We start from the raw sequence: 72,089 nt of genomic DNA on the forward strand, positions 1-72,089 counted from the left end.
AGAATTGTAACTAGTAGTTGTATTTTGGCTAGAGTAATGTTGAAAATATTGGGAGATATGAAAGTTAAAGGCGCAAGTATTTACTTCGATGATCTTTTGATAAAGTAAGATACGGTGGAAGATTATAAGATGGTGCTTAAACTAGTTTTAGAAAGATTAAGAAAACATGGTGTTATTATGTCACCAGAAAAAGTTTTTTTCTTTAAAAAGAAATTACACGTTTAGAAATAATAGCTGATAGGAAAACAACTGAGCTTCACACCTCAAGAATTGCAGCGATTAAGAATATCCCTTCCCTCGTAATAGACGTGGTGCTCTTAAAATTTTTGGCCTTTTTGTTAGTACTAGCGGTTTTCTATTGGGTTGAAAATAGTGGTAGCAACCATTAGTGAACTGAAAATCCCTAAAAACATTTTGTTTAGACACATGAACACCAGAATACTTTAAACAGATCGAAGAAATTATTGATTAAAAATAAGGTTTGAAGACGAATTATCTTTCGATGCAGTTTTTGTGCATATCGATGGATCAGATAAAACATCGGAGGAGTAGTGTTACAATTAGAGTAGCATAACAACTTAGTTCCCATTGCTGTTTTAGTAAAATTTAACTGAAGCTAGCCTACAAAGAACTATATACGAGAAATGGAATTTATTACATCGGTAAAAACTACTTAAGGATGTGGTCACCACCTAGTCAATTACTTCGTTGTATTCATTCATAATAATAAAACCCTTTCTTGGATACTTAAAAATTCCAAGCCCATTGGATACTTATTAAATATTTCCCTCTAATGGAAGAAGTACCAATTTAATTTCAGTGTTGAACATATTATATCCTATGATAATGTAGTAGCAGATTTTTAACACATGTTTATGATCGCTTTGAGTTTGTGCAAGTGGACTTTCTACTTGGCCTCGCTACTATGAGGAAAAATTTCAGATTATCTAATACTAGAATTTTTCACTCCTAAAGGAACAAATTGTAGTTTTGCAGAGACATGAGGAATTGACAAGCATGATGGGAAGAATTGAATTTCGAGAGAATGTTAGAAATTATATTATGAATAATGAAATTTTAATGAAAAATATACATTTTACTGAGTTACACTCTGGGATTTTAAATACACTGAAAAAGGTAATGGGATGCAATAGTGGAAAATGTGAAGGAATATATTTAAACTTGTCCTAAATGTCAGTTGGTGAAGGATAATTATCAACCGAAAACAGGACTTGTAGTCTCAAAATTTGTTACTTGAGTTTTTGAAACTATAATGGTCGGTATAATTGGTTCTATCCCTACTATCCATGGACAAAGATTTATTCTGAGTAGAGTAGATAAGGCATCACCCTTGTCTTAGGCTTTTAAATTCACAATCAATTTGTAATTACATTCTTGAGTGGTCAAGAGACTGGGCTTCCCAGGGCCAATTTCTACTAACAAGGCATCAATATTTGTATCAAATCACTTTAAGACATTCATTTTTGGGTTGGGTTTTAAGAGTAAGCCCCCACCACGCAGAGGGGAACATCTCAGGGAGATTCGTGGATATCTTTAAATATTCTTTTCGTGCTTATAGTTGAGATAAGCAATCCAGCTGGTCGCTGCTTATTTCTGAGTTACAGTTCGCTCTTAATCTTTACGAGCATTGTGCGGTAAATTCTATAACTACTTTATGAACTTCCGATTAACACCGCACTAGAATCGCGAAGGAAGATTAATAGCACAACATTATGAATTATAATAATTCAAAATAACTCTGAAATTTAGACTCGAGCTCTTGTTCATATGTAGAAGTCATGTATGAATAGATGGAAATTTTTTGATATGATATGATTTTGATCAACTGCCATATTAAAACTTCCTTGTCTGTAAAGTATCCAAGTCAAATGCGAAGTGGGAAGGACCGTACATTATTCGTAATTTGTTCACTCCGAATACAGTGTTGGCCTCTGATTTGGAGAATTCGAGACTTTCCCTAATAAGAGTTCATGTTTTCTAGAGAAAGAGTTATTCCCTGGGAGAAATGGAAACAAGTATATTTTACTTCCGAAAAATCTTTCTTGTTATAATTATTATAAATGTCAGATAAAGGTAAATTAGGCAGTAAATGGACTGGAATTGTAACCATGTTAAAAAGTAAATATCTATTATTATAAATATATTTGTATTTAAAATGTTTAAAATATTTTACTCTAAATTTGTTGAAGAAATTATAATCAGAAGTAATGTTTTAAACTTAAATTTTAAATTGTTTACCGCAAAACAATAAACTATCAAATACATGTCTTAAGTAAAAAATTCAAATAAGGGAATTAAACAAAATGATTTTAAATCTTTTAGAAATGTGAGAATATTTGTTTAATTGTAAATTAAATATCTTTTATGAAGAATTAATTTAAATTGAAAAGTAAAAACTAGTTGAAATTAAAAGAATGGATTTGAATTGCTTAAATTATACTTATGTAATAATTATGAAATATTACTAACGCGTTTTATTACTGTACATTTTGTAAGAGTTTTTCAGGAATCATAATGAGTCGTGTTCTGCTTTGGGATAGAAAAATACTCCTGCTAATTTTCCCTCGAGAGTAGTATAACTGTGGTGAAGTTACCGTAAGCATAGGATACACAACCAGCATTTGGACAGACATTGTATGTTGTCATGGTCCGGCTGAAAAATTGATTGATCAAAAGAACTATTATAATCAGAAATCAACTAAATAAAAAGGACTGTTATTAGCTATTAATAAAATTAAATATGCTTAGGACATTGCAGAAAAGAAAAAGGAAGAACTTAAAAAGAATAAAAAAGCATTGTTTGTATGGTGATGACTACTAGAATGAAAAAATGCTTTTCCTCAACTAGGTATTGTATGAACGAAGTGCTGTAAGTTCAAGATTTCCTGCTTCAAGAAAGCACCCGTATGACGGCATTTAGCCGTGTCTCTTGTTTTCGTTGCGAGCAGCTCGTGGTAGCGAGGTCGAGGTTAAATGTAGGTTTGGAACTGAAAAGATCGTATGTTAGAAGATAATAGGTATTTATGTCCCTGTTCAGTTAACTCTCGAGAAGTCGCGCTGAAAAAGTAACGCGAGTAGTTGCGCGTGGTCGAAAGGACCGCACGAACATAATGTGTTGCAAATATCGTTTTAAACATTTTTATTCTATTAGAAACGTAATTCTGTATATTTTCTAATTATGAGGGATTAAAATATTTATTATTATAATAAGTTTTACTGTAGTAACATACTATTAGACATATAGTCTTTTTTTTATTTCGTATTTGGAATAAAATGTTCTTTTTTTCGTTACATATTTCTTTAGATAAATAACAATGCACTGGTTTTATTGAAAATTTTAATTCTGATGATGATCTTTTCTTTTTGTCAACTCTTTAGTTCGTCTAAAAATAGAAATGCAATAGTAAATTAGTTAAATAAATACTGTATACACATAACAATAAAACAAAGCTTGAAATCGCATTTCACATTCAATTATATCTCACTCGTAGCTAAGCGATTAGGATACACCCTTTGGCGTGGAACTTCCGGGTTCGGTTCCGGGTGGGAGGTCATATGGTTCGGATCCCACGTTAAGCAGTAGGTTTACGGCTTACATAGCGTTTATGCTCAAAGGGGCGCAAAATTGAAATCAAATGAAATTTACATTGAATTATTTTACAATCCTATTATTTTGAAACCACGTATACAACACTACATTCAATTATTCTAGGTTATATTCAAATTTACACTGTTTTACACTTTGTCGTCGGTTAATTCGGCCTCTGCTGCGTTGACTACATTCGGGGAATCGCTGGTCATTTCTGGGTTTAAGGTGATTCAGACTGCTACCAGACTCCTAACTTCTACTTTCGTGTTCACTCACTTCTACGTTATCTTTTTTGTTATGATCTTTCTCAGACAAAGCTTCCACAAGATCATCATGGTTGATTTATCCGAATAGTACATTCCTAACATTTCCCTCCATTTTTTGAGCTGTTCATTTGTAATTACCTCTTTTTGCACACTTGGTATCAGTTTGTTAACTTTATAGACCTCTCTTCCATCGATTAAAATAATATTTATAATTACAAAGCTTAAAACATCTCAAAAGCAAAGGTCATGTGCAGAGCGAAACACTGAGAAAACACATTACACGGTTAGTCGCGCGCGGTGGAAAGCACCGCAGAGTCACTAAACAATCACAAGTACAATCACAATCAGAGTCACTAAACTAAACAACGGATAAAGGAGTGATTGAGCAGGAATGTTCGGAAAGGTTAGGGGTAAGATTAGGTAGACGGTGAAGTCCTCCCGACAAACAGAGTGGGCACTCGATAAGGAATAATTTCCTTGCGATGCTTTTGACCGCGGCGCGTCTACCAAGGGTTAATGGAATTACACGTAACAAATGTGAATGATAACTTCGCTTTCTTGTTCGTCGATGAATTTTGGTAATTTAAAGGTTATAGCGAAGTTTTCAGTCGCGTATATTTGGCTGCTAGAGAAATATTTACTTTGAATTTCTCCTGGTACGGCCGAAGTCGTTGGTTGAAGCAATTTGGGTAGTACTAAGAGTTTTTCAGTGTAGTAGTAGCGGATCCTTAAGCCCGGATGTAAAATTTGATAAGTATGTTGTAATTTATATTTTTAAAAGCTGACTTAGGATTTGTTTTTCTATATCGTTTTGATAAAAATAAAAATAAATAGGTTTTACTATCTGCCCCATTAAATAGGTTTCTGATTGTTCGATAGGTCATGTTAATAAAGTAGTAGACAACAAATGTACCGTGTCCTGCGAAAACGAACTAAGCGCCACTTTCATACTTTTGAGAAAATTACGTTTAAAGGTTGATGTCCAGCATTAGTGTAGCCGTAATCAAAAGTGAAATAATGTTTCTTTTTTTGGAAAGGTGTTGATTTTCCTCTCCTTTCGATTGTGCAAAACGTTTTAATGCTTATCAGGAACCAATCGTCGCATTTACGTGGATTTTCAAAATTTGGTGCTTAGTTCACTTTTGCATAACACGGTACAAATTTACTTTGGTAGTTGTATTAGCTAAATTAATGTCTTATCTAAATTAGTATTTTATAAATTGGCGAGATCATTGAATAGGGTGTTGAAAGGCCATTAGTTTGTCTTGTTTGTCGTTTAAAAATAATTGAGCATGATCGCGAATTAATTTCCGGAAAAAGGTTGATATTTGCATCAGACTACTGTAGAATTAAATGGAGGGAATTTACTCCGTTATTGTTTTTTTTTTTTTTTGAGCAGAGAGATCAGTACTCTAACTTAAAATTAAACGTAGACTTTTCTGTTATTACAACAGCTTTCATTTATTATTATTGTGGTTTAATTTATTGTTATTGTTATTATCAGCATTAAATTGGTATTGTAAATTAAGATATTTTAAAGTTAAGTTGAAACATAAATTATAGATTATATGCTCTTAGGGTTTTTCAAATACTTGATTTCAATACTTTAGTTGGTCATTTCGTGAACTTTCGAATATTTATACTTGAATTATCCTTTGTTAGGAAAATGGTAATTGTCTATGCTTCTTGAAGCGACTTTCCGAAAAGCGCCCTACAACACCGTATACTCAACTGCGAAATACTTTCTTATTACTCTATTTATTGTTAATAGTAAACGACAGTTTTGAGTAACGGCTGGAATGAGTGCTGTATATTCAACGGGAAGACAGGCAAATCAACTACAAAATTATAATTTTTGAGCACTGCAAAAAAATTTCATCATTGTATGAGAGTCGTGTAGAACTTGCTAAGCAAAATAGTATATAAAGGTCCAAATAGGGTAGGCAATTTTATTTTATGAATGCTTACTTGAGCTAAATTACTCTTGGACTTAAACCGTTTTCTGTCAATACCATAACTTCTCTGGCTGATCAATATAAATGAGAAAGAAGAAAGGTAGATTTTGGTGAATTCGCGTCGACTGGTGGGACTAGATTTATATCTCAAAATAACTAGTTATTCATGAAAATTACAAAACTAGGAGCAACATGGACAGAAAGAAAGCGTCAACCTAATAACTCAACGTTTTTTTTTTTTCGTTTTAGGGAATATATACGATATTTAAACAGTGATTAAAAAAGTAGAAGACACAAATCCACAAGCTATAGATATTTAGAAGTCACCAAGTGAATTCACTTGGAAATGTGATTTCATTGTCAATTTAGATTTGGGCAACCTATCACATTCAGAACTTAAACCAAAAGTTCTGTTTTTTCGAGCTTGTTCACACTACTAGATCCCCTTTGCCATTTCAAATGTTCAAGATAACTCCAATACCCTTATTTCTTACTGAGTCTAGCGTGGAACTTATATAGCAAAAAACCTCAACCCATGATGGAGGTATTTTTGGGTCTTCTCATATTTGGTTTCGTTTCGAAGATTCACGGAGTGGAAACATATCTGGTAACGCATGTTGACTTTATGGACACGAAATATTAACCTCGCCATGTCGGATGTTGTTAACATAGCGACTTGAAATTTCGGTAAATATTATCCTTGTAGAGACGTTTGCAACGATTTGTTACTTACCCTCTTTGCAATTTGAAAATTTCAATTTTACTCTCCATAGCCCTTATATGAGAGTGGCCACAATGGACCTTTTATTGATAAAAATCCAAGGCCATCATAACAATGAATGATAGAGCCCATATTCGCACTACTTTCGAAGATACACATAGAGACAACGAACTTATATATATACGTGTATCAACATGTATAAATGAACACTTGTAAATGTAAAACATTTTAGTCACCTAATCTTCTAATAGGAATTATTATTGAATGCATCATACTAATCAATATTAATTTCCAAGGTTAATTTTTATTTTTAGAGGTCACCTACACTCTCCCAGCACAAACAGAGAGGGCTAAAATTTTACTTCAACGTTATTACAAGTGTTACTAGAAATCCCCAGACTCTTCAAATCGAACACTTCCTATTTCTCACAGAAACATGTTAACTGCTGTAAAGACAATTTTGCTACCTTAGTCCCATACCTTAAACAGCATTTGTTAGATAGTAATTGGGAATTTTTCTTGTGCGAAATTCAATGTCCCTCCATTGCACATTTTTGCTGTATAAATTTTGGATATCAATTGTATTTTTTAACACTGATATGAATCACTACTCCATCTCGTGCCTGAAACAACGTGTTCTAGGTTGTTTTGTTTTACACTTTTGAAGGAACCTACTTCTCAAACTATGCATTATTTACCGGTGGTGCAAAGGGTTTTGAAATTTTGTAACCATTTCGATGTGGAGAGTATTCTTATAGTTTGCTAATACAACTCGTTATCTATATGTACTGAAGACCCATTGGCAACATTTCAAATAATGATACATATATATATATATATATATATATATATATATATAAGATATAAAATAACCTGTTATTTCCAAGAGTCCTCGGATAACTCTCATTCTTCTTTCCATTCTTCCAAGTTTGATTATGTATACATGATGTACATACGATCCTGGTTTGGTTTCTTCAAAACTAAAATGAAAGAAAATATTAATTTGATTAAGAAACACATTTTCTTACATGTTTATGAATTATTTTACAAAGAACAATAAAAGTAACTTCATTGATGTATTTTGCAGTGTGCAGTCGATTGATATGCCTTAAATGAATTTTCAATCTAAATCTTTTTCAGTAGTTTGGTGGTTAGATCGTTTCTTTAGCTTACTCGGCTAGAGCAATATAAATTTATAACAAAAGTGTCGTTACTATCTTTTTCGATGTATTTTGGAGGTGTAAACCACTGACATCAGTTAAGGTGATTTTCCACCTGTATATTTCAAAACATAATGCGGGCCGAAAATCGCCGAAAATACTTGGCCACTAAGTAGTTTAATGAAAGTTACAAAAGTAGGGTGGCAATTATCTTAATCGAGGTATTGTTGAAGGCGTAGTCAAATACACGACTTAAGTTAATTTTGAACCTATCTGTATATTAAAATGCTAATTTATATGCTTGTCTCCAAAGAAAATTAATATGTTGTATCCAATTATTTCGAAAATGAGATCTCATAAAACACAAGTGCTAGAAACGTGCAGTTTTCATTGGTCGATTCCAAACTTTTTCTAGATTGTCCAGTACTAATTGTTTATTTAAGAATTTATGTTATTTCTTTATTACATTTTATGGGGTACACTGGAGGTGTTGATTTTTATTTTAAAAAACTAAAACATCATATCCTATGAGTTACACATTCCAATACAACATAATTGTATACAATAGTAGTATATCTCTGAGGTGTTTGTTTGATGCTTCAATGATAATGAAGAACGAAGGATAATCATTCCTTTAGTCTAAGATGGATCGTTGTTGTTTAGAGTATTTTGAACAATGACCACCATATATCACTACATTATAATCAAATATGTGTGTACTGCATTTTCTTATTACATACTCATTCAAGAAGACAGAAAACACTAATCATATATAGATTAGAAACTTCAACAAGAAATGGCCTCAAATCTTGCAAACAATGCGAGATATTGAAAGAAATAATAGAAAATACATTACCTTTCTGGTATCACTTGCCGACTTTTGTCAAGACGTCTTTTATTTGTATCTGCAAAGGGATATATATAGATATTTTGTGGAACGACAAGGAGATTCATTCATATATGAATACTGACTCTGTAGAGAACGCAGGTTCAGCTAGTGTACTTTAAACCAGTACGAAATCTCTGGAATTTTTTGAGCTTCGAATGTACAACAAATCAAATTTTTAACAATAATTTTGCAACTATCTTAGTTGTTGTTTTTGGGATGTTTAGTCCATTGATGCTAATTAAGTTTCTATCTACATATGCCAACAGAATATGAGGTGTGAGAAGCCTATTGAGATTTTTTAATACCCGAACTGGATCAAAAGAAATCTCAACAGTATTGTAGCAAATATTTTAACCTATATTGTTTGCAATATCCAGTCCACCCAATCACTTAAATTGTTATTCACACAATATATTTAAAACAGTGCCGGATGTCAACAACGCTTGATTCTTTTCAACCCCGGATAGTTCCAAACTATAGTTCACCAATCTCTTAGAAGAATCCTTGCCATGTTAAGTCAATTGATAAATCAAACGAATTTTCAACTTATAAGTTTTAAGTCATCCATGAAAAACACTATCTTTACGAAGACGCTTATGAGTCGGATGGGAGGAATGGTGTGCTACAGTGGAATTTAGAGCTATGGTGCCGGTAGTTCATTACTAAAAGACCCACCCCTATTGAATTGGTCTAAATGTAGTTGGTAGATGAAGATTGTTCTGGGAGAAGTCGTCAGTTCTCCAGTAACCAGGTCAGCAGAAAACATTAATTGGTCCAGAAATAATTACGAAATTAGTTATAGGCGTGGTCCGAATGAATTTAGCAGTTGGGATACTACTGAGTTTAAGGCAACGTGAAAAAATACCCACTTTGTCAATAGTTTACTCACAGTAGTAAAATAACATATGTACTATGGTCTTTGGTAGGTGAAGTTCACAAGGTAAGATTCCCCCATTCGGATCTCCGGGAGGTGAGTGACTTGGTAAGTACTGTTAGAGTAGAGAGTAAAATTATGAGGAATATAAATAATTAGAAAGGAGAAGATCAAAATTTTTATAGTAGATGAATAGAACATATCAAAAAATCCGACGGTAGAAATTATGATAATATCATGGTAATATGAACTATACTTACAGGGGTTTATGAACATAGATGGGAAACGTAATGTGGAGTTGAAATAAGAAGGGTAAAAATACAGTATAATGTTTTAATTATATATTGAAAGGGACGGTCAATCTGTAGGGGATTAATTCTTGCTAAGCGCAAAGGAGAGAAGAAAATGAAAGTGGAATTTGTTGTTTTCATATTTCTGATCTTATCTTTAAAGGGGAGAAATCATTTAGCAGTAATACAGACACATGCACAGATTGTTTGGCATCCACCTCAAGAAGTAGAGGAAAATTATGAAAAATAGATAAAATTACAAACAGATAGGTGTAGTGTGCATGCGTATTTGTAACAAGAATTATCATTTTGTTTGTAGAAGGTAGGCTGGAAGGTTCTGTCATTAGCAAATATGGTTTAGGTGCAAATAATAAAAGCGTCGAGAGACTGGTCACTTTTAACAGACAGAGTTAACAAGAATTGGAACCCTGATATTCAATTAGAGAAAGATCCTTAAAAGGAAACCCTAAGTGGAAGAATGAATATATGAAATAGATTACATTATGATTCACGACACCTATACGAATTACATTAAGAAAAAGATGAACCTTCCCGTGCTCGACACGTTGTCTGATCATAACCTTATATTTACGAAATGGGTATTGAACTGAAAAATGTAAGGAGAAGAGCATCAGGGTGCAAGAGGTTTCATACTGAAAAGATAAAAAATGATGAAATAACAAATATTTCCTGTCAGAAAAGCGAAGAAAAGTATCAAGAAGAGGACGGAGTACCTGCAGATTGTAACATGCAGCAGTGTATATTAAATGGTGTATACATCATAACGCTGAAAAAGTAGTATATTAGCGGAAACACTAAACGTCTAAGAAGCAATGACTTGCATAATATATAATACCGAATATATTTATACAAGGGAGAGTAGAAACAGTCACGGGAAACTAAACGGCTCACGTAGAGAAACATGCAGAACAGGGGAAGAAATTACAAGAGAAGAAAATACAAAGACATAAAATATTTAGAAAGATTTGAGATACAGAAGAAAATGTACAAGAGATGAAGTCAATGGAACTTCCGAGAAACATGAGATAATGACGTAGGCAGTAGAAAATTGAAATCGGAAGGTAATCTGGAAGAAAATGAAGTCTAAGGAGGATGGAAAAACATATTAAAAACTTATATGAGAGTAGGAATAGGCTATATGGTCTAGACGTCGAAGTAGAAATTAAATAGAGGAGGATGTTAAAGGGTATCTTATTCTTTCCAACTTGGATAGAAAATGAATAAGCAAGATTACGAAAGGGAAGTGAATCTGAATAAATAATATTTCAATTTAATTCATTATTAATACGGGAAATAAAAGAAAGAGAATGTTGTTTCGACTCTGAAATTAAATAAGTGAAGCTGTATAATATCCAAAAATTGCCAAAACCTGCCTCAAACGGTTAATGAATCTAACGAAAGGGGATGTGAAAATTATGAAATATTGATCTCATATTGCATACAGCAAAAAGGTTCATTCGAATATTCAATAGAATGTTGTGTAACAGAACGATTTGAAGAGCTGAAGAGGAACTGTTAGAGTTCATGAGCAGTAAGAGCACAGCGATACAAATTGATGGTTGAGAATAGTAAATGAAAAGTTTATGGTAAAAGAAAAGAGGAATATCTTGTAGTCACTGGTTTAGAAAAGACATTTTACATCGCGAAATGATAATTGTGTTTGGGAATTCAGAATAATATTGGCATGCAATGTACGGAGATTCATATGAAACTTATATATATGAAGAAACAAGTACGAGTTAGAATAAAGGAGGGAAAGACAGTTGAGAGTGAGAGTATTTATTATAGAACAGTATGGGGGCAAACGTCCCGGATATATTTGGTCCCTGGCTACGTGAAAGGAAAATAATAACAATAGTCTAATCAATAATCTAAGCAATGTCAATTCTTTCATAGCAGTTAATTCAGTTTTCAACTGATATAATTTAAAACATCATAGGCTGTTTAAAATTCCCGCACAATATTTTTTGTCCTCAGTTGGATAGGAGAAACTTACAATAACAGTATCACATCTATTTTACTCGTTGCCGTTCGCAGTTTTCAGTGTATCAAAAACTTATTATTATTATTATTATTATTATTATTATTATTATTATTATTATTATTATGACGAATTTTTCTACGGGCAAGGGATCTCGTTAATACCACCATTGTCATTCTAAATTTTGTCATAAAACCTTTTTGGGGCATCACTGGGCATTTTATACATCAACTAGTACTGTCTTTTTTAAACATAACATACTGTCTCAGTTACAAGAACCAATTAAAATTATTAAACAATATCGTTGTGTGCATATGCTCCTGAGTCTTACCTGGTCTCAGGGCACAGCGCACATTGAACGTTCTTGTCTAGATGAGGTTTCCGTACCTGCAATCTAGAACGTATCTTCATTTTTATATTATTAGGGAGAGCATTTTGGGTGAATGAAAGATACACAGTTTTCGAGGAGGAAATGTACGAGTATAAAGGAAACATTCATTCACAGCAAAGGCAATGTGTGAGGCTTTAATGCGAGTGCCTTTGTTTCTTAAAACGAATCTAATTTGAAATTTAATTCCCGATAAAATTTTGGGTTGGTGTTGGATTGGAAACAACACAGCCTAAAAGGAAACATTCAGATATGAGAGCAGAAATCGAGAATATATGTATAGAAACTGCAACTGACTCGGATTTGCCAATAAATGAGTACTACTTACGGCTTTGGTTCCATCCATTCCAGTTCGTTGTAGTCTGTATTAACACTCACACTAACACTTCACTAATACACAGTTCCTGAAGGTTATTAAGTGACACTTGTCTTAGTCCGAAAAATGAGGTGGGAAGGTCTTTAGTCCATTAAGCATCTAAATTGCTTGGAGATTAGCTCTGGGCGGCGACCAATTAGGAATCTGGACTCCAGCATCGTAGACTGCTAGGCAACCATGTCTTCCTTCTTTTCTGTATGGGCGAAGTTTTCGGTGATTTTCCTTCTTTTGGGAGGACCACGAGGGTGTCTTCTAAGGTTCTAAAATACCCTAAAAGTCTATGACAGTCCTTTTCTCATTTTAGGTATTTTCTTCTTCAGATTCGTATATGCTTGAATAACAAAATAAGACAAATCAGAGTATCTCGCACACAGAGGTGTTGCGAGTTTGAAATATCGAGGTAAAAAGCTTAGTGTTACAAGTTATTGCTTCTATTTGTAAGTTCGCTCGGCGTTGTTCGAAGGATCTGGCGTCCCTATCTCAGCAAATCAATTGCTTGCGATGAGAACGTTTTCTTCAATATGTTTCCATCTTATGTCTGCAGTTTCGTTGAATGTTTTCTTTCTATTTTCTGCTCTATCTGCATGTTTGCTTCCGGCTAATGTTGAACGATTGCAAGCTAATTGCATGAGACACGATAGGAAATCGTTTCTATGATATGTAAAGTTAAATTTAGAATAATCGCGTTTCTTGATTATTTCCTTTTTACTCTTTTCTGATTTATTTTGTTTTCCTTTTAGAAATTACAAATTAGATCTGTTTTACGCTCCCTCCTCGAAGTTGCAATTTTCTCAAAGACAAAAATGAAAACTTGAAAATATGCAATAGGAAGTAAAACGAAAAAAAAATGACTTTCTTAAACATAGGAAAAGTGAATGAAACTTTAATTTGAAACAAAATTGAAACATATATAGATATATGTGAATATTAAACTCAAAATAAGGGCGAATTAAAATGGAAATCCTGTATATCATTCAGGTTGTAAACACGTAAATTGAGTGTAAGACTAACTATGACATAAACATACAATAATCAAAATCAAGACATAGATGCAAACAGTGAATATAAAATCAAAGCTCAAAGTAACGAAAATTATTAAAATTTCATAAAATAAAAATGTATGAATCTGGAAATGAATTCCTAAAATTGTATAATGTGTGTATCATTCAAGAATCAAAAGTAAATTGAAAATTAAACATTAAATGAACATAAAACATATGTGAAAGGTACGACAATAAAATTAAATCAATGTACCTGAAATGAAAATTATATGAGCGCATACTTAAATTTTCAGCAAGCACTACGTAGTTATGGATAATGAATATTACCAACTAAAATAAAATGCAAAATGAGTTTAAAGCCAGTTAAGCTAAAACAACATGTAAATAAATTGAAAACATATTCGCTTCTATAGTCCTGTGTTTCATGAACATACTAAAAACACGAATCCTACTCAAATGGAGTAAAATTAATTCATTGCTAATTGCAAAATGTCAATGTCATTTTGTATATTCGTGTAGCACTGAAATGCATGTCTCTAGGAAGTAGGTTCAATGTCTGTGGAATGAACATCTATCATAATAGTAATCATTTAAAGACAAGAATCCTCAAAATCATATTACAGTTTCTTATAAGGAGAGGAGGGATTTAAAAGTTACTATGTTTCCACTACGTCACTATGTCAAGGGCAACACATGACAAGATAAATAAATGTGCATGCGCTGCATACAAGAGAGGAGGTTCACGGTAGTGCTGTATGGAATGAAAATTATGCGATACATGTGTGTGTGTAAACAGCAAGCAGACCATCACACGTGGGTATTGTAACCCACCCAAGTTTCATAATAAAATGAAATTTTGTAAAAGGAAAATTTTGTGAGATGAAACTCCAGTTTACTGTTAAGTCGGTTATTTCTCTTGGAGTTGGAAGCACTGCTTAACCTTCGGTTAGATTGCGTGAGTCGTCGATCGGGATGACGTCACGTTGCAGCCGAGGTTCTGGCTTTAAGACTGAAGCGCTTCGCAGTGTATAAAATTGAGGTAAGAGTGATAGGTCCTCTGAATGAAAGAATGTGTCATTAAATTAATATTCTTTCCGTATAATCGTATAGTTTAGTTAACTTCTTTTGAAATCTATAACAATTCCTGACTATGGTTATTATTTAGAAGCATTATTATTATTCAATATATTTTGGAAGCACATATTTCTAAAAATATTGCGAAAGGAAAAGTAAGAAAGTAAAAATAGTTAATTGAATAGTTCATGTTACTGGTTTTGTGTAGGCAGAATTATGCCTTGAGTTAAAACATGTTGATTCTTGTTTTCCTTGTTAAAACTAAAGTAAAGTCGCTAGTCAGGAAGTTTAATATATTGAAATTACGGAAAATATTAAGGCTAGTGGAGACTTCAAATGAATGATTTATGTCTTAGGTCCGCTTTGAAAAAGGAAAGAAAAAAGAAAGGATTTTATAGAATTACAGTTGAGCTATTGCTCGTAATTCATGCATTTTGACCCATATTTAAGAAATCATTTCCTCCCACATTTTCATTCCAAAGAAAGCCACTTTGCAGTAACTTCGAGTTCCATTCATTTTGATGATATTGTTATATAGGTTTCTAAATTCTATATTTTGGATTTACGATTGGTTATAATTATACTTCAGAAAAATTTGTCACTGGAAAAAAAAATCCTTTTGGGAAAAGTTACTTGCTAACGGCGATTTCGATTAATGATATTATTACTTGTTAAAATTGTTGAATGTTTTCTATATTACTATTTATATAACACGTTTCGGATTTTGTTATAATAAAAATTTTCCATTTTGTTAGAAAACTTTTTACATTTTCAAGTAGTTGTAGACATATTCCTGATTATCTTAATAGTGATATTTTTGCATACAGTATAAGCCTTTTCCAGTATTGAACCTCACTCTTCACGTCGTCATTATTCTCAGCCGTGGGGGAGTGGAATTCTCCTTTCTCTCTCCTTTTAAAATTCTTGTATTCTAAAGGGGGAAGTGAGGTGACGTCCGTTCTCGCAGGACTGTGGGTAGTGGGGGCTATTTAAAGATTATATGTGTATCGTTCATCCGTTATATATATAATTTTTAAATAAAAATAAATTTTATACACTGCCCTGGAAAGGCAAAATTTATGCTGGCTTCGAGGTCCGGTTCGGGGAGGTCCAGCAAAAGTGTTCCCCTTTATGTTCTAAAATTTATGTGTATTTCTTTGGTGAAATTAACCTCTAAATTAAATAACGTATTTTCATTATATTATGCCTTTCTTGTTGAGTTAATATAAATGTTGTATATGAATGTTAACGTAAAATGCTTAATACAGTGTTGCCGGGGTTGGATACAAAATTTATGGTTTAGTAGGTCATTGTGTAATAAGCAGATAATTATTGATAAGGTTGTAAAATTAATAGTAATTATCCTTTTGGTTTCTTTGAGCTTAATATTTTGTGGTGTGCTTGTAAGGATGGCACAGTCAAAGGAGACGCATGTAAAGTCTAGATTTTCGGATTCTTCAAGTTCTAGTGGGGATGAATTTCTTGGATATTCTTATGAATTTAGTAATCCTATGTTTGAACATTTAAGGCCTTCAGCCCATATTCAAGTGAATCCTCACGAACCTTTACTAGGTGGTCAAAGTAGACCATTTCAGGATCAAAATTATAACGTGGATCCACAAAGTAATGTGGGACACAGTACACGGTTTGCGAATTCCTCGCCTAATTTAAGATCAGGAGGGAGTCAGAGCTTTCAAAATAAATATAGAGACCGACCATTTAATATGGCAGCTTTATTAAATTTAAATTTTGAGAAATTTGCTTCGGAAGGAATCTATAAATCTTTGTTGCATGATATTAATAGTCTACCTATAATAGATGGTACCAATACTGAGTCTACATTTCAGTTTTTATTAAAACTTGATAGTATTGTCAGAGGTAAGGGTTTGCCTTTAGATCTTGTGTTGGTAGCTTGTCTTTCTCGTACAAAAGGAGAAATGCAACAAGTTATACAATCGTTTATTGGGGACGCTTCCCCTTGGCAAACAGTTTGTAGACATTTAGTGGTGCGATTTATTTCCACTATTGGTAGAACACAATTCATGCGACTATTTTTCTACGTTCCCATGCGGGAGGAGCAATCATTATATGAGTTCGTAGATAATAAATTATCGATTATTCACGTACTTGATATGTCCTTTGATGAAGCCACCATTTGTAGTTTAATTACTAATATGGTGACGCCTTCTGCCCATCAATTTCTAGCTGAAAGAGGTATGCCTATCGATTTAAATCAATTGTATTTAGCTGCAGAACACTATGACGCCTTGCATAGATATAGGAAAGATTATTATCGATTACGTAATCAAGGTAGTAGCGTACGGGACTTGGTACCACCCCGTAAATCATCTTCCTTTATCGGAGCGAAGAACACAAAACAGCAAGTAGTGTTGCAATCTCGTGAACCAAGAAATTTACATAAAACTTTAGTTTCTCCAGCTATGTATTCTTTACCATCTAACTATAAAAATCTTGATAAGGCGGAATTTTCTCATAACCATAATTTAGAATCTCAGTACTTAACTCAAAATAACTCAGATGTAAATCAAAATGATAGTGAATTGAAAAAACTGTTAGCGATTTCTGTTTATATTGCGGGTATGCGTTTTAAGTGCTTAATTGATACTGGGAGTACGAACTCTTATTTGGCTCGACATCTTTATGATGAACTTAGAAAAAAATGTAAAATAAAGGCAGAAAAGGTGAATGTTCAGTCTATCGGCTTAGGAAATGTACAAGTTACAGTGGATATGAGAGTAAGACTATATTTTAAAATTGGAAGACATCAATTTAGTGAAATTTTCTTTATCGTGGACTCTAATGAGTTTGATCTTCTGCTTGGAAATGACTTTCATACAAAATACGACGCCATAATAGACATTGCTGGTAATTTATATAATATAAAAGCTCGGAAGTTAGTGGTTCCTATGATCCGAGCTGATGAACTTTTGTGTGCCCAGACTTCTCTCGCTTCTGCATATACTTCTAGGAAAGGGGTGAGTGGAAAGCAGCCGCCATGCGACCTTGGTTGTCCGAAAGCTACACCTCAACCTAGATCTTTTGGTAATTCTCATCAGATTTTGACTCCATCGACATCAGTAACCAGAGACAGCGGAGTTAATACCACGTTTGACCCAGGAGTGGAATTCGTTTTTGATCAGTCCATATTGCGTCCACCGGAGACTAAACCGGAGGAATCTCAAGGTAATTATACGGTTCCTGATCAATTATTACTATGTGATTCTAATTTACAAGAATATGTTAATAACTTGTTAACTTCATATTCTGATGTTAGTGGAAACAAAATTGGTAGAGTAAAAAATTCCACTTACAAAATTGAACTTGCCAATAAAACTCCCATTCGATTGCAACCGTATCAACTTCCAACGCATAAGCAAAAGGAATTAGATTCTTTTATTGCCCAGCTTTTAAAAGACGATATTATAGAGGAAGTAGATTGTTCTCCCTACACATCATCCTGCTTTCTAGTAACAAATTCAGATGGAAGCAGGCGGCTTGTAATTTCATACGGAGAGGTGAACAAAAAGGTTATGGTAAACAGCTATCCTTCTCCTAACATGGAGAATGTAATATCTAGTATTTCGGACAATAATATCTTTTCAAAACTTGATTGTAAATCCTGTTTTCATCAAATTCCTCTGTCTGAAGAGAGTAGAAATATTACTGCTTTTGTGACAAAAAATAAAATCTATCGATATAAATCGGTACCAATGGGATTAGTGTTATCACCTTTTGTTTTAAGTAATTTGATGTCAAAAGTCTTTGAAGGGTTAATTGGTAAGAATTTAGAGATATATTTTGATGACATAATTTTATTTAGCAAAGATATTGAGAGTCATAAAGCTCTATTAGAGGAGGTATTATCTCGACTAAGAAATTGGGGAATTACTATATCAGAAAAGAAGTCCTGTCTATTTCAAACTAGTATTAAATATTTAGGGTTTCGTTTTGAAAATGGCAACATGTCAATAGACCCTGAGAGAATTAAAGCTATCCAGGAGATACCAAAACCAAAGAACAGAAAAGGAGTGAACAGAATATGTTCATTTTTCTCGTTCTATTCAAAATTTATTTATGGGTATTCAGAGTTAATTGCTCCCCTTCAAGAATTAAGATCTGTAAAAAAGCCTTTTAAATGGACTAAAGTTCATGATGAAGCCCTACAAAAATTAAAAGATGCCTTTTGTAGTCAGGTCATTTTGAAAGTCCCAGATATGAATTCCAACTTCGTAATACATTGTGATAGCTCTTTGCGTCATTTTTCTGGGGTTCTCAGCCAATATGATTCGGAAGGGAATCTTAGACCTGTATCAATGTTTAGTCGGGCAATTAAACAATCTGATTGGAGTAAAAATATATACGAATTAGAACTTAAGGCTCTTTCTTTATCTTTGGAAAAATTTGAGTATTACTTGGCAAATCCCTTTGTAGTATATACTGATAGTAAGAGTTTAACTTGGTTACTTAATAACCATAAAAGACAAAGGAGATATGGAACTATGTTAGAGAAAATCTCGAGGTTTAAATTTCGTATAGTCCATGTAAGATCAAAAATAAATAGTATAGCCGATTTCCTTTCAAGGGTTGGAAACCATCTAGAATTCTATACAAAAGACGATAATACAATGGAAGTCGTAAAAGATCATAATAAAACAGTAAATTTGTCTTTCATTAATTTTTGGCAAAATCCTGTGTTTAATGTGCCTCTTACAGATCACCAGAGGAAGGATCCTGAATTAAGAGAGATTATCAATAGGTTAGAGCGAAAGGAAGAAGTTCCTCCGTATGTATTAAGAAATAAGATCTTGTTTAAAAAGACAAAAGGTAAAGGGAATAATGGATTTAGAATTGTAATACCTAATTCTTTAATTCAGTCGATTATTGAGTATTCTCATTGTCCAATAATTCATGGTGGGCATATGGGATATCGAAAAACCATTGCTAAGGTCGCTGAAAAGTATACCTGGCCTACTTTATATTCTGACATTAAGAATTTTATACAATCTTGTCATTTGTGCCAAACCTGTAAAGATTCCAATCGAAAACCTATGGGTCAATATTTTACAAAAAAGGTACTGCACCCAAATTATACTTGGTTTATTGATATTGCGGGGAAATTGCCTAGTAGTTCTGGATTTGAATATATTTTAATTGTCACTGACGCCTATAGTCGCTTTGTCTTTTTAGAACCTTTAAGACGACTAACCTCAAAAATCATCTGCAATAAGTTACAGGAATTATTTCTTCGATACGGCTTTCCTGGTAAAGTCCTAAGTGATGGCGCTTCTTATTTCGTGAGTGATTACTTCTTGAAATTCTTGTATAGCTATGGTATACAGAGTGTAAAATTCTCCCCATATAACCCACAATCGAACAGAGCCGAACGCACGGTGAGATCGGTTAAAAATTTAATTCGTATTTATGTTGATAAGTCTCAACAGAATTGGGCCCAATTACTATCTAAAATTGCTTTTACTATTAACATAAGTATGAATGAAACTACTGGGACCAGTCCATGTGAACTTTATATGGGACGGAAATTTTACCATCCATTAGATGTTAAATGGTTGATGGATTTAGATCTTTTAGACGATGACCAGGATAAAGAGCAAAAATTAGTTAATATAAATAATAATATTGAACGCGCTTGGAAACATAGTGCGAAAGTTTATACTCAAAAACATAGTCCTGTTAATTTAAATATTGATGATTTAGTATTGGTTAAAAGGTTCATGAAAATTTCAGCAGAGAAACATTTCAATCCAAAAATCGCCCCTTAGTGGGAAGGCCCATACCGCCTTATTTCTAAACCTACACCAAATACAGTTTGGCTAGAAAATATTGAAAGACCATATGTACATATAAAACGCCATGTTCGTTTTTGTAAGAAATATTTTCCACCGAGACAAGTTAATCAACCTAACCCATAAGGTAACACGGAAAAAAAATGATTTGATGTGAGAATTGAGGTTAACTAAATTATTAATATTGTACTTATATATATATATATATATATATATATATATATATATATATATATATATATATATATTTATATATTTTAGGATGTTTGTTCGAACAAATTTTGTGTGTTGTATATATTTTTTTTATTCCTGCAGGAATGCCTCGTCCGAGAAAGTGAGAGGTCAACCCTTTTCATTTTGTAAATACCTCATCATCATCCTTTGTGTATGTTGTGTAAGGAATTGGAAAAATTACTGTAGAAGTTTGTAAAGAAGGCGTTAGCATTTGAATATTTATGGAAGATTTGGTAATGTATTGAAATTATTTTAATATTCACCTTGGGATTTGTTATGGTTAGGAATTTTTTTTTGACCGACCCTCGGATATTATGTAACCCACCCAAGTTTCATAATAAAATGAAATTTTGTAAAAGGAAAATTTTGTGAGATGAAACTCCAGTTTACTGTTAAGTCGGTTATTTCTCTTGGAGTTGGAAGCACTGCTTAACCTTCGGTTAGATTGCGTGAGTCGTCGATCGGGATGACGTCACGTTGCAGCCGAGGTTCTGGCTTTAAGACTGAAGCGCTTCGCAGTGTATAAAATTGAGGTAAGAGTGATAGGTCCTCTGAATGAAAGAATGTGTCATTAAATTAATATTCTTTCCGTATAATCGTATAGTTTAGTTAACTTCTTTTGAAATCTATAACAATTCCTGACTATGGTTATTATTTAGAAGCATTATTATTATTCAATATATTTTGGAAGCACATATTTCTAAAAATATTGCGAAAGGAAAAGTAAGAAAGTAAAAATAGTTAATTGAATAGTTCATGTTACTGGTTTTGTGTAGGCAGAATTATGCCTTGAGTTAAAACATGTTGATTCTTGTTTTCCTTGTTAAAACTAAAGTAAAGTCGCTAGTCAGGAAGTTTAATATATTGAAATTACGGAAAATATTAAGGCTAGTGGAGACTTCAAATGAATGATTTATGTCTTAGGTCCGCTTTGAAAAAGGAAAGAAAAAAGAAAGGATTTTATAGAATTACAGTTGAGCTATTGCTCGTAATTCATGCATTTTGACCCATATTTAAGAAATCATTTCCTCCCACATTTTCATTCCAAAGAAAGCCACTTTGCAGTAACTTCGAGTTCCATTCATTTTGATGATATTGTTATATAGGTTTCTAAATTCTATATTTTGGATTTACGATTGGTTATAATAATACTTCAGAAAAATTTGTCACTGGAAAAAAAAATCCTTTTGGGAAAAGTTACTTGCTAACGGCGATTTCGATTAATGATATTATTGCTTGTTAAAATTGTTGAATGTTTTCTATATTACTATTTATATAACACGTTTCGGATTTTGTTATAATAAAAATTTTCCATTTTGTTAGAAAACTTTTTACATTTTTAAGTAGTTGTAGACATATTCCTGATTATCTTAATAGTGATATTTTTGCATACAGTATAAGCCTTTTCCAGTATTGAACCTCACTCTTCACGTCGTCATTATTCTCAGCTGTGGGGGAGTGGAATTCTCCTTTCTCTCTCCTTTTAAAATTCTTGTATTCTAAAGGGGGAAGTGAGGTGACGTCCGTTCTCGCAGGACTGTGGGTAGTGGGGGCTATTTAAAGATTATATGTGTATCGTTCATCCGTTACAGTATCTAATCAACTTTCTGTGATAAAGTATGCGTAGCTACAAATTGAGCATATATATAGTGTAAATAAATGTTTTCGTAAATCCCCATTATAAGAATAGGGGTAAGGCAAGGATTCCAGGTAAATCTAAAACAAATAAAACGCATAAAGCAACAAACGTTTTAGTCTCCCGTATACTATGTGTATTAAAACGGATATGTAAATAAACAACGCTTAAACTTGGAATCGATTTTCCTATCATAACCTAATCTACAAATAAAATTAATACGCTAAATAGTTTCTAACAATCGCAAAAAAATTACAAGGGTTATGGAAAATCCAAGTAGGGTTCGTAGAAAACGGCAGATTACCTATTTGAGTCGGCACCTTGTGAGACGTATTTGTCTAAAAGCCGGCTAAAATATATATATAATAGGAGTTTGTGGTGAATATGCTTAATAAGAATAAAAATTCTAAGAAGAGCAAATTGGACATCGAGTCTGAATGGAAACGACCAAAGACGAGTAAGCTTATTCACACGGAACGGAAACAAAAGGTAAGGATACAAACGAAAATCCTTAAGAAAAGAGTATCCGTGTCCAACAGAAACAGACTCAAATGTATCCGCGGAATTCCAGAACTGGAACAACGTAAACACGACAGAACGAGGATCTACGAAGTTCACCGAGTACGTCCGAGAATCCACATGTGGAAGCAGAGCAGAATGACATGAGCAATTGACTGGCGGGAAGGTGCGATCCCTGTATACTAACCTAACTTAAACTAAGGCTGCTGGAAACGAAAACCAGAAGACTGCGTAGGCATGTTCAAAATACCAGGGGTAAATATTCCAGTTAACGTGTCGTGAAACTACTGCGTTCCCAACATACTTGTTTGACTTGTCAAAAGTCGGTGACGTCGATTGGGATTGGGAAGTTTACTGTATGGCGTGCATTGACTACTGAGTGTGTCTAACACCCTGTTTACGTTATGCATGTGCCTTTTTTTTTTCAAAACTGGCGTATATGTAGGGTTGCGTATTCCGGGCTCTCAAAGTGGAAGAAAGAAAAGTCTGACTACAGGACCAGCCCGATAGACAAACGGGGATGTGCACAAAAGGAGAGGAACGAGAAATACACAAACAAACATTCGCACAGTTGAGTTTCCGGTTTGCGTGATACAGTCTAGAGGAGTGTTCGGTAATGCCATAGGAGGACTCACATACGTACTAACAAAAGGATGCGCGCATTTGAGTAAGACTGATCACCATGTCATACCTATTTAAAAGTGCTCACGAGGATGACATGTAAGATTCATCTGGATGCTGAAAGGTACGGAAAAGAACCTGACAACAGATATATTTACGAAGTAAACTGAAGTATGAGAATGGAACCTCTATACGTGATCAGTTTGCTCCTACCAGAGAATACAATGCAAGTGCCTATGTCATTCCCACATGGGATAATTACTAAACAAGTCGGGAAAGGAAGACAACGGAGAACAAAAACAAATTGTATAAGTGTATACAAAGCGGACGAAGGGCACGCGTGGCATACATCAAAAGGGGGGAATAAATCGTACACGGTACCATCAAGGCAACCTAAGTGCACTCTGAACTTTATATCCCAAATGCAAATTTCGAATAGTCCAAAGTCTTCCAAACACGAAGTATAAAAGCAGGTGACTGAACAAAATAACGAAAAAATTGATTCGCAAAGATGACATAAACGACCTAGGAAATGGGGAATCGCATAAAGAAAGGGGAGCACATAACCGATCAAAAAAAGTGGGTTAAAAAATGGATCACAGATTACGGCGTATGATGTGGTTCGAAGTAAACAAAGGGATAAACTCAAAGAAAAGAACAAATTCGAAACAGTGGCAAAAGTACGGTGTACTGAAGTAACTAGCAAATTTCGAAATGTTCAAAAAGAACGTCAGTCGGAACAATAAAAAAATCGGAAGAATTGAAAATGAACGCGAAAAAAATTTATCCAAATGACTTTCGAAATAGGCGTATGATCTGAAGAGTTTCGTAACTTCCACAAAGTATTTGAAAAGAGGAACAACCAAGAGTAAGCCTGAATACCCTCACTACGAAATGTGAACGATGTACCTCCATACTAACCTGGTTGAACGTGTTATAATCGAAATAGGAAATTCCCAACGGTCATGTCGTATATCCTACGAGTAGGAAAACCTCCGAAAAATCCATGAGCTGAACCTGGTATAAGAATTGTCTAAAGAAAATCACCCAACACGAGAATGACCAAGCATTCGAAAGTGTACAACTAGAGACGATCTAAAGACAAAAGTAACCGGCCATGTCGTTAAACAAAGTAAGTTAACGTCTCTTGGACATGTTTTCAGCTGAACCTGTAGATAACGGAATTAAAAACTCATTTGAAAAACCGCCATGTCGTTACGAAGAAAACCAGACCAAACCTAAGAAAGACTACGAATGTGGGTAAGAGAGAACACTCGAAATGGGACCTTGCTCTTCAAGCGGGAACGGATTTGGAACACCACAATGGGTGGGGAAACCAAGGTTCACCTTCAAAACTGAAAGAACAGTTTGGGCTAGCATTGTGGTACCAAAAAGGGTTATCTATTCACCACATAATCAAGTCTTTCGAACCCAATAAGGATAAGGGGGAATTTAGGAGGAACGGTTATGAACAGTCCGAGAGATAATATTGTGCTTCTACATCACGCGATTCCGCCATAGGATGGGATTCATTATAAGTCTTCATAACTTGAAGAAGGTCGACAGTGATGGAACGAATGCGAATAAATGCATAGACCAACAAACCTGCTAAAATGGCTATGAAAATGATTGCCAACGTTAAAGCGGGATAAGTAACGATCGTAGAGTTGGACCAAGTCGGTAATTGGCTATTAACCGACAAGTTACTAAGTTCGTCACTTAAAAGATCCAATTTCACTGTAAACTCGTCAAAATTAGCGGAAAAGTTGAAATTCGGCATTACAACAGGAAGGACGGTATGATTAACGTCCAAGGAGGTTCTCGATTCTAAAAGAAAGGAACCAGAAATAAGTATAGTAAAATTGTCATAAGGGAGAAATCGGGTCAAACCGTGCATTGAGGACATGTTCGTATAAAACGGTCTATTGTGAGAGCGTTTAATAATGTGTACATCCAACAGAGACGTAAATAACAAACCAGCCAAGGTGTAGCGATACACAAATTTCTCCGAAGTATGAACGGAACGAAATTCACAATTGGATGTAGAGTTGGACAACAATAAACCATTAATACAAAGCGAAGGACGTTCTGGAGAGACGACATCAATCTGACAAAGGAAGATATGACTATGCCATTGACAATGTGCCATATTTACAGTATAAAAATGGGTGTTATGCAGGTAAACAAATGGTGGTAAAACTAGAGATGTTAACGTGTTTCTAGATAAAACTCCGGTATTAACAATGGAATAAAGGTGAGCTACATCCGTGTGGGATACGAGAGGGATCTCCAATAGAATGGTAATCACATCATGGTCAAGGGAATATTGTAATAAGGAGACCTTCGTAACGGAGTAAAACAAACCTATGTCCGAAAGGTATACTGTATCACGTAATTGTTTGTTTTCCTGTATGTATTGGCGAGCAACATGTGATGGCAACAAACGCATAGTTAAACGATTGGCATCTATATCTTCAAACATACGAATTATGTTTTCTCTAGTCAAAATATGAGTCAAATTAGCAATAAGGAAGCCCTCTGTATTCGCAAGATGACAATACAAGGCTCCTAACGAAGACTGAATTCCTGCCAAAGTCCGTCTAGCAGTAAGGACAACATCATTCATGATAGAAATTTCCCTGTGAAGCGTACGTTTAAGAGAGTCTATTTCCGACGCTAAGATTTGATCATGTTTTTTCTAAGGAGTTGACCACACCATTTATCTTGTGTATTTGGTAAGTATTGTACGAAGATAGTCCCAAAGTGGTAATACCAAGTAAAAAGGGAATAATAGCCCTTTTCGTACGACGATTGGAACAAGTTAAGTCGTCTTGTTTTTCCGCGAGTTGAAAATGACAAGGGATTTGAGAAATAATCCTGTCACGAAATTCAAGATCCGTTTCTCAATGAGACGAAAAATGTCTATTCCAAGTAGGGCAACCAGACAATCGATAAGTTTGTAAGCCAAAATCCAAATGGATACGAACAGGTACAAAATAGGTGTTCGAATAAAGAAGGGCCAAGCCCTGGGATTGAAACACTGTTCTAAAAGATGGGAATGAATACTGCGCGGACAGCGGGACTGAGAAGGAACTACCACCAGTAACTATGAAGACAGTTACACAAACAAGCAAGATGACATGCTTCATGATGATAAGGAGGTTATTCACCTAAAGCAAGTAACAGTCTATGCGTCTGCTCTTAACTCAGCTGAAGCTGACACGACAAAACGAGAGAATTGCAGGATATGGGGTAGTCGGTATGAATATGGCATAGTAAACAACCGCGATAAAACTTACGCGAACTATAAGGGTCTGTCTATGGATAATGTATTAACCATGGCCCTTACTTCAGTGAAAAACTGGAGAAGTACAGACACCACAAAAGGAGTACGTATGCGGACGTCGAACTCGAGACGAGTTATCCATAGAAAAGTTAGTGCGGCCAACAAAAGGGGATCCAGGGGGGGCATGAGGACGAAGTATCAGAACCTCGCACAAAACCACGTTTAGGGCGTAAGGGCGGCAACGACCTAAAAGTGGAGCGAGTTCGGACTCGTGTCCTGGCGGGGAATGAACGGGGAACCCCGGCCACAAAATCCAAGAACATTGGGAGTGCGTCGTTCTAGTAAAAGAAACACCCTGATGTTCAGCCATAAACAATTCGAATATCCCTAAAGGCAGAGAGCCGTAAAAGAATACCGAAGGCCCTAGGTACGAATCCGAATGATGGTATTACAAAAGCAAGGTGCATACAAAGCACAGGCACCACGTTGTGGATAAATCGGGTTTCTGCATCACGTTGTTTGTCCGCAGGACCACTACGGGAAAAACGGGTTTCGGGCAATGAGTTGTGAGCCTGTGGCCACAAGGGTACGAGCAGGGTGCGGCACGACGTTGTGTGTGAAGGACCACTGGTGCAATTCCTAGCGGTAGAAAAGGTGGTGTCGGCACCACGTTGTGAGTAAAACGGGTTTCGGCACCACGTTGTGAGCCAGCGGCCACAAGTGTACGAGCGGGTTTCGGCACCACGTTGTGTAAATCGGGTTTCGGCACCACGGTTCGTGTAAATCGGGTTTCGGCGCCACGATGTGAGCCAGCGGCCACAAGTGTACGAGCGGGTTTCGGCACCACGTTGTGAGCCAGCGGCCACAAGTGTACGACCGGTTTCGGCACCACGTTGTGAGCCCGTGGCCACAAGTGTACGAGCGGGTCTTACCTGGTCTCAGGGCACAGCGCACATTGAACGTTCTTGTCTAGATGAGGTTTCCGTACCTGCAATCTAGAACGCATCTTCATTTTTATATTATTAGGGAGAGCATTTTGGGTGAATGAAAGGTACACAGTTTTCGAGGAGGAAATGTACGAGTATAAAGGAAACATTCATTCACAGCAAAGACAATGTGTGAGGCTTTAATGCGAGTGCCTTTGTTTCTTAAAATGAATCTAATTTGAAATTTAATTCCCGATAAAATTTTGGGTTGGTGTTGGATTGGAAACAACACAGCCTAAAAGGAAACATTCAGATATGAGAGCAGAATGGAGAATATATGTATAGAAACTGCAACTGACTCGGATTTGCCAATAAATGAGTACTACTTACGGCTTTGGTTCCATCCATTCCAGTTCGTTGTAGTCTGTATTAACACTCACACTAACACTTCACTAATACACAGTTCCTGAAGGTTATTAAGTGACACTTGTCTTAGTCCGAAAAATGAGGTGGGAAGGTCTTTAGTCCATTAAGCATCTAAATTGCTTGGAGATTAGCTCTGGGCGGCGACCAATTAGGAATCTGGACTCCAGCATCGTAGACTGCTAGGCAACCATGTCTTCCTTCTTTTCTGTATGGGCGAAGTTTTCGGTGATTTTCCTTCTTTTGGGAGGACCACGAGGGTGTCTTCTAAGGTTCTAAAATACCCTAAAAGTCTATGACAGTCCTTTTCTCATTTTAGGTATTTTCTTCTTCAGATTCGTATATGCTTGAATAACAAAATAAGACAAATCAGAGTATCTCGCACACAGAGGTGTTGCGAGTTTGAAATACCGAGGTAAAAAGCTTAGTGTTACAAGTTATTGCTTCTATTTGTAAGTTCGCTCGGCGTTGTTCGAAGGATCTGGCGTCCCTATCTCAGCAAATCAATTGCTTGTGATGGGAACGTTCTCTTCAATGTGTTTCCATCTTGTGTCTGCAGTTTCGTTGTATGTTTTTTTTTCTATTTTCTGCTCTATCTGCATGTTTGCTTCCGGCTAATGTTGAACGATTGTAAGCTAATTGCATGAGATACGATAAGAAATCGTTTCTATGATAGGTAAAATTAAATTTCGAATAATCGCGTTTCTTGATTATTTCCTTTTTACTCTTTTCTGATTTATTTTGTTTTCCTTTTAGAAATTACAAATTACATCTGTTTTACGATATAGTTCTTAGTAAATTTTTAATTATATATTTAAGCACATACATATTGCAAATATTGGCAAAATTGTTTTTCATATCTTCTTTTATATTTCAGAGTACCATATTGTTCTCAGTACGCTGGGATTAGTTACCACAGGAATTTTCGTCGTATAAAGACGTTAAATTTTTTTATTTATTTATTTGCAAATTAGTTCATAAGTATTTATTATTTCCATTCCATTGAGGAAAAGTTATTTATGTAATACTAAAATTCAATAGAATCCAAATTATATTTTCATAAACATTATTACTCTTCAAACTTTCGCATCTATATGATTCAATATCAAGTGCGAGGACCTTAATTATTTTATTAGATACTCCTTCATGAAATACTCTGTGTTCAACGTTATGTACTTTACCACATATTGAGTATTTTAAGGAGTGTATATGTACATTTTTGCACTAATTTATTCCTAGCAGTCAAAGTACAGAAGGGTGATTGCAGTTTCAGTACATAAGTTGAAGTAACGTAACATGCTCTAACTAATTTAGAGTATAACACACATGGGCCAACTTTATTGTAAATAGTGCTGTAAAAAACGATTTTTCTATGAAGTTTTTCTTCAATAAAAAACATCGTTCTTTTTCATGTTTTTTTAATGTCTGCTTTTTTTCTGGCAACTATTATTTATTGATTTATATTGCAGATTACTGAAATAATCAACAGAACTTTAGTCGATGCTTTCGGGACTTACAAATCGTTTGTTTCTTTGTACTCATACGAGGAAAATTGTGTGATTATTCCTTTCGGGCCCAGGTCATTTTTGGCGTTTTCCTACATTTTGAGTCAGTGACTTATTGCTCAAAAATCATTCATTCGATTGATATGGTTAAGGCCTTGTTTTTTAGAAAATTGATGTTGTTACTTTTTGCTGTAAGTTGCATTGCAGTGTTGCAACGGGTGGGAAATTATTAAGAGAAATGTAGGGGTGAAAATTTACAAAAAACAATAACCAAATTTCATGTTTTTTGTATCTAGCGCCACTGCTGCTATATGGGTTAAAGTCATCTAAAAATCTTTGGTGTGTTGACAAGATACAGTGAAATCCTGAAGTCGCTGGGTTCCGCTGGGTTTTATTATAAACCTCAACTGCGTTTCCCCTAATTATTGTAGTGAACCTTTTTGTGGTGCGCTGCGTAGGGAACGGATGATGCTTTTAGACACCGGTACCTTTGTTCGAATGAAACCAAAAAGAAGGAAATTATAGAAACAAAAAGGGATTTTTTTCCCAAAATTTATCCCTAAAATCTGAAATTAAAATTTTCTGTAGCTGCTAACAAAACTACCAGACACACAAAAACTGTCTTAAAATAAGCTTTGATATCCCTCTAATATACCTACGAGTATTGGGACGATATCTAATAAAGTAAGCATGTCAATAAAAATATATCGTTCTACCTTTAAAAAAATCAGAGAACAAGGTCTACTGTAAACCTCACTGTACTTCCTCTAATTATCCTATTGAAACTTTCTATAGTCCGTTGTGTAGACCAAAGACGAAACGTCCAGATACTTATACGTTTGTTCCGATGTAGCCACAAGAGGGAAATAATAGAGACAAAACCGATAATTTTCCCGAAATTTCTACCTAAAATCTGTAATTAAAATTTTCTGTAGCTAGCAACGCTGGTATCAGACAGACGCATACTATCTTAAATTAAACATTGGTACACCGCTAATATATCCTACAAGTATTATTGAGATATTTAAGGAACAAAGTTTCTAATTACCAAAAATATATTACGGTAAACAGAGTAGGGAAAAACTAGAAAAATCAATGGTTAGAATCTAAATACGAATTTTTCCTGCGCCCCCTAATTACCCCATTGTAACGATCTGTACTTGCGTTTGTAAGGACAAATGTTCAATTGACGTAAGTTGACTTGCACTCGGACGTATAGGTACGGATTTATAAACAAAAATCTCGATTTTTTTGCATAAATTTAGGAAAATTTTAATTTCCGTAATTGGCAACTTTGCGCGCAGGACTTTCCAATTGATGTCAACAGATAGATATCCATCCGAGGTATCTACCTGGCAATATTTATGGTGGTCTTTCTACAACGAAGCTACAGGGAAAAAGGATCCAGAAAATCATTGTTATGCAGCAATATTTCACTTGCGAGATTGGCACGTAAACCGTAGTCTGTAGGCTTTAGACTTGTAGCAACTGCAAACGATAAAGACGCAGTTGCAAACGTCTCCTTAATTTTTCACACAGCAGACGGTTGCGCTGTACAGGTTCAGTCTTTATTTAAAACCTGTAAAACCAGGTTCAGTCTTTATTTCTGCTCTGTAGTCTCCATCTTTGCTACTTGGTTTTTCTAACAGCAGACAAACGAAACAATGCATGTGCATACCTGCGTACAAAACTGTTTGAGTTGCTCTTTCATTTGATATAATATTTATAATTGTAAGATAATTCTAATAGATACTACAAAGTTTCAAACCCCTAATATTCGTTTTGAAACACCGTGCATTACTTCAAATGATGTCATCTTATATTCATGTATTTTATATACATATCATCAGGGGTGGCCTTAGTCAATTTGTCGCCCCGTGCAATGGCATAATTTGCCGCCTCCCCCTTTCTCCAGAAAGAACAAATCTTAAGTCATGTTTTTAAGTATGCTACTCCAGCATGAACAACGAAGGGGAGGATAAGTGCAGTTGCGCTCAGAAAGTCTTAAATATTTACTAAAAATGCAATCCAGTCGTGTGTGTTTTTTACTTTAAATATTAATCTATTATGTTAGTGAAAGATAAAGAAAACCCACCTGCAGAGGAAATATGATAATCCTTTTTATAGAATGCAATATCGAGCTCCAATCTCAATGTATCAGTTTGCAATTTCCGTGCAACTACCTCTTTTATCTTTATTTCTTGAATTTTCTTCTACATCTGTTAACATTTTAAAAAAAATACAGATTTCTATCTTCAATGATAAGGAACTTGTTTCTGACAAAAACAAGACTAATTGTCATATCAAAACTGTGATAACTTACTAAATGGAATATATATTCACTACTATTCGATAATTGAATTCTTGCATTTGACAACAATCAATTTGTGCTCGGAATTAATTGATCATTTGTTTCAGCATTGTCCATGTGACCTTAAACTAATGCAACCTAATTATTCATAAGTTATGAATGTAGTACAGAGGTTGTTCAGCCTCAGTTTTACCGATTTCATTCCTTACCCCTCCCGGGGAGAATGCACTCACCCGACCTGGCTCGTGGCGTCTTGCAGTGTTGTGCAGTGGCTTCCTGGGAACGGAGTTGTTTTTCCGCGCGGACAACAATGACGTGAAAAGCAGAACCATTGTTGTGAGTGTTGTGTTAGATTATTTTCAAGTGTGTGGGTTTCCACTCTGTTACAAAAATGCCGCCCAAACTAAGCCGGTTTCGGGAAGGCTATGTTGCGCCTCTTTATGACGCTCACGTTAGTGTTTCTGTGATTAGAAAATAGTGCAAGAAGAATGGTTGAAACATTACTTTAAGTGGAATAAAAATGTTATTAAAAGGTATAACCACCATTTGGATCACCAACGAAGTTGCCTGGGAAGCGAGAATGCACCAAAGCCACCTCCATCATGCAGAGGAAACTTCGCATATTGGAAATGCAAGAAAATCTGCGAACACAAAGGTGTATAGCTAATCGTCTTGACGTGTCTTTGGGGACTGTGAGCTGGACGTTACACAATCAACTCAAGCTGGAAAAAGTCATGTAAACTCGCGTCCACGTTCTCACGGATGCCCACCAAAAGGGACGAAAGTGTAACGCCCGGAACCTGTACGCACGGCATCTGGTAAAACAAAGGTGAATGTACGTCTAACCCTCGATTAAGCATGGATTTACCTTTCCGACGGCTGCAAACCGAGAACCATCATGTACAGAGAGAAAGGCGCCAAGACTTCAGACGGTGGGTCCGTGTCTCTAAAGAATATGTCCGAAAAGGGTTCAGGATCGTTACTGGCTACTGTTAAAGTGGTAAACTGAAGATTTGTAGGATGGCAAAGAACTGCAAAATAAATTCGCAGTATTTTCAGAAGCAGATCATGCGGCCGATCTAAGAGCATGAGATTCCAACAATGTACGGAAATTACGCCAATCTGGTGTACATTCACATGGACAAGGCCTCATCACATACCTTACGATCGTCCCTCTCATTCTACAGGGAGATGGAGGAGGCAAGAAATATACAGGTGACACCTCTCAATGAGGTACCTGTTAAATCTCCAGATGCAAGTCCTATGGACTATTGTGGATTTGGATTGCTGAAGCGGGCTATGGGAAAACGGGGTGTGGCAACTGTGGAAGGACTTTGGAAAACTGTGCTAAGGGAATGGGACAAGATTCTACTCCCAATTCTTCACAGAAGCCTATTACAGTGGAAATTACGCTGTCGAGCCTTTGTTAGGAACCAAGGGAAACACATCGAGCACTTACTTACCTGGCGCCATAATTTCTTCTAATTTTTCAGGTAAGTCGAAATCGGCCAAATCTAGACTGAACAACCTCTGTATTCAGACAGGTCAGCTTAGTATTTTTTTTTTTTTTTTGTCTCAGGCCCGTCTTTCAGATCCGGCATCTGAAACTTTTGACCGGAACGGGTTATCATCATTGCCATTTATTTATTTTCTTATCTTTATTGGGTATCCATGTTTGAAAGAAAAAAGGTGAAAAGGAAAGGGAAAAGGAAAGAACAAAAAACCACAGCACAAGAACAAAACAAACAGAAAACAAAGAACAACAAGAATAAATTATGAGAAAAAAAATAACAACAATTTTCTTGTAAAGTGCTACTCAGCTTAAATCTATCTGCACCTATCTTGAACTATACTACTTAGTATTTCAATTCCTGATCCAACAACTGTAATAGTATGGAATACGATATAAAATACTTAAGTAATACATTCTATTGTTATTAATTCTTATCTACTTATCTATCTATATTATCTAACTAATCTACTCTTCTATTTTGATGTTATTTGTTTATTTTTATATTTTATTTTCCTGTAGTTCTTAACCATTTAATTCCTACTGATTGATTTCTTTTCTTAATTATTAAGATTTTCTTTAAGATTATAGTCTTATTATGTTTTTTAGTTACCTAGTTTCTAATTTTTATTATTTTAAAATTGCAATTATGGTTTCCTATTCTTGTTTAAGTGTTTATTATATTATTTATTATCATGTAATAATATATTTAATAGTTAGGTTACTATTTATCCTTTTTTCCCTCTTGTTATTCCACATGAGTGTTTAATGATATTGTTTAATTAATTTTATATTTCTTTATTAATTATTTAAATTGTTATATTATTTAGTTAAATTTTATTTAATAATGTGTTGCTTCATCTTCTTTCTTCGGTTTTCACCGTATGACAATGGTTCCTATCCCGTATGCTGTATGGTTATTTACCAAACTGCACTCCTCTTCACTTTTCACAGCAAAACAGATCAGTATGGTTTTTCACTGCATGATTGGTTCTCTCCTGTGGTCACGGAACACATTTACACTAACATTTCACTTCAATAATAACTTCCACTCTTATATGACCTAAATTTAATAGTTATTCATATAGTATTCAGTGACTGTTCTCAGTTTCGTGTCCATGCCGTATCACAGTCCTGTATGCGCTGACTTGAGGTCCAGGACCCACTCAGAGCACTTAGTGTGGATCCTGGTCCGTTGTGTCCTTCCGCCCGCACACCCAGGCTGGGACCGTCATTTCGGCCGAGATCGACTGAAGCTGTCACTAAGTTCACTATCTCTGAGACACTCCTCTTCACTTTTCGTCTATGACGCATGATCCAAAAACCCGAAAACCGAAAACCCGGAGACCACGAACACAAAAGCACACATGCGACGCACACACACAAGACCATACGCGTCCGGAGTTCCATCCGGTGTAAACCGGGGATGCGATGATCCACTCGCTCCTCTCCCCCGGGGGGCACGGAATACCAGTGCCATCCTGAAGATTTTCTTCGGTCCGGAAGATTTCATTCATTCAAAACACTCAAAGACACATCCACTCTAATTCTATTTACATTTATGCAATGATTATTCGTTTTCATTGTAATAAGTTCTTCTTCTTATTTCAGAATAGCTGTTTGCTATTCGCTTTAAGATGTTAAAATCATTTTCATTTTCGATTATTTGTATTAGATTTTTACGTCTGATATTTTCCCTCTCTGGTATTACATCTTCTGTCAGAGGGCACCAAAAGATGTGGTGCTCTGGTGTTCCAATTTCGCCGCATTCACAGATTGTATTTTCTTTGGCCTTTATTCTATACAGGTAAGTTTCATAGGGGCCGTGCCCACTTAGAAAGTGAATGACACCTGGACTTGGATCTAGATGTTTTAACTTTTTCCTTTTATGAATTGTTGGAATAATATCCCATAATCTTCTTGATTTGTTTGAGTTTGTCCATTCTAAGTTCCATATTTCTTCTATAGTTTCTTCTATCTCCTTCTTTGTTGTTACTGCCTTGCCAAGAAGATCTATTAGCTTTTCGTTTTCTTTCTTTTTTAGCCAGTAGAATGCTGCTCTTTGTAGCATTACCAGATATAGTGGTTTTATATGTAGTAGTATACATAATGCTTCATTTGGCACTGTGTTAAAGGCTCCACTTAGTCTTATAAGTTAATTTCTTTGAGGTCTATTTATGGAATCTCTAATTTTTTTGTTCTCGAAAATTTGATGTACCCATAGACTTGAAGCGTATGCCATAGTCGCACATAGTATTGTATCATGGTATAGCTTTAATATTTTATTTGGTAACTTGTATGTATTTTTGCCAGTTGTCATTAGTTTCTTGGCAATTTTATTACTTTTTTCAACTATATATTGTACATGTTTCTCAAAGTTTAAATTTTCATTTATTGTTACGCCTAAGTATTTAAATTCTGTTACTCTTTTTATTTTCTTGATTTAATATTTTTATTTGTGGTTCCCTAGTTAATTTGGTTCCAAAAAGCATAAACTTAGTTTTTTTCGCTGATAGCTTTACTTTATTTTCAGAGCACCAGTTATATAGACTTTCCACTACTTAATTAGTTTTTGTTTCTATTACTCTCCTGGAATTTGCCGATGTTATTATTACAATATCATCAGCAAAGGCTATGATTCTATCTATTGACTCATTCTTTGCCATTTTCTCCAGGCAAGGCTGTAGTTGTATATCCCACATCAGGGGTCCCAAGATTGAACCTTGTGGACAACCCTTTTCATTTTGTATTTCTTTATCTCCCATTTCTGTTTGTATAACTATTTTTCTGTGTTGGAAATAGTCTTTTATTACGTTTTGCAGATATTGTGGAAGCCTTAATTTCTTCAAATTCTCTAATAACGCTGGTATCCATAAATTATCGAATGCTCCTTCGATGTCAACAAACAACGCTAGAGCATATTTCTTTTGGTAGCTACTATTTTGTATTTGGTCTTTAAAAACATTCAGTGCATCCTCAGTCGCTCTTCCCTCTCTAAAACCATATTGTAGGGTGTCATTCTGTGCATTTCTATAATTGTTTATCATATTAGCTATAACTCTCTCATAAATTTTGCTTATGTTCTTTAGTAAACATATTGGTCTGTAGGCACCAATTTCTAAGGGGTCTCTGTCCAGGCTCTTAAGTAGTATAATTAACTTCGAAATTTTCCATTCATTTGGGAATGTTTGTTTCTTTACAATATGTTGTAAAGTCTTGTTAAGTAAGGGACCCATATACCTTTATTCATTTTATATATTTCATTTGTTATTTCATCAAGGCCTGGGGCCTTACCTGTTTTTAGTTTCTTTATAATTTTTTCTACTTCATCATTTGATACCAATTCGGAGTCGTCCACATCTACTACTGTTGCTTCTCTTGCATGATTTCTTCTTATCTGCATCTCTCCCATTGTATCATCTTCCATCGTATCCTTAGGAAAACATTTCTGCATTAATTTGTCTAGTGTTTCTTCTCTTCTTTTTGTATACGTTCCATCTGCATTTTTAATTGGGCATAATGTTGTAGGATTAATCTTTTGCATAGTTAATTTATATGGAAAACCCCAAGGATCCATTTCTATGTTTTTCGCCAGAAACAATTCCCAACTTCGTTTTTTCTCCAGTAATACCACCTGTTCATATTCATCCTTTACCTTTCTATAATTTTGGAGCCTAATATTTTTGAACCTCGGTTCTAGGGTTGCCTGATAACTTTTTTTTCTTGCTTTTACCAATTTTTTTAATCATTCTAATTTTGGTTTCCAAAAGCCACCGTATCCTACATTTTGCCCTAATTTCGGAGCGGATTCTCTTATCGCGGTTATTGTGGCTTCTTCTACCTTTATTACCATATTGTTAGCATCTTCTGTTTGTTCTAATTGGGGGAGGTCTAGCTTGTCTTTAAAAACTTCCCAATCTATTTTCATTATATTTAATCTTTCCTTAACTTATCCATTTTTACGTCGAAGGTTATGACTTCGTGGTCACTGGTAGTTTGTTTATCGTGAACCATCCAATTTTCTATTTTGTCCATAATGTTTATTGTGCTCATTGTTATGTCTATAAATGATTCGCCTCTTGATCCTACGAAGGTTGGCTTGTTTCTAGTATTTATAATCGCAAGATCGTTTTGCATGATAAAATCTCCCAATTCCTCTCCTGTTTGATCGGTATATGGTGAACCCTAGGCTGTGTTCTTGGCGTTTGATTCTAACATTATTATGATCTTTTTCCCAGGGTTTTGTCTGATTATTTGCTGTAGTTTATTTAGAAATGGTTAAATTTCCTTACTATATTGAAAATAAGAATTGATTAGCCAGATTGAATCAGTTCCTTGTGTAATTTCAACACATACAGTCCAATTATCACAGTATTGTGAGATTTTTAATACTTCTAGATTTTTGTTCATGACCACAATCACTGCTAGGGAGGCCTCACCACCATAAATTATTCTCGCTGATGCTGGGAAAGCTACTAATCTGTTATTATAAGTATATGGTTCTTGTAGAGCGATTAAATCGATATTTGTTGTTTGCACAAATCTTCTTGCTTCCATTGTCGCGAGTTTCGACCTGTGCGAGTTGTTTTGTGCAATTTTTAATGTTAGTAAGCTGTTAAGCATGTTTGGTGTCTACAAAGGCGTCCATACCAGTTTTGCTGTAGTCGAAACAAATTCTGCCGTGGTCGTTCACCATCTGTTTGTATACATTCTCTAATTCCCAGTGTATACCTCTTCTCTCATATACTTCATTTATTAGATCTACTAACTCCCGTCCATTGGCGGGAAGATCATATGTTCTCAGTTTTATTCTATCGATTTCTTCTAGCATAGGGTATGTTATCGTCCGTCCCTTGTCAAGTAGATCTCTAATTACTTGTCGAAATGCCACACTAAGAATGTTCTTGTCCACCAATTTGGCTAATCTATATTGATGGCTCATATTATCATATGATTGTCTTGGTTCCATCAAAATTGGTTTCGTATTTTCTGCTTCTTTCGGAGATTGAGTTGATGTAATTTTGTTATCTTGAATTGGTTCTTCTTTGATTGGAAATAGATATTTCTGCTCGCCATTCACAAAATTTATATTAAGTGTAGTTTTTTCTTCTGCTGCTGGATCTGGAATAGTTCCTTTGTCTTTTTTCTTCCAATATATGTCAGGTGGTTTCTTAATAGTGTTATTATCTTTTTCTATTTCAGTTTGTATATTTTTATCCTTTGTAGATGCCATAGCTCTTCTTTTTCTATCCAAAAATTCCTCCAAACTTTTTTGTCCCTTTTGGCCTTGCTTGGTGATTGGTTTTTCTTTTTCTTGCATACTTTTTTGTGTTCTTTATCCATAATTTATTTTGCTGATTATTCTTTCACGCGCTACCCGATATGAAACACATTCTTCCGTATCTGGAGTTTGGCATATTTTGTGTCTGAGTTTACATGGAATGCATACCTTTTTGCCTTTATCTTCACAGTCTTCACTTTTGTGGCGAAGGGATCCGCAATATCTGCATCGTACTTTGTCCTTGCTTTCGCAATATTTCGTGATGTGGCCAAATTCTTGGCACGTGTAACATTGTGGTACCACAATGAAATCTTTATGTGATTCATAATCGATATATATGCGATCTTTATTAATCAACATTTTCCTTATGTTTGGTGTGACCTCTATAACTAGGTGGCATTTCTTTTGCCCTCTCTTGCCGGCTCTAAATCTTGTCTTTATGTTCTGGGCTTCCACTAATTCTTCCTCCTCAAAGTTCGGTTGGATGATTGCTTCTATGAGGACGTTGTCTTTTATTTCAGCCGGTACGCCATACACTATCATCAATGGGTTTCGTTTCCTACTTTTCCCAAACTTGAAATCTCTTTTTATTTGTTCTTTATCCTTTATCCTGTTTAGGTCTTCTTTTGTTGCGGTTTCCAATACCACAATATCCTTTGTCGTACGCATGCCAGTTATTTTTAAATTTTCCTTCCTTGGATCTATTGTTTCTGTTAGTCTTTAAACAGTTTGTTTAACTGTCTCTCCTTCGTTGGGTCTAAATATTAAGGTAGGTTTGGTTTTAGCTGTTACTTCTAGGATTTTCTTTTCTTTCTCTGTTACTTTTCTCCCTCTCACTACTTCCGACCACGTTTGTCCCTCATCTGTTTCCATCTTTTCCTGCTTTTCTTCAATCTTTTTTGTTAGTGCCTGTATTTCGTGTATTACTGCGTCTGTGTCGGTTCTCTGTTTGTTTCTTAATTCTTCAATCTTGTCCCTGTAGATACTTTTCTGTTTCTCCCATGCTATCGCCTCTCTGCCAAAAGATTGTTGTGTCTGTATTAACTCCTCCTTTACTTGCTCGTATTTTTTCTCCAGATATTTGTATTCATCCTGCAGTTTGTGTACTTGTTTCGTTTTTTCTTGTAATTGTTTCTTTAGCTCGTTTCTACTTTCCGTTATTTCTTTGATTTCTGTTTCAAGCCGTTTATATAGTCTGTCTCTGTCGTTTTTAATTTCTGTCTTCTCATCCTTTAATTCCTCTATTTCTTTCTCTAGTTTTGTATTCTTTTGGCTTAATTCTTCCATTTGCTTTTTGTCTTCGATGCGACCACCTATTTGTCCCGACATCATTTTCATTTCTGTTATTAATTTTTCTTTTTGAAGGTTGTCGTATTTTTCCTTGAAGCTTTACATTTATTTTCTCCATTTGGTCTAGCCTTCCAAGTAACTGGGCCCTATCCTTGACCCAGACTACCGCTCTCTTTTTTAATTTTTCGAGGTGGGACTTCCCTATCTTTTTCCAGTCCAATAAGTTTTCAATGTAATTAATTTCTTGGTCTAGCTGTCTCATTGTGTCGAATTCCAATTTGTCGGTGGTCTTTCCCTTAGTTGGCTCTTCTGGTGCTGTAGACTCCCCTCGTGCACTTTTTCTTTGTTCATTTTCTTCTGCTCTTGTAAGTCGTATTGCAGGGTTGATTGGAGACTGGTCCCTGGATGGTGTCCCCGGGGGAGAACGATGTATCGCCATTTTCGGATAGCCTATTATAGATGTCTGTGTACAAGTTTTTTAAATCACTATGTAGTATAATGTCAATATTCGTAGTACACTTAAATAATTATAATGAACAAAAGTTCTTATTTTTTTTGTGTGTGTGTGTGTACCGATTACCTCGAGACTTGATAGAGACACTTTGGACACACTTTCCGAAAGGGGAGACCTGAGAAGGGTAGGTTGGTCTGGGGGGTTACGCGAAGCTGCTTTTTTTGCCCGGAAAACGAAAAAAAGAAAAGTCGGGGGAGGGGATACCGATAATCCTCCAGAAAAAGGGTCAAAGGTCAAGACTTAAGTCATTTTGGTCGACTATAATTCGGGAAGGGTAGGAGATGGGGGATAGGGGGAGTGAGGGAGGTTGAGGACCCACCTCCAATGTTTCAGGTCCCTGGCTATTTCGGCCCATGTGCCATAGTGTCCCAAAGTTAGATTAAAAACCCATGGTGTACCTATCCATGCTTGAAATAGTTCTAAGTCCAGAAAAGTGAAAAATTTCCAAGTTACTCACGGGAGTGATGTTGCTATGTGCTCTAGATAACGAGCCGCACTTGGAAGTTCATTCACTGGTTGATCTTCGATCACTGACACAAACTGCTGAGCTGTTTGTTTTTACTTTTTAGAAACTTATTGCCACATGTATGCTGTATATTTATTACAATGTATTTAAATAGGAAAATGTTCGTGTAGTTTTGGGCTAATATCTTGGAGCCACTGTTCTAAATTCGATATGCTTTACACTATAGTGTTCACCAAAAGTTTACGCTTTCACTGATATAAAGCACTTCGCACTACTTAGACTTTTTCCCACTTTTTGTTGCTCCTTTGTGGAGCAGCGAGAATCACACTTCCTCACTTAATCACAGCCTCCTATATATATCCAGCTTAGTAAATGTAACTACCATCATCATGAAGTCTGTTTCCAACCAGAAATATTTCATTTAAATAATATACTTATGACAGATTTTGCCGGTCCCTCCCAACTTGCCGCTAAACGCAAATGCACGTGTTACATACATGGTAGAGCCGGCTCTGCTTACCATATATATCTAGTTGACAAATTATTTATAGATGATATTTAGAAAAAAATTCTAGTAAGCTTACCCCATCAAGATGCCGCGGTCGGCAAGAGTGATTGCCGCCGTCGATGGTTGCAGGTCGCCGGTAGGCAGCCGGCACCCTCCACGGCGACACGACGATGTACTTGTTCAAAGTTGCCGACCTCTTGCCGAGGCTGCAAGCGGTCGAAAATCGTAAAAAAAAGTGTCCTTTGCCAACACTTTGCCCACTGTTGCCGACCGCCAGATTCAGCAAAACAGTCGGAAAGCACTCTATGCGACCCTCTGCCGACTCCTTATGCATTTACTGCACCTTTACGGCTGTTTACCGACTGCTCGGCAAGCAACTTTCCGACGGCGACGCCGGCGCATTTTATGCACCTTTCCGGCTGTTGGCCGCCTGCTGGAAAGGACCTCTTTTCGACGTCGGCTTCCCGATTCTCCCACAGGCGGCATACGACTTCTTGCCGCCGTCGAAAAGTGGCCCTTTGCCGACTGGAAATCAACGCTTCAGGAAGGCAAAATTTTTATCACCTTTTAAATTAGTCTTGCCTAAGTCTTCCTCCATGCCATTATTTCTCGACAAGGAGCACCCTTGCACCCTTGTAAGTTCTTGAAGTATAAAATACTTGCATTTTTGTGTGTTCCAGTATAAAATTTGTTCCTTTTTGCTTTCTTGCAGCACTCTCAGCCAAAAAAGAAGAAATTGAATGGGACATGGAAGCATTATATATTTTCAGAACTAGCAATTGTGCCCGGTGGAAAGTTGCCTTTCCGACTAGTCGACAGACAGCAGAAAATATGCATAGCACTGCAATGAAAATCATGGCTAATTCCCACCAGTAATGCTGCACTCTTTACATACGCAGTACATTTCTACATTTCTCAGTACGATTTAAGTGCTATATAGAGGGAAAGTATCTGTGAATGACCTACAAATGCTTAAAAGCGACCTAAAAATAACAACTGAGCAGCTAATAATGAACGTTAAGAATAATTCAATTAACATGTCTGTGGGCCTAATGTGAAAAACTTATAACAGTCAGTACATTTTCCCCCTGAAAGCACATTTTTCACTATCACGATTACTAGGTACAACACTGTTCTATAGAATCGAAATTTGCTAGTTGCAAACGCTTTATTCGGGGGAAAAAAGCCGCAGCAATCCGTCGGAATACGGTCTTTTCAGGTTGTCGTTTTCCCGTCAACTATTGGAAAAAAAATTAAAGGTCATTGATTTTCTGATTTTTTTAAAGTACAGGGATCACACTCCCAATGGAAAACGAGATTTAAATAACAATTAATGAAGTAAAAATTATAAATAAAAATACTGTAATATAAGGTATATTGTGGCGGAGAGATTCAAATTGAGCCTACACGCAAAAAAAAAAAAGTTACTAGTAAACAAGAAAAAGGTGGACAGTAACCAAGTTAGTTTGCCAATATATGGAAAACAGAGACGTGTGTCCAAGCAGCCAATCCAAAAAGGTTAACGAGAGAACGTGATAGCAACCTTGCATTACACGTTAATATTGCTAGGTTACAGTGTAATAACTCACAGGGGTACGCTAACCGATCGCGTAGTTACCACTATCAATCATAGCCTGTAACCGGTAACCTAGTTAGTATGTTGGAATAACTGACTACTCGGTTAATGAAACAGGGTGCATCAACTGCAGTAACTGAGTATTTTGGTTAATATAACATATTCAATTACTGCAAGTAACCCATTTACTGGGTTAAAGTAATACGGTAGAACAAAAGTATAACCAAGTAGATCGGTTAATATATAACAAATTAAATTAGTTAAGATAACATATTTACTCGATTAATGTAATAAGGTAGGGCAAATGTTTAACCGAGTAGATCGGTTAATTTAACCTGTTCAGTTAATTGAAATAACCTGTTTACTCCGTTAATGTAATAGGGTAAGTTAATTCTACTAACCGAGTATCTCGTCTAATATAACCTCCTTTATTAGTTGAAATAACCATGACTCAATTTGTTATAACCTCTTTTGCTTTGTTGTCTATATATTGACAAAGTTTCCAGGGTTAAAATTGTGTTTAACCTTTCTGAAGGTTAAAAGTTTATGCCCAATTCAGAATTGTCCTCGCTTTATAGTTTTTGAACCACTTAAGCGATGTGAAATAAACGTTTATGTACAAAACCAAATTTTTCTCTAGTTTATGAAACCACATAAAGTGACGTACTTATTTTAAATATGAACCTGAGCACGGTGTCTTATACAGAAAGGTAAAAGCATTGTTTAGAATGATTCAGAATGAATAATTGGAAATATTAATTAATAATAGTATAGAAAGGATTATCAATGCAATGCGAAATGGTAATTTCTTAATTTCCTATAGTAATTTGCTAATTGAAATTTGAAAAATTATTTCGGCTGCAACATAACAGATTTCTAAAAGTACAGTAGAGGGTGTATTTAATAATCCATAAAATTATGTTACTACCTTTCTGTATCATTTGAAGAAATACGAAAAATGTATAGTTTTATAAAAGGGAAAGAATTTAGCTTTGTGGAATGGATTTGTTTCTGTTGGAATTGAAGAGTGGCACAAAGTGCTTATTAATATTGCACTGACCGTTGATAAGTTAAGAGGAGTGAGTATGTAGAAATGAAAAAGAAGAATTGTTACGATTAAGACGATTGATTAATTCGTAATCAAGATTTCGGGGTTTTGTACGAAATGGAGTAAATGAGATTAAGTTATTGAGCTAGACTACAATAGCGAGTTTTGTGTCCAGTAAGATATGTTTGGTTTTATGTTTATTTGGACTCTGTGTTACATAGTACACACGTTCTTGTGGGAAAGATAAATAAATAATTTGATTAGCATATAATTTTGATTAACATATTTGGCGCAGTCGGTAGGATGCCATATAGTAAAATGTGTCTGTCCAAACCTGTAATTGTTTCTTTAAGTTGTGATGATCAAGATATACATATTTAAGTAGGTTGCATACTCACCATTTGGGGGTGGAAAAAATGATAAGTACCGCAAAAAGGCAAGTATGGTGGCCAGACTTAATTTCGGATATCCACAATTTTGTTAAAACGTGTCATTTTTGTCAATCCATGACCAACGTTCCATTTCAAAGACAGTATAATAGTTTGCCATCGACTAAAAGACCGTGGCAGAGAGTGCATCTAGATCATTTTTCAATCTTTGGATTTGTAGTGTTACTATTAACAGATGTATTTTCCAAATGGATCAAGGTGTGGGTTGTGAACAGTACGAATTTTCAGGCTACTGTGGAGAAATTAGAGGAGGTTTTTCAATTATTAGGTTTTCCAGATACTCTGGTTACGGATAACGGACCACCATTCACATCCATAAATTTTAAGAATTTTTGTGAACAAATATTTATTTATGTGATGCACACCCCACCTTACCACCCGCAAAGTAATGGAACAGCAGAAAGAGCAGTACAATCAATTAAAAAAATAAAAAGTAAAATTTATGAAAGCAAACTACAAAGTGAGCAAAAGGATATTTGAATCATGGATTGATCATATCAATTACGTATATTTACATACGAATTCCACGTTCTCAAACAAGACGCCGACAGAAACGTTATTAGCCTTCAAACCTCGTTCTTGGTTTTCTATTCCACGTATTAAGCTGGATAAAACAAGAAATGAGACGGAGAAGATTAATGGACAAACCATATGGGTTAAAAATCATCAAATTTCAATACCAAAGTTTATTAGAGGAGTATTACTAGGTAAAGTGGGAAAGAACACTTATAAAGTATTAGTGAATGGTTTCACTCGTCTGTATTTCGGCTGCAACATAACAGATTTCTAAAAGTACAGTAGAGGGTGTATTTAATAATCCATAAAATTATGTTACTACCTTTCTGTATCATTTGAAGAAATACGAAAAATGTATAGTTTTATAAAAGGGAAAGAATTTAGCTTTGTGGAATGGATTTGTTCCTGATGGAATTGAAGAGTGGCACAAAGTGCTTATTAATATTGCACTGACCGTTGATAAGTTAAGAGGAGTTAGTATGTAGAAATGAAAAAGAAGAATTGTTACGATTAAGACGATTGATTAATTCGTAATCAAGATTTCGGGGTTTTGTACGAAATGGAGTAAATGAGATTAAGTTATTGAGCTAGACTACAATAGCGAGTTTTGTGTCCAGTAAGATATGTTTGGTTTTATGTTTATTTGGACTCTGTGTTACATAGTACACACGTTCTTGTGGGAAAGATAAATAAATAATTTGATTAGCATATAATTTTGATTAACAGTTTCACGTCAAACTTAAGTGGTTGAACGGTTTATACTGGGACACATTTCTGGGTTCGACATAAAATCTTAACCTTAAAATCAATACAAAATTTTAACCCTGAAAAATATAAAGCACTTCATAGTCCTGTAAAATATAAAGCTTTTATAGTCCTGTAAAACACAGTAGAACAGGAGCTCCGTGAGTTTTTACACATTGTGAACAATATGAAACGATTGAAATAAAAGGAGAACAACGTTATAAAGAGTCATGACAGTATCCCACCGCCCTTAATGTGAATTCTACTTTCCATTTCCATACTGCAGAGTTTTTGATATTCTGTTGAATTTACTACAAATAGACGGTGAATATAAAATTAACTCGAAAAATTATTCACAGAGTCAAGTAAACTAATTAAAATATAATACTACTGCAAAATATAAGTTATCCGTATAGCTCTGCCGTTAGGGATTATGTGTATGAATCATGCTTCAAATACTGGCCACAATGTTAAACATTTTTCACTAGCAATTCCACGCCTGCATCTCTGAATGCATTCATTTTCTTATACTACACTGAAAACAAAAATTTCCCTGCATTTGTTGTAACTTTGGTATTTAAAAAAAAAAAAGTGGCCGGAGCGATCACTTGTCTGCTTGTCCGACTATGGTTGAAAGTGTGAGGCAATAATTTAAAATCCCCGATAAGGGGACGGCGTTCACCCGCATTCTCCACACCTTTACCCCTATTTACACCCATGACTATATTCGTAGAAACCAAACACTGAAATGCACCAAACACAAGTTCTAACGACTAAGCTATCAGTTCTTACTCTATGCCTTAAATATTTATTTAAATACACTTTAAAATTGGAAATCATATTAAGTTAAAATAGCAATTAAGTAGGTAACTAATTGTTAATCTAATTCGTTTCTATATGATTTATACATTAATTGTATACAATGAAACAGAAAAATATGAGAAAATAATTTATATAATAAGTGAAACAGCCACATGTACAGTATACTCAAAGTGCATACCCATTATATAGAGAAAAAATGTTAATGAAGTCATTCACATAAAAAATGAAATGTTTTAACACAATACTTTGCAAAGATCCTTTGTTTTAAAGGCATTCTTTAAGAGAATAAATGAAGGGAAGATCAGTTTTTTCTGGTCTATATTAGCACTAAAAACACACCAAATTGTATTAACAAAATACAATGCACATCGTATTAACTTATATACATTACCCTATGTAATGAACCTTATCATTCATTAGAAGTTATATGTAATGTACCTTCGGATGTACTACTAATTTTTTTAAAAGAAAAATTTGTAGCATTTCATAACATTGAGTTTTAACACACATAGCCTTCATACAGTATGTAAAATCAGAAAAGTATTTTTTGTTTGGTATTTTTCTATATGTACCTATAACAGCACCCGCCCCCCTCCAAACACACATCACACTCTGTTACGCTACTGCTCTCTGCGGGTCTTCTTCCATTGTAACACTTCTGTCTTTCTTGAGCAACATTCCCCCTTGCTTCCAGAAATAAATGAAGTATCTAAAATAGAACAAATATAATGCTTTGTAAAATATACTCTTCAATGTGTACGGCGATGGCACATCACGTATATTTATTACAATCGAATATATACTTCATCACACCAAAACCAAACCAAACTACACAGTGTAATAGACCTTGTTGCAATGAACCGGCTTCAACTCTATATGTTAGAGATTGCCGGAACTACGTCTACCTGAGTGACGAATATGTAGTCAACCCATTGTGTTACCTGCCTCCAACAGGTGTACCGGGAAAATTCTAGACCAAATGGCAGGTACGTCTTTTATTTAAATGATCCCAGTGTACATCACGACGCTGGGTAGGTTGCGAAAATTTGGGGTACTCCATCAGGGGATTGAACCCGGGACTATACATACATGAGTCCAACGCTCTAAGCCCTTGACCAGAGATCTCAAATGAGTGAGACATTTTTACTTTCTTCGTAGCTAGTGGGCAGGGAGGTGCATAACTGTGCATTTACCTTGAGTGAAATCAGAGTAGCTAACTGAGTGTAAAACGTGTTTGAGCTAGTAGTCACATTAGAAGCAGAAAAAAGTCTTGGCCCTTTGACGTATTGATTATTATTTCAATTTTATCGTTTGTAAGTTAAAGCACCGGTTCTCAACTTGGACGGTTCTCAACTAAAGCACGATTCCAGACGAAGTGAGCTTTGTGGTGAGCAAGCACCGTGCGCATAGGATTTTCTCGGAATTCTTCTGTTTCCTCTCCCTTTCTTGATTCCACAATTTCATTCACTTCTCATCATCACTGTCTACATTAGCCTAAGTGCGTGATCGTGAGACGTTAAACTAGATATTTCATTCTTAAAATGGAAGCAGTCCTTTGCTTCTAAATTCTTTAATAAACATATTAGCTTTTTATAGTATCTAATTTTAATGGATGTTAGAAAATATTTACAAAGCAGCTTTACTATGACAGTGATACGCAAAGAACACGGAGAACCGAATACACATATAATTTGCTTTGATACAAATCAACATTTAAAAATGTACTAGAAAACCTGTAAGGAGTAATCAAAACTATAGTCGCTGATGAAGAATTCAATTACGTCGAAACATTTATCTTTTACTTAATCTTTATTACAACAGTACGGTCGCCATCCCAAGCGAGAATCAGAAAAGAAAAGGAATCCTACCATATATCCAATGGTACGAATCGGAGTTTCTTGAGAAATCTTTGAAACATTACCTTGAAATTGCAAGTTAAACAATAAATCCCTAAGTCCCTCACCAGACAAAAAGATGTTTTAAAATAGAATATTATATTTAGTGAAGATAGCATGATATTACTTTGAAATAAAATTTCGATATGCGTCAGGGTTTTGCGACACAATTGTATTTGCAATTGAGATTTTTGTATTCTGCTGAATACAAAGTATTACATCTTAAAATAAAACCTTGTTAGTGGAGCAAATAAAATGCACATATACTTAAATAAACTATAGGTAAAATCGATCAGGTGGGCAAAAATGATAAAAGTTTCAAAACAAATACATTTTATATTCTCCTAGAAGTCAATTTGAGTAACATATCTAAAACACAAACCATCTGTAATAAGAATTCAATCGAATAAACATAACTTTGAGAAACGCTATAAAAAAATCACAAAACTATAACTCGGCAGCAGAGACTGCAACATTTAAATAATAAGACATAAAACATAAACCGTATTACGTTATTATAAGAACATATTTAATATACAGCAAACAAATTGCAGATGTTTAGGTTTAAACGAAGTTTTATTTATAATTTTTATTTTTATGTTTCAGTCTTTGTTTGAATTTAAATAGTCTTAAGTTTCCAGTTAAATAGGTACTTGTAATAAGTTTATTGAAGCTAAACAAATAAAATGAAGCGGATTTCGAGCGGGAACGAGGCGGAACATCGAGCCGGTTGAGTAACTGCAACCACTGGCGGACCGATGACGGTTTCGTCGTGGTACCCGCGAACGCGGTACTGCGACGGATGTAGCCTTCGGACCATACGCTGATCGTGGCGGTTGAACCTGCTTACGGTCCTGTGGCGGGAACGGATCGGCTTTGCATTACACACAATTCTTCACTCTTCGCGTGGTGAACGTCATTTGTTTTGGTTTTCATATGAAGAGAAGAGAACTCGTAAACGTCAGTTGGCCTAGGATATAAGAGCAACAGGTGGCAGCACTGTAGTCATGTAACTATTGTCAGACAGTTCGTTGGCTTACAAAACTATTTTCATGATCGGTTACAGCTGAACATGTTACGTTATTTGTTACTTGGCAAAATGTCAAATATACTGCCTAAATCTTTGTTCATTGCAAACAATCAACTCCAAAATTACAATTCTCACTAACAATTACGAGATAGTAGGTCAAGTATGCTTGGAAGATATTGCCTTGTACATACCTTACCAAGCAACCTAGCCTCTCTTGTGTCAGTTACTGTGCCAGCGAGGACCAAGTATAGCATACGTACTTGCGAGCATAGCACAATTACAGCACTTAGGGGTCTGACGAAAGTTATCACTTTCGGAGGGTTTCTTGTTTTTTGAACCTCATCTAACATATTTTTTACTCTTCATCTGGGCTTTGGCCCTCGGCTCCTCTATCACGATGACGGAGACTGGCAAAGTTAAGGGATCTACGAATCTCGGTCAAGATGTAGGATTACAACCTCCACCGCTTAACATCGGGCCTAACGGTCGCCAAAAGACGCAGCCATGGATTGTTACGGGAACACCTCGTTCAGACCATAACTCTATTCCTTCCTATGCTGACTGCATCACCAAAGGACATAGAATTCGTTCTCGATCTTTCTCTGATGGAGAACAAGCACTAGATTCAAAGAAGCAACGCATTACTCCCAGTGTTAATCAGACTCCAACTGACAGCCATTGTATGGATTGGGCATCCACTTCTGCCGATAATCATCATGAGCAATACCAGCCAGATCCCGTGTACAACTTCTTGCTAACCGACTACGATCAGAAGTATGACACTGTTCGTGCTGTCTTCCAGCAATTGGTCAAGTACGTCCCTCGGCCTGAAATCCGTGAAATTGTTAAAACACGCCGTGGCATCATCTTGAAATCCAGTAACCCGAATTTTGCCACACATGTCGGTAACAAGGCAACGTATGAAATTTTTGGGACGAAAGCAAAGATTTATACTTTGCAACCGAGTTCCCGCAAAACTCCTCCTCCACCACGGCGACCTCCTATGCTGTCTGTAGTAATTCGTGGTGTAGAACCCGATCTTACTGATGACGAAATTCTTGCTGAACTTCATCAGGAAGGGCTATCTATAAAACGCTGTATTAGGATCAAGAACAACCAGGGACCAACCTATCTCGTTCGAGTGCTAACTGATCAACAACAGTTGATTGATCAACTTCTCAGCAAGGGCGCCTATATATATCGACGCCGATATAAGGTCGAGCCATCTCGCACGCCAGCACATCTGCCTGTTCGATGCGAGAAGTGTCAACAGTATAACTCACACCCAACAGCAGAATGCACAAACACCATCAAATGTGGTTATTGTTCCCGCGAACATCCTACTAAAAGCTGCCCAAACCTTCAAGAACCACCACGTTGTGATCGCTGTTCTGAGCGTCACCCAACATACAGCTATAAATGTAAAGCTAAGCCTCAGCCTGATCCAGCTAAGCCTGAACTTGTAGTTCCTATACGTTCGGTCGATACACCAACTCCACCAGCAAATTCATTACGTCATCCAGTTACTGTAGAAGATCTACTCCGTTTTCTCACTATTTCATTACAGAACATTCATCCATTTCTTCGCAACCATATTCTAACTCAAATAATGCACGCAGCCAAACTATTGTTTAATTTACAATTACATGCAACTTATTCGGGACCAACAGTGCATTTTCAAATCCAACCACTTGAGGTTTATGTTTAATATGGATAATTCAACCTATTCACTTATATTCTTTATCATTATGAGTTACAACTTACTTTTTCTTAACATACGATCTCTGTTGACACATCACGTACTCTTCACCCAGATCCTTCAGGAAGAACAAATTGCCGCATTCGCACTAAATGAAACTTACCTTGCACCATATTTAACGTGTAATATACCAAAGTTTCATCTACTTCGCCACGACGCTCCAACAGGCCCACGTCTCTACGGAGGCACAGCTATTGGTATTCGGCACAATCTTCCTTTTCGTGCAGTTACGGTTCCACCTGCACTTCATCTTCCCGAACACAACATCACGACGGTCTATTTTCAAGGCCGCACAGTTACCCTTGTCACCATTTACTATCGTCCAGGACGAGCTATTAATTATGATTTCTTCCGCCACATTGATTCTAATTTTCGTCATTACATTATAATGGCCGACCTAAATTTTCATAGTCGCTCACAACGTGACAAGGACAACTTTTTAGATTTTGTTCGGAATGAAACAGGAGCTGAATTCCATAATTTACCGAAACCTACACGTCCTATCAGTGGTACTACTCCTGATGTAGTCATAACCTCATCTTCTCTCTCTCAGTCCATCCATATATCTGTGCTAGACTCCATAGGTAGCGACCATGTTCCCATCAAAGTCGAACTTCACTGTTCTCCTAATACTCAGCCTAAGCCCTCTCCTCAGAAGGTCTACTGCTACCGTAGGGCAAATTGGGAGCAATATCGTTCCGACTTAGACGCTGCAGTAACTTCATTCACTATTCCTAGCACACAATACGAACTCGATAGGACAATAACTGATCTAACTACAGCTCTTCAGGACGCAGCACACAGTTCAATTCCAACAATTGAAGTTCAGTTACATAAACCTAAGCTACCTCCGCAATACTTACCATTAATTACAGCCTCACGGAGAGCTTTCCGCGAATATCTAACTACGGGCAACCTTGAAGCGCTTCGTTTGCATCGCCAATACTTAAGGATAACTCATAACTATATCGTTGCGTTTAAGAAACGCCACTGGATCGAAACTTGCAACACACTTGCTAATGAAGCACATCCTACAAAATATTGGCGCAAATTTCATCAACTAACTGGTAGAGTGTCTCGTACGCCATACTCCATCGTACATAATCATAAAGCAGTCCCTACGGATACAGACAAGGCCAATATATTTGCTTCTTATTTTCAAGGCATCTTTACCCCATTACCCGGTTGGTATACATCAGACCGCTTACAATCAGCTATCAACAGACATACCGATGCAGCTTCTACCTCCTTTCGCCCATGTGCTGATCATACTTTAGAACCAAATAATCCTCTAACCATGGCAATTCACCCCGAAACTATCAGTAATGTACTTATAGGCAAACGGAATACAGCACCAGGCTTTGACGCTGTTACATATGTTCTCGTCAGACAGGCGTCTCATTCTTTTCTCCTTTTTTCTTAGCAGCATTTATAACTTCATTCTATGAACTGGATTTTTTCCGCTCGACTGGAAGTACTCCAAAGTTCTTCTTTTCCCTAAACCAAAGAAACCTCCATCAGAAGTCACATCGTACCGTCCTATTCACCTCACAAGTTGTCTCGGCAAAATCTTGGAAAGAATCATTGTACGTCGCATGCACGACCATCTCAACTCGCATAACCTTCTTCCAATTCACCAAGCTGGATTTAGACCACATTTTAGCACTCTAGATCAATTATTTCGTCTCACCACAGCCATTTATAATCAGTTTAATACAGGCTTTCCTTCTTGCCTTGTAACGTTTGATCTAGAAAAAGCATTTGACAAGGTTTGGCACCTTGGTTTACTATACAAACTTCGCAATTACCTTCTACCAACCTCGTACATCCGATTCATACACTCATTCTTAATAGGACGACTAGCTTATATCTCTATCAATGGAACGCTATCTCATCCCATATTCTTACACTCTGGAGTACCGCAAGGCTCATCTCTGTCGCCTTTATTATACTCATTGTACGTCGCCGATCTAGTCGTTCCTAATACCACCACAATATTCCAGTTTGCGGACGACACTGCATTTTTCACAACTGCCCGCACAGTAAAATCTCTTAATAAAACCATGCAAGCAGCTATTGATGCATTCGTGCGTTGGTGTCATATATGGAGGTTGAACATTAACTCTTCCAAAACACAAGCCATAGTTTTCTTGCCACGTAGACGCCGCTCTCGAGTCCATCGAAATCCGAATCTACTTCGCCTTCAGGTTGATCTTACGCCTGTTCCAGTGTCACCTACCATTACGTATCTCGGTGTCATTTTTGATACTCATCTTACCTGGACTCCACATCTTATCAAAATCGACTTAATTTTCTGAAACGGCTAGTTGGCACAACTTGGGGACTACGAGCACGTACCGTAATTAATATATATAAAACATTCATGCGGAGTACGTTAACATACGGACATACAGCTTGGATATCTGCACCGTTGAAATTCTACCAAAAAGTTGCTATCCTCGAGCGCCATGCTCTACGCCTAGCATATCGTATAAGTCTGCCGCATCCAACGAGATTACTTTATGAAATGATCGACTTTCCGCCATTACTAAATCATCTTGAATCACTTCGTATACGTTATATCTACAAACGAATTGCTCAGCACCATCCCCTGATGCTTGAAATTCTCCGCTACGACCGTGATAATGATGCACCGCCTCATTACGTTGATACTCCCCTTCAGCACTTCATGACACTATATCATTTACAATTAGATAACGATATGCTGGACCCCGAAATCTTTGCAGTGTATCGCCCGCATGAACTTTCATCTCATATCTATCCATCATACGCACAGTAAGTACCTATTAACAATGGCCTCCTCCGTCCTCATCAGTTCCTGAATCGCCCCAGGAACAGCAGATAACTTCATTCGTCTAAACTAACATAACCCAGTGATGTGACGTTCAGAGCTCTCATTTCATCCATTCCATTAATTACATTTGCACTTTTATTTTTCAGTCCACACATTCCTCCATGCTTTGTGTTCATGTAATACCTGGCACTGTTAACATATTCACTTATAGTACCTAAAATATTATCGTTCATGTATGTGTTTCTTTTATAGGTATGTGTGTCTATGATTAATATTAATATGATGAATAAATAAATGATAAATAAGAAACCTCTTAGACCACCTACATTTCCTTGAATTCCATCAGTCAAATTAATGCACTTACCCGAAGAAAGGGCACAACCCTTTAACCGGGATGACGGACAAAAAAAAATTGCCTTGTACACTGGCCACCTGGAATCTCTAACCAGGTAAAAAATAGGGTATCTGTAGCTAGCGGAGAAAAATAAACTAGTCACTTAGGCATTCCATCTCCATTGGTTTATTTTAGTCGCGATCTTCGTATATACGGTTGGATTACTTGCCTCTTGGAGGCTGAGGAAGCAACCGTCGAATTATATTTAATATCTCCACGGAGGCTAACGCACCAAATTGATCTTTTCTGTTGACGACCTTGCAATTCCTATTGGCTTAACGATTTATTTTGGTACTCTCCTCTTCGGAGGTAGAGATAACTGAAGGAAGAAAATAGTTGACGAGTTTGGCACTTATACCGGCGAACGATTAGTAGTGCTTCCTCTTCGGAGGAAAAGCACCTTGGCAAATTAAAACTTTGAGCACTGCCCTAAGATCATAAAATTTATTGGGAACGCCACTACCCTTCTTGTAAGCTGGCGCCTCCCCAACTCTCACAATAAAGATGGCTTCTCAGAAGACATCCACCAAATCTGAGAAAAAATCTTAATCGACCAAGATTCCTGCTACCAGGGGCAAAATAATCCGGGCCACATACAAACCAGAAGACTTTCTTCTGCCCTTGGGAAAGAAGAAGCAAACAGCCATCCCAGGGGAGCTCAAATCGAAACCAAATACACTTAAGCACTCAAGTGCCCCACAACCGTCTACTTCAAATAAGCCTGAAGATATGGACTTTACAGTAGCTGGAACACTAAAGCGACGTAGGTCTTCATTGGAAAACCTGAACAAGGCAGACTATCCACCTCTCCCAGTCAGCAACAGATTTGATGTTCCTGTTCTTGGTAGCTCTGGAAAGAACCGCAGCTGTCCGAGAGATATACGCAGTTAATACCCTGTTACATTACAAAGTCGTAATTGAACCATATAAACCTCCTTCAGTGCTGCAATGTTACAGGTGCCAACGCTTGGGACATTCGCAAGACACCTACCAAGCCCATCCGAGATGTCTCCAATGCGGGCAATCAAATTTCACGCAGTCTTGCAGTAAAACAGACACATCCACACCTGCCAATTGCGCAAACTGTCAGGGAGATCATCCGGCAAACTACCGTGGCTGTCCAGTCTTTAAATCTTACTCTGAAGCTCTCAAATTGCCGGCACAGCAGCCAAAGAAACAACCGAATATAACCAAACGAGATTTCTATACACCATCAGCAAAGGAACCTTCGATTCCCGCTGCTGACACTATCCAACCCATGATTACAAATACCGAAGATACTGAAGCTTCCACTTCTTCTCACACCCTGCCACTTACTGCCCTTCCTCAAGATAGTTCTAAAGAAGACCTCGACTTAAAGTCCGTTCTTTCCTTTCTCAAGGGCTTACCTTTCCGCAAAATATTAACCCATATCAAACGTGGTATCACTCGTTTCCGACAAGCTGCAGACTCAGCTTCCAAGGCTGCAGTAGTAATAGAAACAATAGCGGAAATGGTTGACGATGGCTGTTTCTAAATCCAGCGTATTGTATCACACACTTATCCTTGCTACCTGGAATGCAGATGGCCTAGAGGGACAAAAATATATCAGATTTCTAACCCAACATAGAGTCGATGTCATGTTCATCCAGGAAACACATTTTACTGCTCGAATCACTACTTGGCGCCTACCAAATTACATTGTGTACCGACAGGATAGAGTGGGTAGACAGAAAGGAGGATTGTTACTTATAGGTAAAAAGGCATTCCCAGTCAGATTGATTACAATACCACCCTTACTTACTTTGGAGGCACTTGCTGTTGAGTTAATAACTTCAGGAGTTTCATTAATATTGGTCACTGGGTACAGGTCCCCGGCCACACAACTAGAACCCACAGACTTTGATGTCATAGCTAACTTAGGGCCAAAAGTCATCTTAGCCCTAGATCTTAATGCTAAGCATGGACAATGGAACTCCATTACTCCAAACACTGCTAGAGATGCTTTACACGAATATCTACTCACGTCCAACTTCACCATCAGTGTTCCACCAGATCCTACTCATCATCCAAAATTTGGCGGACAGCCCGATGTGCTTGATGTCGCTCTTTGCAAAGATGTGTCTTTTACTCTCCATCCTTATGTTATTTCGGATTTAGACTCTGACCACGACCCAGTCATTTTTCACGTCTCACATAGAAGCATCGCCCATTCTGCCCCTATATTCAAGAAAATAGAAACTGATTGGGATGTATTTAAACAAGAACTAAACTCTATGATCGACCTGCGAGATCGGCCCACCACCATTGAGGATATCGGCCAAGCAGTTTCTCACATTACATTAGCACTTCGTACAGCGGAGGCAGCTAGCTCCACTACTAGAATCTCTCCAACACACACAGGTCAAGGCGACAATCTACATCTGCAACTTTATCTTCATTTAAAACGTTGGGCTAGACGCAGATGGCAGCACACACTTCATCCTGCATACAAGACTCTGTGGAATAAACTATGTGGGAAGATCAAGATGCTGACTCTGCGACAAAATCAACAGTACTGGGAAGACACTTTTAGAAATTTCACCGTAAATGATCGTAAAATTTGGACGTACTCTAAATCCTTTCAACGTTCCTCAAATGCTCCCAGAGCAAGAGTCCTACAGGGACCACAAGGACTGACTCAAGACCCTCAGTCGCAAGCGGACATATTCGCTGACTCTCTGCAAGCACAGTTCCAGCCCAATAGAGCACGTCTTGTCTTTAGCCCTATTTCCGACAGCATGCCCGAACCACATTATATCGCATGAGTAATGAGAAACCTACACATGACATCACCTTAGTAACACCCCGCGAAATAGAACGCCATATCAAGTGTCTGCCTGCAAAAAGAGCACCTAGGCCTGATGGGATTCGAAGTGAGATACTAAAACATCCAACCCGAAAACTTCCCAAAGACATGGAAGGAAGCACGTATCGTCCCCATCCTCAAACCTAGAAAGAATCCGCTGCTTCCAGAAAATCATAGGCCGATAAGTCTTCTGTCCCATTTGAGTAAATTATTTGAGCGTGTGTTCCTCTGGAGACTGAAACAGCATGTCGACAATAGTGATCTTCTACCCTTCCATCAATTTGGTTTTCGTGCTCAACACAGCACTACTACGCAACTCGTTAGAGTAGTAGTTCACTTAACTGTGGCTTTCAACAGAAAACAACATACTCTTGGTGTGTACTTGGATGTCTCAAAAGCTTTTGATAAAGACTGGTTAGCAGGACTATTATATAAGCTACACGATCAAGGTCTTCTGGATAGTATTCTGCATTTACTCCGTTCTTACCTCTTTGGCAGGAAATTTCATGTGTCTATTGATGGTGTCAACTCCTCATCCAGACCAATTAAAGCAGGTGCTCCACAGGGCGCTGTACTTTCACCACTTTTATATAATCTGTATACAGCCGATCTTTCAACCCTACCACATTGCTTCTTAGCAACGTACGCCGACGATATCGCCTTTTTCACAACAAGCAGTTCACTTATACGGTGTTACATCTATATGCAACGTCAACTGAACAGTTTTCAGGAATGGGCCAGACGTTGGAGGATTAAAGTAAATACCGACAAAAGTTGTACTGTTATACACAGTAGAAGACGTATACGCACCCGTCGAAATCTAATATATGAGAACGCATACATTCCTCACGCCACACATGCTAAATATTTGGGAGTGATATTAGACCGTGGGTTAACATTCGCTGCGCACATCAAGGACATAAAGCAAAGAGCATTACGCAAAATCACTGCATTATATCCAATTTTTCGCTGCAGTTCAATTTCTCATGAGGCCCGAGTGCACATATTCTACACTTACTTATGCATGCCCTGCCTGGCAACATGCCACATCCAGTCACCTTCAGACACTCGAAAGTGTGCCAACTAGAACCGGTCGTATCATCGGGTCTAGGTCAAAACCCCCACAGCCAAAACCCCCACACTCAAGAAATGTCAAAACGCCCACACGATCGGTCATAACCCCCACACAAATGGACAAATCCCCCAAACGCACGAACGGTCAAAACCCCCACAGCCAAAACCCCCACACTCAAGAAATGTCAAAACGCCCACACGATCGGTCATAACCCCCACACAAATGGACAAATCCCCCAAACGCACGAACGGTCAAAACCCCCACAGCCAAAACCCCCACACTCAAGAAATGTCAAAACGCCCACACGATCGGTCAAAACCCCCACACAAATGGACAAAACTCCCGCACATAGCAACGGTCACAATCTCCACATAAATGGACAAAACCCCCACACAAATGGACAAAACCCCCACACAATCGGACAAATCCCCCACACTCTGAAAATACCGTGATTACACGTCTTTGTTGCGGCTCTTTACGACGCCCACCTTAGTGTTTCTGTCATTACAAAACAGTGCAAGAAGAATAGTTGCAACATCGGTTTAAGTGGAATAAAAAATGTTATTAAAAAGTACAAGGGCAAGACATACAACCAGGATCATTTCAGAGTGTTGGAGCTTTGACCGATTGTGTGGGAGTTTTGTCCATTTGTGTGGGGGTTTTGTCCATTTATGTGGGGATTGTGACCGTTGCTATGTGTGGCTGTTTTGCAAATTTGTGTGGGGGTTTTGACCGATCTTGTGGGTGTTTTGACATTTCTTGAGTGTGGGGGTTTTGGCTGTGGGGGTTTTGACCGTTCGTGCGTTTGGGGGATTTGTCCATTTGTGTGGGGGTTATGACCGATCGTGTGGGCGTTTTGACATTTCTTGAGTGTGGGGGTTTTGGCTGTGGGGGTTTTGACCGTTCGTGCGTTTGGGGGATTTGTCCATTTGTGTGGGTGTTATGACCGATCGTGTGGGCGTTTTGACATTTCTTGAGTGTGGGTGTTTTGGCTGTGGGGGTTTTGACCGGTTCCCGTATCATCACTGGTCACGACAGACATACTCGCAACCGCCAAATTCTGGAAGATCTATAGCTTTCCCCTGTTAGAAAAGTTTTACGCCTATTGCTAATATCGGCACCGAATGCGCTCTCCGGAACGTCCATCGCATGCCACGCATACAATAACTCTCTAAAGCTCGCCTAAAGTCACCATCAGCCACTCTGCGACAGTTGCAGATGTAGCCTACCAAACCTACCAACTCAATAGTAATACCCAGTTTTTCACCTGTACCTCTGTATTTTGATCTATTTCATTCTACTCATAGAGTCAGGGGCTTTGGCCCGATACTCTACCTAAAACTTCAACATTATCGTGACCGTGACCGTGACCGTGACCTTGTACAGAACTGGCCACCTGGAATGTCTAACCAGTTAAAAAAATAGGGTATTCGTAGCTGGCGAAGAAAAATAACCAAGTCACTTAGTGTGTCCATCCCCATTGGTTTATTTTAGTCGCCATCTTCGTATACACGGTTGGATTACTTACCTCCTAGAAGTGAAGGAAACAACCGTCGAATTAGTTTTAAACCTCCACCACCACACCAAATTGATACAATCTGTTGACGACCCTGCTATTTCTCTTGGCTAAACGATTTATTAAGTTACTCTCCTTTTCGGAAGGTAGCTTATATTTGTGACATATTATTTTCACTCATCATCTCTGCTCCTATGATGGCTACGTCCAACCCAGTCATCTCGAAAAAGAAGACTAAAGATCAAGACAAAAGAAGACTAAAGAAAAAGAAGAAAGTCAGCAGATCTCAATACCGGCCTGAGGGCTTTCTTATCCCACTGGGGCGGCCCACCACCTCCGGCGCTACTACCGAGCGAAGACCATCTTCAATTAACCTGTCAGCGCCTGACGTTCCATCCGTTGCTCCACCGTAGGACGACAATGCTATGGATTTTACCCTGGTTACTACACCCAAGCGACGTCGCTCGTCCTTGGAGTCCACACTGAGCCAACGACAATCATCAGACTTCCCTCCTTTACCAATGAGCAACAGATTTGAGCCTCTTTCTACTGTCACAGCTGACGGGTCTCCTGTGATCGAGCCAAGACCCAAACCCACGAAAGAGGTTAAACCACCACCTATTTACATTTACGGCATCCAAAATACTTACAACTTTACCAAAAGCCTTTGCAAGACCCTCAGAGAATCACCTCAGGTTCGGCATAACAAAGAACGTATTGTGATTCAGGTATCTTCTAGGGACGATTTCACAACTATAAAAAACTACTGCGAACAGACGAAAACTGAATACGCTACTGGCATCGCCAAAAGTGACCGACCCGTAAAGGTTGTCGTCCGCAAAATACCCATCGATACCGACGTCGCTGATCTTCAGTCTGCACTATTCACTTTAGGTTTTAAGGCGATCACGATTCATCAAATGTCTCGTCGGGGCCCACTGGTGGAGATAGAGTCCTGATGCCACTTTTTCTCATCTCCCTCGAGAAAACTCCAAATATACAGGAGATCTACAACATATCACAGTTGCTTCATTATAAAGTTTCATTTGAGCCTTATCGACCGCCGAGTGTTCTGCAGTGTTACCGCTGCCAACGTATTGGTCATTCACAAGACACTTGCAAAGCTCAACCTAAGTGTGTCAAGTGTGGGCAAAGTCATTTTACGAAAGCCTGTGCCAAACCAGATGCATCTACGCCAGCAACCTGTGCAAAATGCGGAGGGGACCATCCAGCCAATTATCGCGGTTGTCCCGTCTTTCGCTCATACTCAGATGCTCTCAAGAAATCAACTCCTTCTGGCCGCAGCTCCGGTCCTACTGTATCAACTTCTCTGGACAATAAGGCACCTCGCATCGTCCGACCTCCACCACCAAATCAGGATGCTCCCTCTACGTTCAGCACACCAGATAGTGCATTTACACCATCCGTTAATGACTTTAATCTCCATTCACTCCTAACATACATCAAAACCTTCAACTTTGGCCGCATTATCTCTCATATCAAGAAAGGATTTACTAGACTTCGGGAAGCCACGGATCTTGCGACCAAGGCTGTTGTCGTCATAGAGACATTTGCTGACATGATTCCTGATGGCTGCTTCTAACCAACCACTCATTCATCACACTATAACTGTTGTAACCTGGAATGCAGATGGTGTTACCGACCAGAAGCGTCTCCTAATTCGTTTTCTAGCAGAACATCAGGTCGATATCATACTTATACAGGAAACTCACTTCACTGCCCAGGTTACGCACTGGAGACTGCCCAACTACCAATTATTTCGCCTCGATCGAGTTCAAGGACGGAAAGGAGGATTAATGATTGCCCTGAAACGATGTTTCAAGGCTAGACAACTCATTTTACCCCCGTTACACACACTGGAAGCTCTTGCTATAGAAGTCTTCCTCCCCGGGATTCCTCTCATATTGGTCACGGGCTACCGTTCTCCAGCACATGACTTAGATCCCAATGATTTCGACGCCATCACGACCTTGGGCCCCAAGATCATCTTGGCAGAGGACTTCAATGCAAAACATGGGGAATGGCACTCCAGACGTTCCAACGAAATCGGACGAATATTACACCGGTATCTGCACACATCTCCATTCATTGCCTATGGGCCACCTGATCCAACTCACCATCCTAAAGCAGGCGGAGAACCGTGATCTCAGCACACGTCCTTCCGTGATCTCAGCACTGGACTCAGTTCATGATCCGATCCTTTTCAAAATTTCGCATCGTCATATCTCCCGTCCTGCACCCGCTCATATCTCCCGAACTACGAACTGGGATGTCTATAAGCAGGAATTAAACTCTTTGCTCGACATAGCCGCTCGTCCAAATTCTCCTGCGGAAATTGATCAGGCGGTCGCCCATCTCACACTTGTTCTACGTACGGCTGACTCCCGCAGCACATCAATAATTCCTGACTCGCAGTCCGATCCACACTGTGACTCTCCATTACTTCGTCTTTATATCCATCTCAAACGCTGGGCTCGAAGTACTTGGCAGCGCACTAGACATCCACTCTACAAAACACTATGGAACACCTTAAGCCGCAAAATCAAGACAATCACTAGAAGACAAACCGAGCAGTATTGGGAGACACTTTTTGGTGGGGTCACACTTAATGACACTAAAATCTGGCAGTATTCCCGCCTTTTCCAGCGCCGAGAGACTTCTCGTCAAACTCAAATACTGCAAGGTCCGCATGGGGTCATACATGACGACCAAGGGCAAGCAGACCTATTTGCTGCATCTCTAGAGCGCGAGTTTACACCTAATGCGACTCCTGTCGTTCCTCACATTCGGCAGGACGTTCGGGCCACTATACGCATGCTCCATTTTCAACCAATACTTCCCCTGCCTGAGGTCGTAACACCAAGGGAAGTTGAACGTCAAATTTGTGACTTGCCCAACAAAAAAGCGCCTGGAGTTGATCAGATCCGCCCAGAACTACTGAAACATGGGACACGGAAGCTACTCCTCTATCTTGCTGCTTTATTTACAGGCATCCTTCAGGTTTGCTACTTTCCCCGTGCTTGGAAAGAAACGAAAGTCATTCTTCTCCCTAAACCAGTTAAGAATCCGACTCTCCCAGAAAACTATAGACCAATTAGCCTATTATCTCATGTGAGCAAACTCTTCGAACGAGTGCTTCTCGCCCGACTTCAGGAGCACGTCACCACTCTAGATATTCTCCCCCACCATCAATTTGGTTTTCGTGCTAACCACAGAACAACAAGCCAATTAGTGAGGGTAGTCGACCATCTGACTACCTCTTTTAATCGACGACAATATGTTGTAGGTGTATACCTTGATATCTCGAAGGCGTTTGATAAAGTGTGGTTACCAGGCCTCATTTATAAACTTCGCTTACAAGGTTTCTCTTTACCTTATCTCAAACATCTCACTTCATACCTCTTTCATCGCTTTTTCCATGTCTCTGTGGGACAGACCAAGTCTGCTCCCAAACCAATTCAAGCTGGTGTGACTCAAGGCGCGGTTCTTCTGCCTCTGCTCTACACCTTATACACCGCAGACTTAACCATTGTGCCACACTGTCTTCGTCTTTGCTACCACTACATGCAGCGCCAACTCAATGTCTTTCAACTTTGGGCTACCATCTGGCGCCTAAAAATCAGCGCGGATAAGAGCGTTGCAGTCTGCTATAGCAAAAGACGCAGCAGAGCCATCCATCGTTTATACTATGACAACATTTAAGTTCCGCACCGTCTGCATGCTAAATACTTGAGAGTTATATTAGATCGAGGCCTTTTCGAAAATTGTCTGCCCTCTATACTATTCTGCGTTGCAGTACCTTAAGTCATGAAACAAGACTCTACGTCTTTAAAATGGTAATTATGTCCACAATCACCTACGCATGTCCAGCATGGCAACATGCGGCACTCTGTCACCTGCGCACGATCGAGAGTGTGCAAACCAGGGCAGCTCGTATCATAACAGGCCATGACCGATATACGCGTAATCGTCTACTTTTAAAGGACTTAAACATATATCCTATCCGGGACGTGTTACAACAACACCATACTCGTTTTTGGGCCAACCTCCCCCGCCACGTCAACCCCGCTATAGCAGTCATTGGCACAGCGCATACACACCGACGAACTTACAGGACGCCACGGTTGTAGCATAACTATTTACCCACACTCTCCCCCTCACTGCGACAGTTGCAGCTGAAGGTCACATGACGTCGTCGTATCTCATATTCTAACTCACCCCCACAGGTCTATTCATTTTCTTTTCTATAGCTGTCATCGAGTCAGGGACTTTTGTCCGATACTCGACACAAAACCACACTTTCAAGCTAAGCTAAGCTAAGCTAAGCCTTGTACAGCCCACCCAGCTCCGGATGGGAATGGAATTCTTAAAAAAAATAACGGTGTTAAATCTTTGTATTTTAACCATGTATTGGTATAAAGGTTTTAGCGCTTAAGAGCCAGTACGTTTCCAAAATTGGGAGTAGATGATTAAAGGGTGCATGAAGAGAAATTTTGGGGGGAAATCCGCCGTGGTTTGCGGTAGATCCGATTACGACTTGCACATTGGGAAATACGTGGAGGGATTTCAGCGGCTCGGTATCGGCTAAAGACGGGGAAGCAGCGAGATTATGGCGGATACCCCACCGGCGAGACGAAGGCGTAATTAGTGTAATCGAGCAGGTGGCCCAGCGGCGGCGTCCGCCAGAGGCCCGCCATTCGCACGTTGATGGGCCTACGGCGGCCCGCTGGCGGAATGCTTATGGGGTACACACGACACAGGGTGAAAAAGCAGCTTTTCATCAGATGAAACTGACGAATGTAATTTTGGCAAATACAGCCATGTAAATAAATGTTGCTAAACGCGCGAAGAATATTGAAGGTATATTGTACCACTGATTTAAATAATTTGCATATTGTTCTCCTGTAAAGCATTTTTATAGCACATCTTAGTTTTTTAGGCTTCTTTAGTCTATACAATTAATTGCAAAGTACGAACAGAGAAAAGCAGCTGCTGCTTAGTGAACTTTCGCCTATTGTACGTATTCTGAAAACAATAAATAAATAAAATGAAATCTTTTACTTTTAGTCTCACGGTTATGCCTGCTATACTCAAGGTGACGATGATGGTGACAAATGAATGAAATGACGGAATGAAGAAAGTGACAGGAAACGTGAGAATCCCGAGAAAATCCACGCACAATGTGTTTGTCCACCACAAAGCTCACTTGGCGCGAGCTGGGATCGAACTAGGAACCCCATGCACCAGAGGTGAATGCTCTACCACTGAGCCACCGCGGCCTATTATAATTTTGTTCATAACCAGACTATAGTTCAATTCATTGTGTTGGAAAGTTGAGGGGAGGCGGGATCTGAAGTGTCCCGTATTCTCATGGAGAAAATATGGCAGGTTTATTTACGCTGGAAGATGTTAATTTCATGTAAGATATTTTGAAACATTTATTTGTTTCATACAACATGAATTGTATCTTTGTTTTAAATTAATAGACCCCTTTTGGTATCCATATTTGGCGAACGTCAATCAGGCTTCTGGGTGACTTGATTTACATTTGTTCGTTTGTCTACCGAGCTCCTTTATGGCTAAACGTTTGTGTACGCGTCTTTGGCGTGGGTGACCCGGGTTAGCTTCCCGGAGGGAGTTCACGTGGTTCGGATTCTACTTTGATCAGTAGGTCCCGTCTTATATAGCCTCGCTGCTGAAAGGGACGTTAAACACAAAATCAACGCAACTTTCGGCCTTTTAAGTTAACATTTTCACAGTACAAGCACGAGACACTCTAAATTTCCTGTTTAGATTTTGGCAGCATACCAACGTAAAATATCAAAATGGCGGCCATTTTGTCAAATCAGCGAGTATCTACGCTACGAAGCGCAATATTCAGTCTTTTAAGTTGAAATTTTGACTGTAGAAGCAAAAGATATTCTAAATTTGCTGTGTAGATTTTCTCGGCGGTCCAATGTAAAAAAATCAAACTGGTGGCCATTTTTTCAAAACAGCAGTGAGTAGAAAATTGTTGCAAGTTGCGACAATGACAATATCGAAATATAAATCACATTTTAAAACTTTTACCCCAAAGACATTGAAATATTTCGAAAAAAACGATTAAACCCGAAAAAAACAATTAAACCTTATAATACTCGAAAAAACCCATATGGGCCCAGGTGGGTTTGGCTTTTTCAAAAAAGCCCGGTTTTTTTCAAACCCAGGCTCATGATTAGCTTTTCTCGTCAAAAAAAATTAATAGTAGTCGCTAATGGTTTTATACAGATGTTAATGTTAAATTGTTTAATTTTTATCAAAATTCCGATGTCCAAGTTTTTGTACCTACACATCGTGAAACAGTGTCAGGAGAAAGGGTTAACACTCGGAAAATGAAAATGAAATTTTTGAGTTTTACGTCCCACGCTTATGCCGGTTAGGCTAAAGGAGACGGTGATGATGAGAGATGAATGAAAATGGTGGCATGAAGAAAGTGGGAGGAAACGGGAAAATCCCGACAAAACCCACGCACACGGTGTTTGTCCACCACAAAGTTCATTTGACAGGAGCAGGGTTTGAAACAGCAATCCCATGCACCAGAGATAAACGCTCTACCACTGAGCCACCGCGGCCCGCAAAAAATCAAAATAAGACAGTCTGGTGCAGGTGTAGTTTTGGTGCACTACATTTTGGAAGATTTACAGGTAAAATCCAATACTTTCCATGAAAAGACATGTTTATAACGAAAGAATTTCTACAGGTAACTTAATTACATAAAATGTAATACAACTGTATCTTAGGTTTACTAATGTTAAATCATTACAAGTGTTTTACGACGAATAAAACAAATGAGTGTATATGAAAAAATGGCTCTATTAGATGTGATTTTCCACGGGCGGCTTATTTCTGCGTCGTGTACACCGGCATCATATTTCTGCACAGTGTACAGAATCTGTATTTTGTTTATAAGTGCAAAGTTACTAGTATGAAACAACAACAAGTGTTGTTGAAACTTGTATTTTTCTCAAAACGCACTTCCTTGCACTACCCTCACTTCTGCGCATACACACTATCGCTGACGTGCCTACTCCCTTCGGACGTATTCCCGCGCGGGCCCACCAGCTTCGCCCTATCTGACTCGGTTCGATAGCATTCGTGCTATTTAGTGGCCGCCCAGCACAGATTGTTTTGTGCTTTTTTGCGCTGTTTATATGCTGGACATCTGGAAGCCTTATTTATACGCAAATCGTAAAAGAATTATAATTCTTTAACTATTACTTCTAGAGGTCCTCCAGAGTACCAAGTAGAATATATTCCGCCCATTGGAAACCGTCTAGGGGACAATAAAAAAGAAACTGGTGAAATAATTATAATTTTTCAATTTTTTTTTTTCTAGTATTGCGCCACAAGTAGACCTGTACACAAGAGCGTTTAACCACTACCTCACTTCTCGTGTATTTTTTTCTTAATTGGAAGTTTTCGCTCACATGTGAAACAAGTCCTGCAGTATATAATCTAGTGGATCTTATTAGGTTACTAAAGAGACACTAAATACTAGAGAATACTAAAGGAACACAAACCTTGTCATGACACTAGCATTATGAGAAATTGTCCACGTTACTCTAAGATAATTATCTTCCTTTTTGTTATTTAGGCTTAAAACTTATATACAATTCCGAACTTGTGTTCGTTCAGGTTTATTTTCGGCGCACCACCCGGAATAATTGATGAAAAATTTTAATTATTTCACCAATTTCCTTCTTATTGCTTCTAAAATATTTCCGCTAGGCGACATGAAATTATCACACGTGGCATAGATAAAATTATTAACTGCTTCTAATAATTGTAATCGAGTTTTTGATATACCTTAAGGGGTTCGTGAAGGTAACAAATAGAATCAAAGTTAATACACATGTTGGGCTACGTAGTACCATTTAAATCACTTTCTTCGATACCTTCCCCCTAAATTTTACATGCCACAGACGACAGTGCGAGGGAACATGCTATAACCGAATCTACCAATTAACATATGTAACACAACATATTAAATTTATGACAATTTGAAATGTATATGCATAATACTAAATTAACTCACCAAATTTATATTGCTCTCTCACTTCATACTCAATAAATAATCCTTAATACTATGAGCGTCCTGATTCTTCGGGAACTGATGCAGCATTATATATACTGTAAACGAATATATTTATATTTATAAATATTTTTCCCCACTTGTAAACTCAACCTCAACAAACTTTGTTTGAACCCTTCACCCACACTGCATCACCATGTGACAAATGAAGAACGCGACCCGAACATACAGTCAGCGCAAGCAGACTACGATTTCTGCAATCAGGCTCTTCTGCGGCACTGCCGGCTCGGCGCCTGTCAGAGCATCTTTTCAAGGTCAGTCCATCTGCTGTTTGCCGACCTTCTTTCGGCTCCTTTACTTGTCGGCACGCCGTCAACGTTTCGGAGTCTTTCCGACAACATTTGCCGCGGTCGCCGTCCGCTGTTTGCCGTCTCCTTCCAAAATAATTGTCAAGGATCCTCTCGTACTTGTATTTTATTTTAAGTATTTACTTCTCATATACCCTTTACGTGCAGTCCCTTTACTACATTTCCTTTAATGCATTTACCTATTTTTATGGTCGGCATGCCGTCAACGTTTCGAAGTCTTTACAACTATCATTTGCGACTGTCGTTCCGTCCGCTGTATGCCGACTTTCTGCCGACTCCGTTTTCACAAGACAAGCTTTATGAAATTAGTGCCCACCCAGAAGAAAAACCTTCGGACAGTTTCAATTTTTAATTCATCATTAAAGAAGATACAGGCTTTGTTCATTTTCCAAAATTCGACTCTTTGCCGCTGGTACGCGTTATTGGAACTTTCCCCGACGTCGTGCCGACGTCGCTTTTCAAGAAATTGCCGGCAGTCTCTTTTTGCAGTCGTCGTCCGACTGACTCCCGACTGTTTCGAGAAAGCTTTATACGAGGGAAATATAAGCCCTAATTCGAATTTTAAAGCAACAAATTACCTTCTAACTCTCTTTGTTTTATTTTGGTGAACGAATCTCTTTTTGCTTGTCGCGGTTGAAAATCGAGCGGAAAGACGTCGGTGTTCGGCGCCGGCAATCCGACCGCGGCACCTGGTCGGCATGGACAAATTGTCCGACTATAGGCGACAGGATCCTGATGGGTAGTATTAGTTTTTACCTTTAAACAAGTTATTTGAATTTTATACTATTCGTGACATTATTTTCGTATTTATTAAAGGCCTGCTTTCACGAAAAAAAAAAAACAAAATGTCATTTCTACTTTTATTTCTTAGTTTATAATGATGAAAATTGCTGAAACCCGAATTGTTAGTAGGTAATGTATTCATGTATATTGTAAAATATTTCTAGCGTATCAGTACCTAGCGCTTAATTTATGTTGTATTTTACGGTGATTACAGCTACATAAAAATATTTCTTACTTAAACAGACGTAAGATGCATTACAAATGACTATTTAAAAAAACGAAATTTAGAAAAAACGAGATGCATTTTTTTTTAAATACGTACATTTCTGAAAAAATACGAACGTGTTTTTTTCTATTTACAACAATAATTGTAAATATGTCACTTGGAATAGGTGGTAGATTATGTTTTTTGCTTATTACTTGATTGTGGCACAAAAATCAGCGGTATATAGAGGAATCACAAGTTTTCACAATGACCTATAACTCATATTTCGTTCATTTCCGGAAAGTCCTCATAGATCATACCAGTAGTTGCCCCACAACATTTAACCGTTTTCGGCTTATTTTTTGTTAATTATTCTTCTTAGTGGTCGAACGGATGCTTGAAGATAATGCAAGATGCCCTGCTACTAAATTCTTTGATCTTGTCATCTGATGTGCTGTACAGGGAAAGTTTATGAAGAATCCAGATTAAGAAAAAAAAGTAGTTGGCAATTTGTAACGCGAGATGATCTCTGTAGTTGCCCACAGTAATAACGTTCATTATTCCACCAAATCAGGAATGGATTGTGCCATCAATACTTTCACTGTCATGGGTTTTATCAGCAATTTGTTTTCAACAGTGTTATCCGAGTTTCTTCGATATATATATACGTGTGTGCTGACCTACAGTAATATTGGATTTTTCTTTTACAGAATAAGACAAATTTTGTTATGGTCACACATCAGTTTCACATATCATTTTATTTAACACTTGTTTGACCTTAGTTTCGGAATTTATTACAGCCAATTTTCATGCAGATATATCAAAATAATAATAATAATAATACACCATGCATCATATCATATTATGCAAAGCACATTCGTGGCTTTAGTACAGTTGGCAGACATCTTCAAAGTGTAAATGTTGGATTCGATTTCCAGAAATAATTAATATGCTTCGTATTCTACATCAAGCTATGAGTCTGTTGTCATTTAGTCACTGAAGCTCTTATAAATTTCCAGTCCAATCAACAAAATAAAATATCACATTAATTGATGAGAATACTCAAAAATATTGATTATTATGAGACGAATGAGGAATGTAATATGCCAATATGGTCCCTTCAAACATAATATGCATGTCATCAAATATATCGGTTAGTATTTTATCAGTACTAACAAATAGTACTGGATTTAAAATACTGGAAATCATATACATATGTATGTAACACTGCAACTTATCTCAAATACAAAAGTAAGAAAGAAGGTGGAAAGAGACCTTGGACGTCCTATAGAATATTACAGTAATGTATACATGTTGTAATAAAATCTCTGCTGAAAACCACCGGCGAGATTTCTTCAACTTTCTTAATTTAATCCCAACTATGAGTCCCTTTGCCACAAGAACTTAGAATACTTCGCTATATGTAAGCATAGAAAAATAGATATTTAAAATTGGTTGACTCGAATTAAAATCTGTCACTTTCATTTCGCAATAGGTTCGATATCCGTTGGGAATTCACAGCCATTTTCCATAAATTGAGGAACATATACGAAAATAACTGAAATGTATAAAATGGTTGCAATATTTGGCAATGATGGAAAGAATTAGGAGTTTCACTAACTTTTCTTCTGTATTCCTTTTCTTTAATAGAGAACAATAATACAGTTTCTAGTTTTATTATGCGATTCAATTTTGATTTATTTAAATATGGTATTTTGTGTGGACCCAATATTGAATGTCATGTTATGTCCAAGTTGATGGATATCCTCCTAAGTTTTTGAATCACTGACATGAATTTTACTCGAATTTTAAAAGAAAAGTAAAGAACTCCCGTGAGACCGGACTGTATAAATGTAGTCTTACAATTACATCATCAGTTTAACTTTCGAGTAGTCACGCCGCGGACAAAAAAAAAAACACAGGAAAATTATTTTATATCGGTGTCTATACTGTTTTTCAGACAGACTCTACCGTCCAGCTTTTCTTCCCCCTCATCTGCCCGAACATTCATGCTAAGTTACTCCATGAGTTTAAATACTAGTGATTGTTTAGTGACTCTACGGTGCTTTGCACCGCGCGCGACTAATCGTGTTATATTTTTTCCAGTGCTTCATTTCGCACGTGATCTTTGCTCTGGAGATGTTTTAAGCTTTATAAATATAAATCGACACAGCTAGCAAACTGATACAGAGTGTGAGAAAAGAGGAAACTACAAGTGAACACCTTAATAGAACGGAGGCAAATGTTAGGAAAGGACTATTCGGATAAATCAGCCAAGACCATCTCGTGGAAGCTTTGTCTAAGGAAGATTATAACAAAGAAGATAATGTAGAAGTGAGTCAACACGAAAGTGGAAATGAAGAATCTGCAAGTGAGCTTCGAGACTTCAACCCAGAAATGTTCAGCGATTCCCTGAATGTTGTAGGAAAGGCCGAAATATGCGACGACGAAGTGTAAACAGTGTAAAATTGAAGATAACCTAAAGTAATTCATTGTAGTGCTGTATAGCTGAAGTTTCCGTACCGTAAAATAATTCAATATAAATTTGATTTTATTTCGATTTAACGCCCCTTTTGGCACAAAAGTTGTATGAGACATGAATCTACTACTTTAAAATGGGATTCGAACCACATTAGCTCCCACCGGAAATCGAACCCGAACGTCCTACGCCAAAGGCTCGTATGCTAACTGCTTAGCTACGAGTGAGCTCTAAT

Source organism: Thermobia domestica, chromosome 1 (genome assembly GCF_964235325.1).
Source record: "Thermobia domestica chromosome 1, izTheDome1.hap1.1, whole genome shotgun sequence".
Taxonomy (NCBI): Eukaryota; Metazoa; Arthropoda; class Insecta; order Zygentoma; family Lepismatidae; genus Thermobia; species Thermobia domestica.